Source organism: Chaetodon trifascialis, chromosome 15 (genome assembly GCF_039877785.1).
Source record: "Chaetodon trifascialis isolate fChaTrf1 chromosome 15, fChaTrf1.hap1, whole genome shotgun sequence".
In the NCBI taxonomy this organism is placed as follows: domain Eukaryota; kingdom Metazoa; phylum Chordata; class Actinopteri; order Chaetodontiformes; family Chaetodontidae; genus Chaetodon; species Chaetodon trifascialis.
This window is the reverse complement of record NC_092070.1, coordinates 20,986,497-21,047,902: the sequence shown is the minus strand read 5'-3', so window position 1 is coordinate 21,047,902 and position 61,406 is coordinate 20,986,497. Positions and strand designations below refer to the sequence as shown.

Genomic DNA, 61,406 nt, shown 5'->3' with positions numbered 1-61,406 from the left:
CTGTGTGTGTGTGTGTGTGTGTGTGTGTACGTGTGTGTGTGCTGTATTTCACATTTGTGCCAGCAGAAGTTTGCACTTCTTCCAGAAAGACAAGTGAAGTGCAGGTCATCACCTCACATGTCTGACAGTGAGAAGAGGAGGAAGGGAGGGGGAGGATGACAAAGGTAAGGAGGTGTGGCTTGATGACTTTGAAAGGCTATTGGGTGTCATTTGACCATAGAGGAAAAAGAGTGATGGAGAACTGGATATCTTAAAGGGAAAGAGCTTCTATTTTACATTTTGATTACATGCATTTAGCCTATGAAACAGCACAGCAGGTGGCCCTTACTTAAAACTAATCCCATACAAACAGGATGCAAAGTCATTCTAAAATATCATAATTCCAAACAAGCTCTCCTCCGGCGTTTCAATATCAGATCAAAGCCTCCCTGATTGGAGTCGCCTCCAGCCCGGTGCTGGCTAAAGCCACGCTGTTGACATTTAGCATTTATTTTGGCAAGGTGACCTGAAGGTTGTTTGGGACTTGTTGAGAAGCATCAGCTGCCCCCATGGCCGCAGCCGTCGCATCTCCCCCCTCCTCGGTGCAGCTGAGGTAGGATAGGGCAGTGATTTGGCTAGTGGCAAAGCTAGATGCCCCTCAACTCCCCCTCCACACACACACAAACAAACACACACACTGCCACAATCACCCCACCATGGTTTGGGGTAGTGCCAGGTTACCATCCCCTCATCCCATAAGGGATGAGGCACATTAGTGAATGAGCAGCATCACGGCTCCCTAGCCACAGCTGTCACACGACTGGTGACCCCAGGGATGACCCCGCAAACCCCCAAACGCTCCCTCAGTTGTGGCTGCGGAGGAGATGTAGGGGTGATCCGGGCCCAAGGACATGATGAGCTTCTATCAGCTATTTCTCAGCCTCCATGTCCCTGCTCCCTCAGTCCGGTGGGTGTCTTTGTGCCAAGTTGGACCTGGTGGTCAGAGAGCTCATTTCTCCCACATTAACTCCACTAATGTCTGCTAAATAGAGAGATCTCGGATCTGGGATGGACACAATGCAGCGAAGCAAACGCACTGAAGGGACCAGAAAACTGGTGGTGAGGAATTCTTGCATCTATGCTGCTGATGTGCCAACATGCCTCCTCCTAAACATTGGGAACCGCTGCCAGCACCAATTCCCTGCCATCTACAGCTACACCCCCCTTCTTCCTCATTTTTCATACTTCCCTAGTGAGCCTGCACACCTGGGTCTCACTCTCTCTCTCACGCTTCCTCTCACTGTGTCTTTATGTCTCTTTCCCCCTCTCTCTGACGCTCGCCCCTGCAGGCGCCCCCTCGCTCAGAATTGAACGCTGGAAACACCAGCAGCAGCAGCAGCTCTGGCAAACCTCACGCATTCGGACACAGCGACCAGCAAGCATTTGATCTTCTCACTTACCCACACGAGCACCAGTCCACACATACATACGCACGCACACGCACATGCAGCAGAAGCCTATGTAATATTATACCTTTTAATCTGACTCATTTGCAGCTTTGGCAAGTGGGTCATCTGCGCTCGGGTTGTGCCCGCAAGAGTCAGAACAAATCACAATTGGTTTTGGTTGTCGTTCCTCTGAATACATTGAAGCATAATTTGATCCAATTAGGTAAATAAATAAACAATATGCCTTCTGTTCCACCGCCTTAATGCACTTATGATGCATCCCCATCCCCCTGCCCCCACCCTGCTTCTGAACCAGAGATGTGATGGAGGGTAAACCCTGCAACTAAACCCTGTTTGCCTACCTTTCATTTGCTGAGGAGTTAACGGATGTAATTATCACAATAGGCTCCATACAGTATCATCTTAAAGTGATACCTTCCATATGAGAATAGATGATTTGAATAAAGAGGGAAATTAATTGATTAATTGCTTGTGTAGATGTGATTTTAAAGCAGAACTTAATTGGCTTGGGTCACAGTATATTTGCTGCATGCCACTTAATGCATATAAAACTGCAATATTGTGACTTAAACACATCGTGGGAAACCCTGAGGAGTAACCACTATAACATTCCTGCTGGCTGTCTGCATGTAAGTTGACCGTATTACACTTAACTGGATATTTACCTCCTTTATCATCAGCAGGCCTCTTCCTTGTGCTGAGCGCTGGGACGTCTGCAGCTCTCCTCTAAATTGCATCAAACATTGACCAGTGAGTTTGGCAGGTGAATGAGGAAAATTCACAGGTTTGATTAAAAAAAGATAGCCTGCATCCCTTGAAGCAGCAGCACAGGTCAACAATGATGAGTTTTGTTGTTCCACCATTTTATTTTCTCCCTCTCTCTTCTGTTTTTTCCTCCTTTTTTCTGGCTGTGTGAGCTCTAGCGCGGTGACAGATGGCGGAGCCCTCCTCCTCCTCCTCCTCCACCTCCTACCTCCTCCTCCTCCCTCCTCCTCCTCCTTCTCTCTCTCTCTCCTTCTCTCTCTCCCTCTATCTCCGTGTGTCTCTCTCCCCCCGCGGGCAAATCTCTCCGAATGCGGGCGCATGTCAATCACCGGGCTCTCATGTGATGGCTCTTGCCGGTGACGTGCCAGCCATATGGGCGCTGGCATCACAGCCTTAGCTGGTATGTAACCCCGTCCCCGGTAGCCACACACACACATACACACACGCATACACACACTCACACACACATACATACATGCATGCATGCTCACTCACTCACTCACTCACTCACGCATATACACACAGACACGCCGAGACGCACGTTCGCTCGCAAGCTCCGGTTATTCGAGTGCGCGCGCTGGGAGAGAAGCACCCCTAAACAAGCCACCGGCGCCAGAGGAAGAAAGCCGCGCGCTGCCTGCACCCACACGCTGACAGGGAGCGTTGCTCGTGCGGTCCCCGAAGATGGTCTGAAACTCGAGCGCGTGTTGTTGCTGTTTTTTTTTTTTTTTTTTACCTCCCATCCCCCGTGAAGAGCTCGAGCCGAGGTAAGTTGGACTATAAACAACAACACTAGCAGGGGGGGAGATAAAAGCTAGATGCTGAAGTGCCCGTCCAAAATGGAGGAGAAAATTAATCTAATTGAAAGATGATCAGATGTAGATTAATGCAAGGTGTTCGTTTGTGTTCAGGTGAACTAAAGCTCCTCTCTCGCGCCAGTCTGTGCCGTCAATCTGCATGGAAATCTGTTATATATTGGCCGTTTCTGTCTGTGACTTTGCTCTGGTATGCAGCAATCGATCCAAGCTGCGTGGTCTGTTCAGATCAGGTGACGGCACACTTTGAAACCCGTCCTAACGAAAACAAATAAATAAATAACTGTCAGAAATGGATATACAAGGTGTTTCCATGTTTGTCGTTTTTATTAGATTTCCGTTTGAGCGCGCTTGCACAAACACCTCCTCACTCCCCCGCTCTCCCTGCGCGTGCCCTTCAACTTTTGACATCCGAATCTACCTGGACTACCAGAGCTAAGACCAAATACCAAGCCCGGGTCAAAAGGTAAAGCGTCTCCCGGTCCTCCAGGGTCATTTCCAGGAGCGGTCCTGAGGATTGGAGTAGCTGTAAATAAACCACATTTTAATTTTAGTTCCTGCGTCTGGACCTTGAATCAGAGAAACAAAAGACAACGAGCGCGCAAGGTTAGACTTTTTTTGTGTGTGGAAGATCTCGATTTCAGCCCCTTTGCCGCAGCGAAGGACGCCCTCCAGATTAACGGGAGATTTATTGACGGTTTTGTCGATGGTTTTCACGTTCAGTCTCGGAGCAAATGAAAGGGTGGGACAGCGCCATTGACCGTGACAGGCGCTGTGCGTCATGATTTATCTCTGTTTGTCTACTTCAACAATCTGTCTGCAACACCGTTTCGACCACAGCCGCCGTGGAGCTGCTGCGGGGCTTCGCGAGATCGGATGGGCCTAATTGTGTTTGGCGACTTGCGTTTTTTTTTATATTTAACGAGGGCTAAAAGGATACAAGCGATTTCCATCTGTAAGAGGTTATCGCTGACTAAAAAGTGCTTTGAAATCATGCACTCGTGCATACTGAATTATGTGTGAAATGTATTTCGTGTAAGCTGCACGGTCTGTTAATTAAACGTTGTTGTGTTTTTCGCTTCTAATTGAGCAAACCTCCTGAGCCTGAGATTTAAAAACTAGATTTTGCCCCTGGCACACCCCCCGAGATAATTAACCAACCATCACAGCCTACCTTCCTACGGGCTGTAAGTCTGTCTGCTGCTGCACTATAATAATAAATGGGAAGTGAAACGTGTTAGGGAGAAAGCCAATGGAGGCTTATTGGTGCTGTCAAAGATCTGCTCGTCTCTCTCTGTAGCCCTTTTTTCCTGGGATGGGATTGCATTTACTAATCAAGTGGTAGGCTGATCAATTTTTGTATTTCTTTATTTTATTATTATTGTTATTATTTTTGTTAATTAGCATGTTTGCTTGATAGTTGATTGCCTGTGGTTCGTTACTGTGGTTCGTTATGGCTGAGCCTCAAATGATTTTAATGTATTTGTCGAAATATTTTAGAGGCATTTTTCGCCTGAATACATTATTGTTATTATTATTATATAAATTAAGGTTTATTGTATTTTGATTTTTCCAGATCCATATCTGTAGGCTTACCTCTCCTCTTGCTTGTAGGCCAAAACGCTCTCGAAGCTCTTTTACAGCTTGAGTTAGGATACGTCTGTAAGCCTTAATTTAATAATCAGCGTGACTTTAAACGGAGCTACAGCCTATCAATTAAATAAAATCCCTTTTTGCCTCCTCTGAGGAGAGGTGTATGGTGTGGATGAATAGTGCTGGAATGCAGCCAGGAGTGTATATGGGCGTCAGGAGGAGTGAAAGTGGGGGCCCCCATGGGACCTGTAATGGGGCCCTGCCGCTGGGACCCGCTGCGAGAGGACGCGACAGGGCACGCGGATGACAGCAGGGAATTAAATGGGGACCCGCCTGGCTGTAACCCAGAGCGAGGCTTTGAGGGCTTATTTCTTTTTTTTTTTTTAATTTCCCCTAAATTTCCACTAAGTTTTAGTGACTTTCACCTTGAAATCAAAATATTTTCTGTGAACAGGCTCAGTATTCGGATGTTTATGGTGACGTGCGCAATCGTACGTTTAACCTCTTGCGGTTTTTTTCTCCTGCTATAAAGAGACTGTGATAGAAATGTCTCCCTTGTCTTATCGTAAATCCACACAGACGCTGTGCGCGTGCCCTGCGCTTGTGAGGCCTCATTGTCGATTTCTTTTCTCTTCTCTCCAGAGCCGCAATGTTGACGAGGCTTTTCAGTGACCCTTCACTGCTTCCTGATGTGCAGAAATACTCCGGCTGGGCGGAGGACAGCGATGGCGATGAGCCCAAGATCAAAGAGGAGGATCAGGACACCCAGGACGACATGGAGGGATCTGAACTGATGGGAGACAGCCGGACGCAATCCGAGCACGCCGGGGAAGACGACGAGGACGACGTGGTGGAGGAAGAGGACGACGGAGAGGACACGGAGGGGGACAAGCCCAAGAAGAGGGGCCCCAAGAAGCGCAAAATGACCCAGGCCCGGATTGAGCGCTCCAAGATGCGGCGGATAAAGGCCAACGCACGGGAGCGGACCCGCATGCACGACCTGAACTCTGCGCTAGACAATCTGCGTAAAGTGGTGCCCTGTTACTCCAAAACGCAAAAACTGTCAAAAATCGAGACGCTGCGGTTGGCCAAAAACTATATCTGGGCCCTGTCGGAGATATTGCGCTCTGGAAAAAGGCCCGACCTTGTGTCCTACGTCCAGACGCTGTGCAAGGGACTCTCCCAGCCCACGACCAACCTGGTGGCGGGATGCCTGCAGCTGAACTCACGTAACTTCCTAACCGAGCAGCAGTGTCAGGACGGGGGCAGGTACGGGTCCGGCTCCTTCTCCATGCATTCCTACCCTTACCAGTGTGCGCGTCTCTCCAGCCCCCACTGCCAGCCGGGCTCGAACTCGCATCCGCTGAGGACGCACGGCTACTGCTCGGCTTACGATTCTCTGTACGGTGGGAGCGGATCCCCTGAGTATAACAGCCCCGAGTATGAGGGCCCCCTCAGCCCGCCCCTGTGCATCAATGGCAACTTTTCCCTGAAGCACCAAGGCTCCGCGTCCCCCGAAAACGATAAGGGGTACCACTACTCTATGCATTACTCCGGCCTGCCTGGCTCAAGATCCACCGGACCCCACAACCTGGTGTTTGGCTCCTCGGGGGCCCGGAGCGGCATTCACTCTGAAAACGTCCTGCCTTACCACGACATGCACTTACACCACGAACGGGGCCCCGTGTATGATGAACTGAACGCGTTTTTTCACAATTAAAATGAGAAACCTATCGTGCGTCCCGTTGCAATCAACAATCTATCCACGGCACACTTTTTGACGAGCTTACCTGGCGGGATTCTGGAGAGACGTTTCACCTGTTGTCATTAGTGTTTTCCTTTAATTTATTCCGTCTTAAATGTTTGTTTTGCTATAGTCAGGGATGTAGTGGAGGGTAATCCACATAACCCACAATCTTATGCCGCGCAACTGAAGTTATCCATCTTTTTGCGCGGAAAGAAATCTCGAATAAGAAATTTGATGAACAAATCCTGTGACGATAAGAGGATTTCAAAATGTTAATGTTTTTTAAAGTGTGATTTGTGTTTGTATCGGTGGTTGTTTGCATTTTGATGACTGGAAGTCAAAGTTTACCCACTTCTTTATTTACCACTACATCACTGGCTACAGCTACAACTTGCAGTGATTTTCTAATGATAAGAAATTGGGGGGAAAATCAATCAATAAGTTAATGCAAAACACATTTACTCGCCTGTTGGGGTGGGATTGGAAAGGATGAAATGTAAAGAAATGCAAAGGGGGAAATGCTGAACCGATAAAAATGGCCTAGTTGGGTTGCTTTAGAAGAATCTGTTCTCCAGCAAATCAATCGTTTCGCATCTATGCAAAACCCAACGAGACCACAGCGCGAGGCGACAAGGCCCAGGAAGACACTGTATGTCTCATCAGCACTGCTGCTGCACGCACGAGTGCATGCAGAGACACTCACACAAACGCGCACGCGCACGCAAGCAAACACACACACACACACACACACACACACACACACACACACACACACACACACACACACACACACACACACACACACACACACACACACACACACACGCTTTGGAATTGACACCCAGCGAAACTGACAGCGGCTGCGCTGCCAAAACGGTTTAACTTCCAAAACAATCATCAAAATACGAAATCAGACATTCTTCACAGTTTCTTTTTTTTTTTTTTTTACTCTTATTTATTAATATTGCCTTTATTCTTCTAATTGAGCGATTGCACTGCATTTTGATTTCAAATTCAATTTTGGTTCAATATTTTCGTTTTGATTTACAATGTTGAATAGCTCATTATTATTATTATTATTATTATTATTATTATTATTATTATTATTATTGCACGTATTTATTGTGTTGTTTTTGTAATTAATGTTAATAGTCTATGGAAATGAAGGGATCACATGTGTTGCTGAGCATTTTTTTCATAAAATTCAAGTCTTTCAACTTTGTATTCAACCAACTGTGTGGTAAAAATAAAAAGACAATAAATGAGACATGAGTGCAACTCGATCTTTTTTTTTTTTTTTTAACATGTCGAACAACCTTGGCATCTTTAAACAGACGAAATTAAATAGCTTTCCAATATGTGTTCACTCCTCACACTCAGTGGGAGACTAATAATTCTTTCTTACATTACATTTATTTTGTATTTGAAGGCGACTGAAATCATTAAAGAGGGATCTTTTCAGGAAAGCGCTAACCTGCGCCAGCCTGTTTTGGTTGTTGGATAATATGAGGCTGACACTGTCTGGTGCCACAACCTGCAGGAGTTCCACACAGAGCCTCAGGGCCATTAAAACCCTAAACTGGGACAGGAGGAAGAGGGCAGTGTTGCCATTCCTCCCGACGAAGCACACTGCTGCCAATGCGTCATTTTTGCTTGGCAGACAGCTCAAATTTACAAAGCAGTCTTTAAAAATTCATGGCTTGATTTAAATTGCAGACCTGAGGATGAAAAGAGATTTGGTGTGAATTTTGATTCAGTGACTGGACAATGCAGGCTGATTAGAGTCTGGACACCCCGGCTGACAAACGCGCACAGCGCAGGTTAACTGATGCCAAACACCGCATTCAGCGTCATCAGGGTAATAATGGAGGTCTGCTTCATGCCCCCTTGACCATTAAGACGAAATGAGGAAGAAACCTTCAGCAGCGCGGAGATCTCCCGCAGCTGATGTTTGATTCAGGTGGTCTGAGCCTTAAAGTTGGTAAAAATAAATAAATAAATAAATCCCAAAAATCCAAACATGTTTCTTTCCGATATGATAATCTTGCATCGAACAATGGGCTTGTCATTCACATCGCACTGCTTTGGAAGCTGGTGAGCACAATTTTAGGAGATATTTTTAGATTCCATCCCAACAACTCCCGGAACACACACGTTCTGCAGGTGTGGCGGTTTCACACCAGGTTCAGTGTGTGTGAGGAAAGACAAATCAATGTCACACGAGACAAAAATAATAACAAACACACACTGTGTTGTTCGATGCACACCGGTTTGTTATATATATTGTCATATATTCCCGGCATCAGTGCTAATTAGGCTACTTGTTGAAAAAAAAAGGTGTATTTTTTTACCTTTTTAATTCTGGAAATAAAACGAGGAACTTTGCGACACTAAGATGACAACCAGCATCACAGCTTTGACACCTCCAACAAAAAGCAAATATTCGTTCCCAAGAATCGTCTTTATTTTTTTTTTATTTCTATCCCTTGATTATGCATTAAACATCAGATATGAATTATGAAGTCGCCCCCCCCCCCCCCCCCATAGTTTTGACTTTAAACACACATCTCATATTTATGTCATACATATGGCGTTATGAATATATATATGGATTTACTTATCTCGGGCTGTTTAAATCATTTAAATCTGTATGTTTATTGAATATACGTAAACATCACACACACACACACACACACACACACACACACACACACACACACACACACACACACACACACACACACACACAGTGCAAGGGGCAGCCGTTGCCACCCCGGCTGGGTTTGGAGCGCTGCCCCGGGACCCATATGTTCCCCAAAATGTCCTGGGTGCTCTCTGCCGTGAGGACACACGCAGGCTTTGGGTGGCGAGTGTTTGTGACCAATATCAATATCAATAACTGAAATAGCTCAACTCAGATTATGTTATTTAAAATAAAGCTGCGTGGTCTTGGTGGGTTTCGGCCGCGGAAACTCTGGAATGAACTAGAAGGGCACTGAGCGCGGACCTCCACAGTCCACTATATGCAAATATGCGAGCGCAAACACTCTATAGGCTAAATGTTTGGATGCATTCCCAAAAGTGCACCCTTCCACCAAGCTGAAGAAAACCGGGACAGTAGTTTTTCCATAATCCTGCTCACAAACAGACACCGAACCGAAAACATGACCTCCTCTGCGGAGATAATTCAATAAAACACAATATTAAAGTGGAAAAAACAGCAGCATTTTTTTGGATCCTATTATTTTCCTCATTTCGTGTCAGTCAGTCAGTGTCAGTCAGTCATAAACTTCCTGCTTCTCCTCAGGTATTTAATCTCATATAAGCAGGCTTTGGAGTTTGGAGGAAGGACATTTATAGCAAAAAGTCGGTTCTTGTGCTTCAGCTGAAAATTTCAAGAACATTTCCAAATATTAGAGCGCAAGAAAAGGAAAGAAAAGACCGTTTTAAACAATAGTTCAGAATATTTAATAACGTAAAAACTATAGTTTGCAGCATGTTCCTCTCTTCTAAATCACGAATAAACTTATTTTTCAAAGACATCTTAATTTCTAATTAAAAAGAAAAGCAATTCGTGGAGGTTAGGTGCACACATGGCACTTGTGGATCTATGTTGCAGCATTTTTTTATTATTATTCTTTTTGTTTTTGCACTTTGAAAAAAAAAGGGGCTACGACACAAAAAAAAAATCAACTAAAATATTTACATCTATTTAATATAATGCAGCACAGATGTCACGTTAAAGAGCGTGGGATATTTTTAATAATCCTCAATCAGGGAATAATGTCCGGTTTTGTGACAGTGTTTCGTTTTGTTTATTAATTTATTTTTATTTTAGAAAATGTCAGGTTCAATGTAGCAGCACTACCTTAAATTTCATACATGGTCCGCTTGGCAGCTCGTCTACCTGTGAGCGCATTGGGAGGCAAACGCGCTGCAGTTCTGGCTGGTTTCACTGAACAAACCAAAGGCTTGTGTTACACTTTTTGTTAGTTTTAGGCCTCTATATTCTTTTTTTGGCTTCATCAGCAAGAAGAAAAAAAAAGTTGCATGCATTTCTGGCGGAGCCAGCCCAAAAGTGAAGCGAGCAGTGGGAGAGGGCATCTATCAAAATACTCCCCGACCCTCCCACACCACCACCTCCTCTTCCTCCACAGTCCGGAGAGAGTGAGAGAGAGAGAGGCTGGCAGGCTGGCGGAGGAGAGCCGTGCCAAGTCCCTTAATGTTCCCCAGCAGCAGCACCAGGAGCTCCGGAGAGGACAACCCAGTGTGTGCGCCAGTGTGCCAGTTCACCGGGCCAAAGTGGCACTGCTGGGAGGAGTCGATGTTTCTTTCCTAATTTTTGCAGCATCTGTTCATTATCCAGGACGTTTAAAAACGAGAGCGCTCATCCCGAGTAACCCTTCGCCACGCGCACGCACTCCCACACAAATACACACAAACGCACGACAGTGAGGATGTTTTTTTTTGTGTGTGTGTGTTTGTGTGTGTGAAGAGTTGGCCAATGAATATGCATGTTTCCTTCTAATGTTGTGTTGTACACGAGCTCATCGAAAGAAGGCTGTGTTGCATCCAGTGCTTACATGTGGTAACCTTGCAACAAATCAGACCACACACACACACACACACACACACACACACACACACACACACACACACACACACACACAGAAGCCACAGAAGCCAAATTTCAGAGAAAAAAATGCCAGAATTCGCATTAAGTTTGATTCAAAATCGTAATATTGTTATTAAAGCAGTTTAACAATGTTTTTGTTTTATAGTTTTGAAGGGAAAACTTTTAGTTCAGGAACAAAAAAAAATAGAAAAGTTCAGGGCAAATTTGTTCATCGGACAACGTCTTGTTTGCTGATTTGCACTATTAATCATTCTTTTATCATTCTTTGTGTGTGTGTGTGTGTGTGTGTGTGTGTGTGTGTGTGTGTGTGTGTGTGTGTGTGTGTGTGTGTGTGTATGTGTGTGTGGCAGAGAGAGAGGGGGGTGGGGGGGGTTGTGACATGCCATCACATCGTGCAAGAGTGTGTCATGTCATTAAATTGCCTAAAACTTTAATTAAGAAGATAAATACCTCCTCATCAATAGAGACAAACTGAGATAATATCAGCGATAATATCAAATATAAAGGAATTTACAGGTGTTTTTTACGTGACATAAGAAGCTGAATGATTCAGGTTAATCTGTTGATTTTACATGCACAAATTTGACAGACTAATTTACATTTTTCATTAATGATTCCTGTGAACTTTATTTGCCAATTTTGCAAATCAAAGCCTGACTTGTAACTTGCATTTGCAGTCAGTCTGAGCCAGTCTTAAGAAAAGAAGAAGAAAAAAAAAACTTCCAGTGACACTCTGTGCTCCACTCAGGATGAAAAGTGAGTGAATGAATCTCGCTGTTTAAATTATCATGTTCATGCCCACTCTTTTTCTCACTCAACTTGGGAGGAAAAAAAAAAAAAATCAAGAGTGTTTGTCCGACATAACAGTCAATAGTGCGATTATCAAAATGTCACAAGTACTATGGTGTGAATTCCAATTAACGTCTAGCTAAAATAATAACCGAGTGTTTTTGCAAAATGCAGATATCAGATCTGATATGGATGTAAAATATATGGAGATAGAGGCTTTTACGATCCAGTGGGGAGATAATCTGGTCAGGAGATTGTGAGCATTTGCAATCTGCCACTGATTAAAAAACAAACCACGAGGCAATGCAGTTGAAAGGGACACATATTTGATTAAAAAAAAAAAAATCAACACACACTCACCTGCATTTTAATAATTAATTTTGCATTTGGTACATGGTGAACTTCTCTGGCACCTGCACACACACGCCGCAAACGGAACCGTTGCACGCGTGCAGAGGAAACAATCGTGCAGTCTTCGACCAACCTCTTTTGCCAGACTGTATGCCAGTGCCCCCGCATTGCCAGACAAGGGAGCGGGCCTGTCACTGGCAGTCCGTTCAGAGGAAATTCCACAACATCTGTTTGTTATCGCACAATGGGGCACGGTGTAGCGCGGGCAGTGGGGCAGAAGACCAGGCAGAAGCTAAACTGAGAGCGCGCTACCGCTGGAGGTCCTGCCAAGGGAGAAACAGGGGCTGCAGGAGGAGGAGGAGGAAGTGGGGGCAGGAGGTTGGGGGGTAAAGGGGGCAGGGAAGGACCGGGTAGAGGGGGGGTGAAAAGACAGAGGTGGAGATCCGGGTGAGCGCCAGGTAGGTTTCAGGCCTTTGGCGGGTGGCCAGACAGGTTTTGTCGGGGTTTGGGTGGTGCCAGATGTTGACGTGCGCCGGGGGAGAATTGTTTGTTCGCAGAGTTTGGACGGGAGTGCGCGCACAAAGTCCTCTTGACCGGTCCGGCCGCTCTTGTCCTCACGGAGGCCCAGTTGCGGTGTGCTCCAGAGGGTCCGGCGGCGGGGCGTGGCTGGCCCCTGTTTAGGAGGTTAAGTAGGAGCGCGCACGGGGACACAACTGGATCAAGGGGGGGTGGGGGGTGGGGGTCGTTGCTGGTCTGCACAGATGGCATGTGCGCGGGCGTGTGCGTGCGCGTGTGTTATGATAGGGTTGGATGATGCTCTGGTCACATGGGCAGCAGTAATTGGCCTCCATATTGACCAGTTTGCAGCGCTGGGGGGCGGGCAGTCTCCCAGCTGGACCTGTCAGATGGCATCGCATCCACCTCACTGATCACCCCCCGGACGACCTCCGCACCTCTCCCCTTTTCCTTTCATCTCTCCCTTCTCCTTCAGCCCTTCATCTCGCCTTCCCTCCGTCACCTTTAATCTTCCGTTGCCGGCCTCCTCTGCCATCACAGGGACGACCGGCTCCGTCCGTCACTTTCCTTCCGCAGCTCCTCCAAACTTAAAACGAGGACGTGAGCCGAGTGTTCGCCTCGAACAAACTCGAGCTGTGTTTGCAGGGTTTCTGGTAATCAGCGTGGGCTGATTAGGATGTCAGCACTGTAATTTCCATGTTTTTGTGGATGAATAAATTGAACCTTGACCTTGAACAAAGCTAGGAGATTTACCAGTAACATGCCATTATTTGGGGGGTTTTCTTTCCCACAAAGTCTTCAAAAATGTTTATGAAACTCTTTCTTTTCATACACCTGCTGCTGATGCTCATTGTTGGTGTGACGTTACTGTCACCAACTGACAGAAACTGAAAACAATTAAAAGAGCATTCTGACAGATTCAGGTGGATTAACTCATCTTGGACTTGTTGGACTGACATCTTGAAGCAGATAAGTGCAGATCATTCCAGCAGCATCAAGAAATTATATTCAGAAAATGTACAAAACCAGGATTTACTTTGAATTAGATGACTCACTTGCTACACTTACTTGAAGGGAAACAAGCATCCTAAGTGTAAAACAGGCCTTCTTGACTCGCTAAAAGAGACTTTTTGCAGTGTTGTGTTGAAAACAGACCTTTGTGTATCTGACTGACTTTTAGAGTGGTATCACCCTCCCACCCGGAGCAGTAATGGTGTGTGTTTTGCTGCGAGATGCCCGACTGTGAGGAGTTAGCGCTATAGAAAGGATTTCATCCCAGACTTGGCAGGGGAGGGTCTCTGGGTACGTAGAGAACAATTGTCTCTCCTTCGGTCCTGTCAGCCAGCAAACACAGAGAGCTGGCACACAGTCAGTGGGAAAAAGAGCGGGAGTGACAAGGGGGATGGACACACACGTGCACACACACTCACACACACTCCTGTGCACTTATGCCCATCCCTTCCTCGCTGTACCAAAATGGGTTCTGATGATGCCGTTGGGGATTGTGGGATGACAGGCTGGTTCTGCGAAGTGGATGGGAGGACCTGATGAAAATAGTCTGTAAAATGACCACAGTGTTAGCCTGCTGTCAGACTAACAGAACGACAGAGAGGGAGGGGGGAGAGAGAGGAAAGTAAAGAGGGGCTGGCAAAGCAACACGATGTCTGCCACGCATGCTCCTCCGCCAGGGGAAGCTCACATACATGTATAAGACTTTTAAAGTCTTATTATACAAGTGTCTTGATCCTGCTGCTCCTTATCTGTGTTCCTGCGTACATGTGGCTGCAGGAGTGTGACCGCATGTTGTGTGTGCATGCATGCATGCATGTGCGCCTTTACGCGTGAGCAAGATTGAGGAGGAGGAGGAGGAGGAGAGGTGGGAGAGGAGGGTGAAGTGTGTTTGTGTGTGTGAAGGAGGAGGAGGGGTTGTGCACGTTTAAATTCTGTGACATCTGTTCATTACAACTAGAGTGTGTTTATTTTTATACAGCCAGCCACAAGCAGAGAGCTCGACTGGCACCGCTGGTTAATGTACCAGCCCGCTACGACGGCAAAGCAAATGAAATATTTACCGGCAGACTGAAAGAATGGGGAGAGGAGCGAGGACAAAGGGAGAGAAAGAGGAAAAATGATAAGATAATATGTGACAAAAATGCGCACACACAGTGTCTCCACTCACGAACACCAAGTCCCCCTTCTGATCTAATTAAGGGGAGAGACACAATCAACAGCTCAGAGTGGAAAGGCCTACACGCACTCTCTGCGGGGACAGATTGGCATACATGAAGATGTTTCTGCGCTGATCCTCCTCAAAGCAGCGTCAGAGCATCCTGCTGCAAATTCGCAACATCTAGAGCAAATTGAAAGCGATGGAATATCTGCTCAAGCTACAGAGGACACCCCAAAGCAACCCACATCCCATAGGACAAGATCAGGAGGAGGCAGAAGGAGTTCAAACCATACTTCAGTGTGAGGGCTTAAAATGTGTTGAGTGACTGGTTCAGGATGGTCCAGACAACATTTTAAAAAGTCCTTTTTGTCCACAGCTTATAATGGAATGTGATATTTGACATTTGTTTTCTATTGGTCTTGTCTCAAGTATAATACTGGACTGGACTTTCACTGGAGGATCAGATGGTACTGATTCTTGTCCTCTAACTTGGCTCCTGAGCACAACACCCTCCCTGAATCTGTCCGAATTGCTTTAGTGCTTTGGTTTTCCTGTGCATGGATGACAAAGCAGTTCCTCAAAAGGGATCTATGCAGTTATCTCTGCATCCTTTGGGACAGGAAGTTTCTGGAAGTGTAACCAAGATGCTCAGCGTGACAACTGCCGAGGCCTAGTTCAGCTGACGTCACTCCGTCCTGCTGCAGAGCCACAACTCTTGACCAGGCTAACCCTCCAAACATCCTAAGCGACCAGACCTTTGCATCAACAAGCCCCCTCTCACCACCCCCTCTCCCTTCCATCCCCCCAGACCCACTCCCAGGCTCCCCTGGGACGCCCTGCTCTGGAATGCCGCTCATGGGGAAGAATCTCGCTGCAGGCGTTCAATATGTCACCCGTGTCTCAGAGAAAGACAGAGACAGAGAGAGGTGTGACAGGTATGGTGTGGTACTTTTCTCAGGCAATGACAGGTTGTCTATGTTTTTATGTGTTTGTGTTAGTGTGCAGCTGAATCCCAGATTAAAGGTTTACAGGATCCAGATTAACAGGCTCAGGACGCAGTGCCCCGCTCTGAGCAAAAGGGAATTAGGATGGCATTAACGTCTCCTCTGCAGCGCCACATTAGCCATTCATTACCATGTGGTTGCACAATCAGTACCAGGCCGCCCCTCATTCCCCTCTGTGTTATTGCATTCATGACAATGTTAACACGTCGGGATGCTTTGTTATTCATAGACCATTAGCAGGAGTATGGTTTAACTATCACTCACAATCAGGCAGTTGGTACTAAATGTTCATCATTTTGAAAACATTTTTAGGAATTATCACTGTTCTTTGTCTTTATGCTTTGCAGTGGTTGGATAAACAGCAGTGCCAAATTACATAATTAAATCTAAGATTTGTGATTTCTGCGCACAACATGTATTTTTAAAGTGCTGCATGTGAGACTTTTACATCAGTCCGTCATTATCATATCATATTTGCTGAAAACAAACAGTCAAAGTCAAAAAGCCTGCGAGCCACAGCTGGCCTCTACACGGCACTGAACGGCGTAGCACATGGTCAGGTACGGATGGTCAGGGTGGGGTTGGGTCTGGGGGTTAGAGGACCACCCGTGTCGGGCTGCTCGTCTTTATTTTGGAGGTAGATTTTGCACAGCGACAGAACACCAGAGCCAGCAGAAAAAAAATCTGTGTATGTAGCATGGTTTAAGACTTGCTTGGGCAAATATTTGTGATTATATAAATGAACACTGGAATGGAACAAGTCACCACTGCCAACGACAAATGCAGAGAGCCAAAGAAAAACCGAGTGGAAAATTAAAGAGTGGCTCTGTCTCCTGTAGATATTTGTTTTCAATGAGCTCATGATTTCTTCTTCCTTCCACAATGGGCGACACAGGAGCCAAATATCAAAAAAGACAAGTTAAATTCCTCCCTATAAAGAAGCGATGCGCTCTGTTAGACTGTGTGGTTGGTGTTTGTGGCTTCATTTGATCAAGTGAAAGTTTATTTCCTCTCTTCACGTTGGGTTGGCACAGCGGATCCTATTGTGTTATTATAGCTTAGTTTGGTTTTGAAGTTAGTCATCCATCAGCTGGACTGGACACCTTGTTGTCTCTTCATGACAGGCGCCCACCAAACACTTGTTCTATACGGCCATTCACCTCAGTGGCCACCACGCAGGAGAGGGTACATTCAGTTGGTTGCAGTCACAACCTCACCACTAGATGTCACTAAATCACACACCCTGGACCTTTAAGTTTGATGTGTGGCCACAAGCACAGCTCCAAACACTCTGTAACTGCTGGATATGAATGAGTAAAAAACTTGGTAAATGTGATTTAAGAAGTAACAGGATATTTTGGAAATGTGGTCTTAAATTAAAAAGTTATATCAGCACCATGGTGTGAAATACAGGCTCTTTTCCACCATTGTCTCGTTGATACTACGGTATCACAGTAAATTTGGCTTCTTAAGAATGTTTAAAAATGCAGCGCCTTGTTAAAAAAGATGAAAGGCCTCATCCAGAATAACACGCCTAATTCATTAAAGCGCAGCACAACTCTCTACTGCAAACTTTTCCAGGATTTCTGTCTGCCTCACTGTGCCAAGAGAGATGTGAAGACATGGATTGACACACCATCTCTTCTCCAAAGCCTTCCTCCTCAGCCTCGCCAGATTAAGGGATTACCAGGCAAGGCGAGCGCTAAAGCTGGCTAATTCTCACCCAAGCACAGAGAGCTAACGCTACCCAGAGCCCCGCCGAGCCCCTCTCTCCTCAGAGCAGCTGTGTGGTGGAGGGAGGGACGGAGCCGGCTCTCTCTGAGGAACCGGAGGAAAAGAGTGAGAAATCAAAGCATCACTCACACAGTTTTCTCCCCGTGGCACTGATGACTTTTTGTCAATTAGCACAGACCGCTAATGGCTCCCGCACACCAAACTTTTCTCCATTCTGCGTACATTCTTTTCCCTCCATTTCCCTTTCTCTTGTCGTTTTTATAAATGCATTTTTGTGTTGTTCTCTACTTCATACTTCATCCCAGGATTTGCATGCAGCCGCTGCTTTTTCTGTTTTTGCACCTGCCTGTCAATGCTGTTATTTTTGTTGTTGAAATATCTTTCACTCTAGATTTCCTGCTTTCTTTTTTCTTTGCTATCACTTGCTGTTACAAAGGACCCAGTTTAAAATACCCTTAAACAATCGTCAAAGTTTAATTGAGACGAATCTCACCTTATTAAATTGAACTGATAGCGCTAAATAGAGAACACAGTACAAACCCTGCAGTAAACTCAGATCCTAAGCGATTCTGTCTTGCTGTTAGAGTGATCAGGGTCCAGAGGCAATTCACACTAATTTATCAAATATAGCGATGTCACCTTTGAACACGAGTATATAAAGATTTTTCTGCTTTTTCAACATAATTTGCCCAGTTATGCAGTGAGAATACATAATGATATATAGTGCAGTGCTACAAACTGATGTAAAACACTGTTGGATAATTAAAAAAGCATGCATTCGTGTCTTTATCTTAAAATATGCCTGATCTTGTGCTTTCTGCTATATTTTCCCCTACCTCACCGTTGACGGTGTTCCAGCAAAGCGACGCTGCGTCTGTCATGTCTTGATCTTGGGCACTGTCTGTCAAACTGCGTTTTTGCAAGATCTTGGCTGTGAGAAGTCTATAATACTCCTGAATGAATCAGTCATCATGGAAGTGATGAAGAAAATGAAGGACCCAACCAACAGATCAATCACTGGGGCACAGAATATATGCTCTATTTAGCCATGAGAGAGGCTGGTGGTTACTGGTTTCGGGTGCAATTTTTGGCTTTTATCTGACAGAGATCCAAACTATCAAGCATTTACGCCAGCGCTTTACAACAATATTTTCAGTCGGATGAAGGCTGGAAATTTGGCGAGACACAAAGGCAGACAATGAGGTGCGGGAACAAGATTTCCCAACAGTGTTCCATCGCAAACACACTCCCATTCATCTTAAGTTTCGGCGCTCTTTGGAGGCTGAAAGCGAGCGAGCGACATCCATCTCGGTTCATGTGCGTTAAACAAGTGGGAAGGCAATGAAAGGGACAGAAAGAGGGGGATAAAGAAAGAGGAAGAGAGAGGCCATGGTTTGGGCGCGTGCTCTCCAGCAGGCAGAGGACAATGCAGAGCTGGCAGAGTCGGTGCCTCGTGCCAGAGGGAATAGAGTGCCACATGGTGCCCCTTATGAGCAGGGCCAGCCTGGAGGGGGATGTGGGCCACAATGAGTGCACGCGTGTGGATTTGTGTCTGCTTTTGTGCACGCACGTGTGCGTACGTGTGCGTGCATGACCATCCATACATATCACATCTAAAGGTGCAGAGACAAGAAAGATGCATCTTCAAGTTTTGGGCGTAATATATGTAGATTCAGGTGTGTGTTAGAGTGTAAAACTGGTTGTGTGAGTGGAACAGAGAGGTGGGGCACAGGGTGGGTGCGTGTGCATGTCGGGGGGTGGGAGTGGGGGGGAGTCCCAGTTCCCGTTTGCATCTTAAATTCCTCAACATCTGTTCAACCCTTCTCTGTAGTAGCAGCGGCGGGTTGTGATGTCTGTGTATGTGCGTGCACATGTTTGTGTGTGTGTGGGTGCGTATGTGTGACTGCGTGTTTGGAGTGTTTGTGTCTGTCTGCATATGTGCATGCTCTGCTGAAGGTGCTGGTTGTTACCCGCACCTTAATTAGAAGGAGTCAGAGACTCATTTTCAACAATACTTGCAGGTAATGTGAAGCACTGGCGGTGAATACACAAAGAGACCCGCTCACCTCCAAAAGCTGCGACGTCTCCTCCGCTTCCTGGACTGTGACCCAAATTACGTCTCATGTTCAACGCCTTTGATCAGAACCATGATGCAGGTCAACCTGTCAGAGATATAACACTCATCAAACACAGAGGAAAGATTAAGTACTGGGGCTGAAGCAGGGCAACCAAGTAGGTCAACCTAAACGGCCCAGGAGTGCGTCCCAGCTAGCGTTGTAGCATATGCCCGAGTGCATTTAGCACAGTCTTCTAGCACAGATTTGAAGTCAGCCAGAGATGTGGGTTAGCATTAGCATGCCATGTGCACTTATGAATGTGGAATGACAAAGATTTCTGAGATGAAATATTTAAGTCCTGTGTGCCATCTCCTGAGCGAGAGCGACAAGAGTTTCAAAGCACAAACATATACAGCTCTGGGACCGTCAGTGCTGGAAAGTATGTTTTCTCAAGTATGGTACAAATTTGAGGTACTTACTGCATACTTCAGCATTTTAATTTAGCGCTTCTTTACACTGCGAAACATTAAAGGGACAGAAACTGCACTTTTCAGACAGCTATGGTTAATAATTTCTTCCAGATTTTACATAAAAAACATAACATTTTCTTAAAATGCGATGCTTTTGTTTCAGGCTAAATGACCTAACAGTATGTAAATGAGATAAAACTGGCTCCACCTCAACCCGCTACAACATTACGATGCAGCTTACACATTAGCAAATTAGTTGTGGTACATTTTCCTGATAAATATGCACTGTTACTTGAGTAAAAGTTCAAATCTAGGAGTTGTATTGTGACTTATACAAGTCTATCTCAGTAAAGAATGTAAACACTTCGTCCGCCGCCGCCTGTCTGCATCAGAGGTAGATACATGAAGCACTGACACTGCACACACACACACACACACACACACATCCGCGACCTCGTTGACAGACACTATCCATTCGGCACCCCTCACTAACCCAGTGCCAGTCTTACGCCACCTTGATGCCAAGCCTGCCAAACTTATGTCACATCAGAGCAGACCCTGTGTCAACTCCTCACAGTACATATGCCAACCCAATGCCCTCCACATGCCAACCTCATGCTACATCGGTGGCAATCCTCAGACAACAATATGCCAACGGTGGACCTCTGCTTGGCCCAGTGCGCTAATCCCTGGGCTGCGGGCACTGGGAGACACTGTATGGAAGTGGAAAAGGTCAAAAGTCACTAGTGAAATGGGGTTCAAAGACAAATCTGTCGTTTTGGTTCTTCTTCAGTGGATGCAATTAGCACCGAAATCCTGCTCCCAAGCCCCGCTTAAGCTCTAATCTCAGAGTCTGTGGGTTCCTTCCAGTCTGCCTGTCTACCAGCCTGTCTCCCACCAAAGCCCCTCACCTCTGTCTCTCTCCCTCTCTCTCTCCTGATGCCTGCTGGCACTTTGGGAGCAGTGCCCCTCCAATCCCTGTACCCCCCCCCCCCCCACACACACACACCTCCCATCCTCCCCTCCCCTCCCTCCTCCTCCTCTGGATGCCAGCCGACGGCCCTCACAGTGTGGCACGCCATCTGCTGCCGCCCGCCCCGGCAACCCATCCACCCCTCCCCTCCTTGCTAACTCTGCCCCCCCACCCCTGCAGACAGCATCTACCCACAATCCCCCTCTGCCTCAGCCGCGCAGCGCATAGAACAGGAGGCTTTCGCACAGATCACTTCACCCCCCGATGCCCCCGCCAGAAAGGAGGATGCTGGGGAAAGTGTGTGTGTGTATTTGTGTGCGTGGGTGTGTGTGATGGAGGTGTCGGGGGCCTTACAGACAAAGTAGTCAAGCTTTGAGTTTTGTGTGTAAATAAAAACAACACAGATAAGCACACACACACGCACAATATAAATCTCATGGTACTGCTACTTCATTTTGGGTTTCTTGCTGAACATGCACTTGCATTCTGAACGTATCCCTTTAAAAACACACACACACACACACACACACACACACACACACACACACACACACACACACACACACACACACACAGAGCCAGTTTTAGTTTTAGTTTTGTTTGTTTTTTTAGTTTTTTGCTTGATGTACATGCTCTCACACACACATCTTTCTCACACATACAAGTATCCCCAATTAAAGGGTCAATCAGTCTTTTTTGGACAACATATTAGACATGCAGACAAAGTTTGACATAAGCAGCTTCTTTTCTGATCAGAATGAAAGATATTGTCTTGTTTTACTGCCGTCGTATCAGAAAAGTATGAATAACGTAGGTGTTTGTCTGTTAAAAGATCCCAAATCAACTGTTCAGGTTTGGTGTTCGGGCCCCTTCGCATTGTGCCTTGAGCATACAGGTATGTTTAAAATCTACACCTGTCTCACACACACACACACGATGCTTTGCTGTGTTTGTGCTGAACACAACACAAGCCGCCTCGCCACAGAGGTAGCTGACATGACGGCGAGTCATAAAACCTCTCCACGGATCCGCACACACATGCTTCTGCTGCTCGGGATCTGATAGTGGCTTTGTGGCAGAGCTCTCTGATCACCGTTTAGCTTTGAAAAAGAGAGAGAAATAAGATGAGAGACATCAAACTATAGCAGGAGCATGGGGGGGGGGGGGGAGCAGTGCTCCATCCATCTTGTGTGGGTATGGAGCCTCATGGCTGGCACTCTATCCATCAATGAGCGCAACATTAACTCTCTGGATCAGAACCAACATCCCCAGATCTCTCTCCATCTCGCTTCCCCTCCCCTCACTCTGCTAAATACACACACCAACACACACACACACACACACACACACACACACACACACACACACACACACACACACACACACACACACACACACACACACATACATACACCATTAGTATTCCACTGCCATCCACGAAAAACCTCAACATCCACCTCTCACTCTCACACCAAGATCCCGTTTTCTTTATTCATCCCAAACTCTGGCGAAATCCAACGAGATATTTTTATATTTCACACGAGTCTCTCTCTCCATCTTTCTCTCTCCATCTTTCCGCACCTTCACCACCCAAACAGCTAACCTCCTCATTCTCTCTGATGTCTAGCTTGTCTCGATTCACCTCCTCTTTTCTCCTCTCCAGATCTCCTCTCCGCTGAGCTGCCTGATCCGCTCCTCTCTTTGTCTCTCTCCCAGTTGGTGTTAATAATTTAACTACTGAGCTGCTGCAGAGCTGGCTCCCATCCAGGCCTCAGATTGGCACTGTCTGTCTATTTATGACACTGTGTGGCGGCGCACATGTGTGGGATGTGCAAGAGTGAGAGGAGGACTGCGCTTGTGCGTGTGTGTGTGTGTGTGTGTGTGTGTGAGTACGTGCATGTGTTTCCCTATTAGACTTCAGCCAGTAGCAAATTAGCCTCCAAAGCCACAAGACTGTCGCCTAAACTGCAGTTACAAAGAGAGATGTGTGTTGCAAACCCTGATTCTTCCTCCAAATTTCTCATGTAAGGCTGGATTATCTAACGTACTATTATTTTGTAGTCGTGTGGGTCGAGTTGGACAATCAGTTGATAGCCAATTGTAATAATGCTATTGTGTTATTAGCCGAATGTCTAGTGGACTTTCAGGTTATTAGTGTTATGTAACAGTAGTGGGTGTGATTATATTATATCTCAGACCTCCTGGTAAGTGTGCTGAAAATGATTTACTCTTTATATGGATGACAAACTGTCAATTATTGTTTTACAGTCTGCAAGAATTTTACCGTGTTAAAATGTGATTTTGTAAATTATATTCTTATCAGTGCGCTCCACCCGGGTGAAGTTGGACCTCAAATTACCCAAAACACAGCAATCAGGAACAGGAGGAGAGAGAAAGAGAAGTATCGGGCCCAAGGCGCAGGTTTCAGGTCAGATTTTCAGGCTTGAAATATCCAAAGATCCTAGAAGAGCTAAGAGATGTTTGAGCAATCAACAAAATCCTCAGATTTCAGGAGAAACAGAGCAGAGAAGGAGCTGTGTGACCTCCAAGGTCAAATGTGTTTTCTTTCCCATGAGGTGTATAAATATGCAAAATCTAGTGTTTGAATATGCAAAAAGAGGAAAAGGATGAATGCACATCATGTATTTTTGTTGACTGACATGAATAAAAATGTTAAACCTTTTTTTTTCTCATACTCAGAATTGCAGGGTTTTAATCATTAAGTCATGTTATCTCACTTTATCTCTGAAATTATCCCGCTCAACCCGACAGCCTCTCTTCATTAAAAAGGGTTGGAAAATTCTGCAGAGATGTTTCTTGTTTCTAATTTTACCGCAGACATAATAAGCACCCATTTAAATCAACGATGCATCACTTCATGCAGGCTCGCCGTGATGATCTCAATGGCAGTTTTTCCAAAATTTGTTCCCCCCACATTACCTGAAAACGCTCCACACGCTCCAGATTCAGCTGATCTGATAAAATAGGTGACATTTCCGAAGCAATTGCGTGACACGGTGTGAATCTCGACGCCACCTCCCACACCTCTCACCCTCCTACGGTCCGGCCCACAAGAAATCTCTGCTGTGTAAAATCAGTGCAGGCAGCTCACGACATTCATTTATTCATGCCTGGTATCATCAATCATCCTCAGAATCAGCAGTCATCTTTTTTTAACATCGGTTACATGATGGAAAAATGAGCATAATTTGTTTTTTTCTTGGACTTACAGACTTTTTTTTGGATAAACACAAACTGTCCCTGATCTATTATTTGCTTGCATTGCTTTACATTTAGACTTAATTATATCTTCTGGTGTCTTCTTTAAGCTGTAACTGAAAAAATAAGGATTGTTTGCGACACCTGAAGCTGCTTGACGTCCACCCGGATCCATGTTCTTCATATATGTTTACTAGAATTTTGATTGTCTCTACTGTCATTTTAATATGTTGATGTACTCTTTACACACAACATTTACTGCATGTCAGTCTGTCTGGAAGAGGGATGCATCTTCTGTTGCTCTTGCTGAGATTTTTCCATGTTTTCCTGTTTTTTGGGGTCTTTTCCTTATCTGAACTGAGGGTCTGTAGATAGAGGGCGTCATATGCTGTACAGATTGTGAAGCCTGTTGAGCCAAATTTGTGATTTGTGATATATAAATAAAATTGAACATGACTTGACTTCACCACCAATGCATCTGTCAAAGTCCTCTTTGCCATTCACTTGCAAAGCTGGTGTGATGAATGAACGGGTTGATGCGGCGTTAAGGCCTCACTGGGATTCATAGTAAATAGACATATGCAAGGCCGCCCACCGCTCCACCTTATCTAAATTTGATATCTCATAAGGGCCTTTCACACTTGCCAGAAAACATAAACACACCACGAATGGCTGCATGCACACAGAACCTGCACTGTCATTAATTTCAGAGATGGAGGGAGGTCAGTGTACCAGACGGTGTTTGTGTGTCTGCGTGCAAGCATGTGTGCAGGTTTGCACGGCAGTGGATGTGTGCTCACATGTATGAGAGTGTGCATGTCAGTGGGGGAGGGAAACACGCATGTGCACACACACATATATACACACACCGGTGTTGACAGGTGGCTGTGGTAAAGAGGTGGTCCCTGAGCTGGGGTCTGCCTGTCTCTGGCTGAGAGAGAGAGGAATAAAAAGCTCCCAGCAGCTGTCGCCCTAATTCCTCTAACACGGTGCTTGTGCTCTGATTAGAAAACAGATCTGGCCTCTAATTTACTCCTGACACCAACTAATGCTCTATATCTCAATCGCTCTGTCCCCACTCGCCACTGGCCTGCCTGGCTGGACATACAAACCTAGTGACTCAGAGGGCTAAGAGGCGTGCAGGTATAGAGGCACCGACAGGTACACAGACAGGCAGCCAAGCAGCCACGACGTCTTGTGTGCCACAGAAAGGCTAAACTATTAGGTCGTACTCCAAAGTGACTTGAGAAATGACCTAATGACTGAAATCATTCCTGAGAGCAGTGGTTCATAAGCTCTTTTGGCTTCTCTGGCCTTATCATTGACCTTTGTTTTAAAATATGATGGTTAAAAATGATGACACCAGCACCAAAAACTATTCCCAGACTTGTTTTTGCTATACGTCCCATGTCCACGGTTCCCTCAGGGGGGTCGGGAAAAGAGTGTGACTTACTAGATAGTTCTGGCTCTTAGTTGATGACTGTAGACATTGCTTTATTTTAAGAGGTCACATGCCAAAGAGGTGCTAATTGCTAATCTAGATTTCAACAGGCTTCAAGCTGGTGGGTCTGTCTTGTCTCTTTTTTTTAATCAACAGCAGCTTATTTCAACCTTCGAGACCGTCTGAGAGAAGCTTTTCAGATAAATCGTCAATATAGAAAAGAAGAGGGGAGAAAACAGGCAGAATAAGGTAGCTGCACATAGAAAAGTTGAAGTGAATGAGTGAGAGAGTGCAAAGTGATGTTTCCTGCTGCCAGCTTTCGTGCCAGCGGAGGTGGAGAGGCTGGCCGGGTGTCTGGGTGTCTGGGTGCTGTGACGGGGTTGGCCCAGCAGGGGGCAGAGGTGTGATGCAGGGAGTGGGAGGTGACAGCTCGGTGTCACATGGCACACAGGGTGTCACCTCACCAGGCTGGCAGAGAGAGAGAGAGACAGAGAGGGAGAAAACGGACAGGGAGTCAGAGAAAAAGGTGAGAGATGCATCTCGAGCTCTATGTGTGATCTTCCATCTTTGTGAGGACTTGATTTCATTGGAAAGTGGGGATATTTTGGATGGGCCTTCCTTTTTTTTGAGGCTGTTTGAGGGTTAAGACTTGGGTTTAGGTCAGATTTAGATTTAGATTAGGGTTAAACATTATTAGCATTGCATTATTAAGAGGACGTTTACCTGATGAGACACCAGGTGAAAACAGACATCAGACCACACTGAAAAACCTTTCTTAGTATGTGTGAGTGTGTTGCTGCTAACAAGCTACTACAAAGCTAGCTCTCTTTGTGTAAATGATTGCACGTGTGTGTGAGAGGGAGAGAAATCCTTTTTATTTCCTCTTTCTTCTCTCTCTGTCCCCTGTATCTGTCTCCAGGGACTCACTTGGCATCTCTCCCTACTTTTAATTCTCGCTCTGCAAACTGCTGCTGTCTGAACACAAGCTGGCAGCACACACACACACACACACACACACACACACACACACACACACACACACACACACAAATGCAACGGTGCACCCCCGTCCAAATAGGCAATGAAAGACGCCCACGCGGTCGCCCCACGCGTGGTTTCAATGCAGCGTACACGTTTCCTCTTTCACATCAGCGTCATCTGAAATATTGGAGAGGAATTCACAAACACATGCAAGGGACATCAGTGACACGGTACAAGTTGAATTCAAAGAGATAAATACAAACACGCACGCAGTGATAAAAGACCGAGATGCTCACAGCCTCCCAGGAAATACACACTCACTCCCAGACACACACACATTTCATCACTGACAGTGGCTGAGAGACACAGACAGCATCTCTGCTACTCAGAATACAAATCCAGTGTGAAGGAAAACACACACACAAACACACACGATGAGCCCTCAAAGCATGAAGAAGAAATCAAGGAAGTAAAAGGACATGAACATTCTCACATTTGTTTATTTCGATCCCCGCTGGCGGCTGCTTGAGCTTCAAACCGGCACGGTAACATAGCCAAACAGAGCTCACACTGCCAGCCCAATGCATGCAAGTTCTCCAGCAAAAACATACATACACTGACAGGCAGACGAGCCAAACTTCAAAAGCAAGAAATAAATAAATTAAAGACAAGCGTGATGGGGATGAATAAATAACAAGAGGAGAGAGAGAGGGAGACGAAAACAGGAAGGAGATGCGGAGTGTGCAGCGGTGAGAGAGGAAGCGGAGGGGGGAGATGCAGTGATTTTTGGAGGGAGGCTGGAGGTGCAGGCAGGGAGAAGGAGACTGTCACGCACGCTTCTGATCTCGCTTAAGTTACACTGGCATAGCTCAACAGCCAAGATGGAAGCGCAGTTGCATCGTGCGCAGTTGCGTGTGAGCTGCAGGTGGAGAGCGCGTCCAGGACGCAGCGTGAGGCCCAGCGACTTGCCCGTCTTTTGAGTTTCCTACAGCCTTTTTTTTTTTTAATTATTTGGAGAAGGGTGTGAGTGTGAATGCAAATATGCAAATGAAACGGTTATTATTGCATTGCTCATCAAGCAGCGCGGAGCAGACATTAATAGGCTGATGAATATGCATGCGAATTTGTTAATTAAGTTAATTATTCTGCTGAAAATGCATTCGTCTTCCAAGGACATCTTCCCCAGGATTCCAACCTGCTCCACTCATTAGTCATGCGATATTTTACACTGGGCGCTGGGACAAGAGGTAGGAGAGGGAGGGAGGGGCAGTAGGGGCCACCAGGGTTGATGTGCACAATATAAGGGCATCGTGGGTTTCAAGTCCACTTAAGAACAGCAGCAAGAGCCTCAGAAAGAGATATAATGGCGTTATAATGACGCGTAATCCTTCATCAGCCCTTCAGAGCTGAAGGGTCAGCGCGAGACAAAGCGCCGCGTCCAGCTACAGCAGGGCGCGCGCAGTCCTGGTGGCCAGACACTCGCTCCATCTCTGCTTTTCTCTTTCCTCTCCAGTAATTCCCCCTCTTCGCTGCTTTTCCTCTAATTGCTTATTAAAACCCTCTTAAATGAACTTTTTGTGCCAACTTTCCAACACATTAATTAATTGTTGTAGCCAATTAAGTGTCGCTGCGCAAATGAGCTTCAGCACAAATGGTCCTGCAGGGCCCGTCCCCCCCCTCTCCCCCTCCTCCCCATATCCCCACCACCACCACCACAACCCTCCTCCTCCTTTTCCACCACCCTCGCTGACTGCTTTCCCAGCAGCCCCTCTGCCCTTAAAGCGGCAGCATCCACACACACACACACACACACACACACACACACACACACACACACACACAGACAGACAGACAGACAGAGACAATTATCTTGCCTTGCTCATGAAGCTCTTTGGACTGAGTTGCTAATGAGATGCTGAGACCTGGCGAAAGTGCTCCGCTTCACGGAAGTGCAGCATCATGCCGGGAGAGTGATGTGTCTTTGGCTGAAGTGGAGATCACTGTAAAAAGGTCAGAAAAAGATTTTTAAAAAGCGAGCGTCTTATCTCCTTTTTTCATTATGTGTTACAGATACAAGCAAATACTTCAGTGAAATACACCAAAGGGGTGAATGTGATTCCAGATTATTATGGTTTTTATGTCCTGGCAGCAGTGACTTTACATAAAATCAACACACATCTGTATCATCTGGCCAATCCAAAAGCCTCCTAAAAACTCTTTGGTGTTCTCGCTGCTGTTCAGCGATAAAGAAATAACGAGTGTGTGTGACAGCAGTTTCTCACAAAACTATAAACCGAGAAGAAATGGAGATGGTGTTATGGCATCAATAAAGAACGCGGTTGCAGCACTAAAGCATATATCACTGCTGGGACAAAGTCAATCAATTTTCCAAATATCACATAAATAAAGATGTAGCCATAAACGAAATGACTGACATTAAATTTTGTTTGATAGAAGACAAAGAAGAGATCTGATGAAGACAGCACAATTCATTCTCTACCCAGCATGCATTCATAATCACATTTTTCTTTTCTGTTGCTCAACTTTAAGAGTGAATATCTGTTCAAAAATACATTTTTTTAATCTGTTGATGGAGCTTCTTGCATGCTTAGTTTACTCTTACCCAAGTTTTAGGTTGAAGACATGTGCTAAGGTTAGGCTAAGTGGATGTAAGTGTGTGTAATGTCCCCAAAAGCAATGGAAACACAGTGTGTGTGCGTGTCTTAGATGCGGGATTGACAGTGGGAGTGTGGGAGTCCCTTTCTGCCCTCACCGAGTTTACACACAGTCACTGATCAAACAGCCTCAGTCATCAAACTCAACATCAAACCGTCGCATGGCTCAGAGAGACAACAGCGGCCCAGATTTACACGACACAAAGGAGCTGCCACACATGTGCATGCAAGAGTTTCATTCTCACTGCTGCGCGCACACACCAAACACACACATACACACACACACGTGGGCACTCAGAGCAAGAGAAATGAACTTGTTTTTTAACAGTCAGCTGAGAGACTTTTACTGGTGCGGTTCCTATTATTTTTTACAAAATTCAATCTAGATTTTATTACAGTAACGAGTAAAAGTGATAAAAGTGAGAGACTGAATTTATGGAGTGCTTCAGCTGCAGGATTCACAGTCATGTTTGGTCTGTAAACGCCTGCGTGTCACATCTCAAACTGTGCACTTTTGTGCGTTAACGTGGACTTAATAAATCGCAGTCTGAGTCTGAAAAGCGCTGCGTCAACGCGGCCAGAAGGCCGATGTGAACGCTGTGTGAATGTGTAAAATATCCCTCAGAGTTGGACTGACTCCTGTTTCCGTGCAGTGGAAACTGAAACTGCTTACTTTTCCCTCCAGAGCCAATGAGAGTTTGCCCTCCTTCCTTGTCCATCAATCTCATCTTCTCCATCCCAGGTTGCCCTCTTCTTCTTTTTCTTGCATCCTGACTGAGTTTTGCTGCCAAATTAAAATGTAGCAGCACTTCAATCAGACCGATATGCCAGACATTTCTTACATTGTCTGCGGCGGCAAGCTGAAATGTGCCGCTGAACTTTGCGGCTCAGAGAGCTTCAGCCTGAAAGCAGCGTCTGAAAGGTCACCGTCCGGACTTTCTTAAAAGAAACATGGAATGGCTGGCAGACTAAAAAAACTCATCAGCATTTTGTCAAGTGGCTGGTGTGCGTTTCAGCAGTAGGACACGCACTCCTTAGCGCTCTTTGTAGTCAGCTGGGGTTTCAGGCAGATGTTTGATGTGAGAGCTGGGTTCATCATTTTCCATCATTTCAGAAGGAGCTGCTATTTGTTCAAGGTTGCCAGATTTGTCATTGGACAACTGCTGTGATTGTGCTCAGGTATGATGCAGACTCCTCGAACAAACAGCTCGCGCGGGCACTGAGAAAACTGGGCCGATGCAAAAAAAAAAAAAAAAAAAAAAAAAAAATACGATCACAGGAATAAAATGCATCTGACTGACAGCGACTGTCCATCAATTCACTGTTTGTCTGGAAGTTCACCAAAATCACTGTAGCTGACAGCGAAGCGGCGGTATCCAAAATGGAGGCTCCATTTTGAATGGCGCCGCCGTTGCCCGTCTCTGCCATGGCGAGCACGTGCTTCAGACTGGCAGCATGGCACATTTATGGGCATTCCCCATAAGGTGCCTTTCTGATTGATGGCACAGCCTCGCGCACCTCCCTCTCTTCAGTCCTCAGTCCTGATTTATTCGTCTAGTCTCTGTGACTTGGCACTGGCATTGCCCACTACTACTCCTGTGGAAACTCCCTGTGGGCACATTCACTATTATTTGGAGTCCCAATGGGTAAAAGCATCAGACAGAAGCATACATGTACACACACACACACACGCTGCACCGTCTCATCTCACCCACACTGGGCTTGTGCTAGAGGGCAGGTGAGCCTCCCACCGCCTCCACTCTGAAAGGATCTCTCACCCAGAGGGCTCAGCTGCTTGGTGGGCCAGAGGGGTAAGCGGCTCTGTAAGCCTGCCAAGTGAGGAAACTGGTCTGGGTATGCATGAGGCGCACACACGAACACACGTGCACACCCACACACACAGTCAGTCTGCATGAACCTCGCAGGCTTCTGTCTTTGCCAATCTGCAGTTTATGATCCTTGTCTGCCTGTCAGGAGCTTCATAAAGAGATCAACCCAAGTGGTGAAGGAATCGACACCTAAACAAGATTGATGCATAGAGAGCACTTCACACGGCGCCTGACGGCAGACGGATCATACGTCTGCGAAGAGAGAAGATGACATGGAACAGATTGCATGTTACTAGCAATGACACAATCTTAAATAATGAAAAAGCACAAAAGGACGACGACTGAATTCACAAATAACCAACAAAAAATCCAACTTTATAAATTATTTTTCACATTTAAGATGCAGTTATGCATGTTTTTAATTAGCTTTTGGCTTTTTAGAACTCGATTATTACTGAATTACGTGTACTTTTAATGCAGTCATTTTACTTTTATCCTTGTGTGATCAGTGACTTTCCGCCTTTGGTCTGTTTCTAGTCTAAGCAGCCTGTAGAATGAAGGCTGAAGACTACAAACCTGCTGTGTAACTTTTCAACTGTGATCAGGCTTAGCTGAGGCCTGACTGTGAGGACTTCCTGTAGTTCAAGCTGCAGCGTGAGTGAATGCCTGCCATCTAGTGGCCGCTTCGCAGAAACACTCAGAAAGGCCAGGAGAGACGATTCAGCTGGTCGCATAACTTCCTTTAATAAACTGAACCAACAAAACACATATTACAAAATATTTTTTTTTCCTTTTTACAGACAGGTGAAACCATTTCTCCTCCCTTTCCTTTTCCAACCCAAAAAAAAAAAAAAAAAGGAAACAGAACCATAGACCATTACTTTTTTAAGCGGGTATCATTTTCTTTACGTAGAAAATAACTTCACCCAAAAAAAGAAAGAAAAAAAAAAGCTTTTGTTGCACAAGTTGGCAGGGAGGCGGCCACATGTTAGACGAGGCTTTGAGGGCCCGCCAGGAAAAGCCGGAAAAGTCAGTTTCTGTGAGTGTGTGTATATGTTTCTAGCTTTATACTTCAGCTGGCGGAACAGCGTGTGCATTCTGGAGCAGTTGATCATAATGTAGTGGTTTAATCCATATTTGAGACAGAAGAGTGAGTACTACAGGCTTAGGCTCGTTACGACACAGGTTTGTTGTCAGTAAAGGAAAGAAATCTTCACGTGGGCCGAGAGCACGTCGCAGTTCAGTAGGATTGATGAGACAGGATACAGTATGGAGCAGCCTTCGGATAATATGGAAAAAAAATGTTGTTTTTTTTAGATGTACACTGTTGTAGGTGCCATCCAAAGCAGAAACCTAACCCACACTTCCCCGCTAGGCTGAGATCATTCAGGGGTCGCTGGGGTCACAAAGGAGGCACGAGGGAGGGGGAGCTAGCCAGCATGTAAGGTTTAATGGGAAACTCAAAGTCCTCCAGAGTTCTTATCAGTGTGCTCATTGCCTCAAATATACCCACACGCGGTATTTTAGCTTCAGCTAATCCTCCGCTTCATCGCAGCCGCCCGTCCACGACGCGTGGAGGACGGTGACTCCGCTCTGCCGAAACACTGATAGCTTTAGTTAGAAGCGGGCACTTCAGTGGACGTGACAATCATTCGTTTTGGAAGAAAAATATCACAGTTGCTTTCGAAGTTGAGTGTCAGTTGCGTGGCACTCAATTTGGAAGCGTGACTTCATTCAAGTCAGGACAGCAAAGAGCAAGGGACCGCAGGTGGCGACCGTCCCTGACAGGATGGTTCAGCCCAACCCCAGCTCCCTCCAACACGGCACGACAGCTCGTTCGGCGGGCAGTGACGTTGACCTGAAAAGGCCCGTAATCTCTTTCTTTCAGACATTCATTTTCATAATCTTTGATTAAACTTTAGCTACCTGCTCATCGTCCAGTGAGTCATAATCTGCATTCTTCCCCTGCCTCTCCCTTCAGGTCAGGGAACTGGAGCCATCCCATGATACCTCTCTGTCTCACCAGGGGATGGAGGGTCAGCGGGCAGCTCCATGGGAGAAGCGGAGGTCCTGGTCTTTAGGGAACTGCGCTGCAGTGGTAGGAGCAGCAGTGACTAGTCCTGCTGGGGCCTCAGCCGCAGTTGAGGGTTTCGGCGGAGAGTCTGCAACCCAGGGGGGAGGCGGCTGCCCCCGGGCCGGAGCGTCCACGGCGGGAGAGGGGTCCTTGCTGCGCTGAGGGGCCCCCGCTTCTGAGTCCTGCTGAGAGATGAGCTGGAGCAAGGCGGCTGCCACGGCTGGGCTGATGTCCTGGCTGGGTTGGGTTTCGGACCCGGCTTGCTGGGCATTTCCGAGGAGGAGAGCCGATGGAGGTGGGCCGGGAGGAGAGGGCGGACGCTGCTCGCCAGACGGCACCTGGTTGGCCCCAAGCTGTTGCCTTTTTGATGCTGCAGCATCTGAAGGGGCCAAATGGGACAGAGGACAAAACATTAGCTGTCAAAGCCAATTTGGCATTTAAAGTTTAAGTTAAACATGTGGACCATCTATACAATAACTTGACCCTGTTTGTCCTCTTCTTTCTATCACAGAGAAAACGTTGTCAAATGCACCTGAGTTACACAATGTGGACATTCCTGCTGTGACCATGAGAGGGAGGCAGAGCACTAAGCGTTTCTTCACATCAAGGATAATTCAGCACCGTCAGCAGGACATAGATAAAATATGTGAGTGTCTCTGCAACCTCACGTGCTACAATAAAACTAGAAATATTCAGACCTTAAAACAAAGCTGTGTCTGGCCTACGGAAGAGCTACACTTCAGGATTAATTAATCTCAGTGTTGAAAATGGAAAAATGCTTTATTTTAATGTGACTCGTCATTACCTTAAAGAAAGTTTATTAAACACAATAAAACTTTTTTTTTTTTTTTTTTTACTATGTGGTGCAAAACTTTACCAATATAACTGCATGAATTTATGCAGAGCAGATGCAGCTGGATTTGTTTTTACTCCACCTTAAACAAAAGGAAGAATGCAGGAACTTGGTGAGAAGACATTAGGAAGGGCATGTACAGCTGGATGAACAGAAAGGGTGACTTATGCAGGAGATTTTTTAGCATTATAAAGGTCAGGACGAGATCAGTAAACCAGGTTAGTCTATTCTCTTTCCAGTCTACAGCAGCGCAAGGCCAACCAAGGCTATACGCCTTTCAGCGGCCCTGACAGAGGAAATAACCAGAAGAAAACAGGTCTGTTAGCGTTCCAGCGTCAGCAGCATACTCAACAGTTTTATTCAACTTGCTAATCACATCTTTGAACTAATATCTGAGTCAGAGTGAACAGTTAAAAACAAACAAAGAAAAAAAAATGTGTGACAAATCAAAATCAAAAGAAACACATGCAGGTGAGGTCTATAGATTCAAAACATTTATTTTCACTTGATAATTTATTAGACTTTCTTCATAAAAAGGCTGACATTACAGACTGTTTAAAGCGACATTGCTTCTGTGAGGAATCCATGACACCTGCTTTGTAATGAAAATGAAGTGCGGGAGAGAAAACACGTGTGGAGATGGGACAGATATAGAAACAAAGGCTGTGGGAAAGAAACGAGGAAGAGGGAGAAACGTGGAAGGGAACAACACAGCGTGAGCGTCTCGATTCACTCAAACGAAGAATACTACACTTCCTATGGTTTATTGGTACACCGGTGAGGGACGTCCACCTGACACAAACCTTTGCCTGGTCACATGACGACAGACGCTCCACAGACATTTTGCGAGGTTTCTCTTCTGCGTCTTTCAAGGGTGAGGTGGTGAGAGGGGCGACAATGTGTGTGTGTTTAAGGAATGTCAGGGGTAAAGGAAGGGGTGGAGGATGCATGATTAGTCTAACAGCCCGATTTATTTGGTTAATTGATCATTTTCATCAGGTAGTCTAGAATGTAATTAATTTGATATACAGGAATTTCTGTTTGTTCTCTGCCCTGCTCCCCTCATTCTTCAGTTCCCAGTGATTTCCACGTGAACCTGGTTCCCCTTTTTCTACACCCTCTAAAGACTAAATCCGGACTTGCCCTTGCGATCAGTAGTAGAGGCAGACGAATCGCGCGTTAGTGCCTCCTCTGATTGGACGCCATTGCTCTCATCGCCTTGCTCCTCAGTTTGTGGCTTGATGATGTGGCCCAAAATGAGAGCCAGCAGGTTGGCCTGGTCTTCCTGGCTGAGTGGCGGGTCTCCGGATGTTGGCGAGAGTTCCTGGGGTTCAGGAGGTGGCTCTGGGGGCTGGGACCTGGCGGCAGACTGGGCCTGGTCCTCTGGAGCCCCCTGGTGGTCAGAGGCCTCAGTCAGGGCAGACAACGTCTGGCTGAGAGTCTCTGGGTTGGAGAGGTTGAGGAGCTGCGCCACCTGGGGCAGGCTGAGGTCCGTCTGTCCCTGGAGGAGGTTCAGCAGCACCGCCAACTCTGCCTGGTTCAACTGTTCAGCAGCAGCGCCCAGGCCTGGACACACACATTCACACACAATACTGAAACATTTAACAAACACGAAAACAAATTCCACCCTGGCACCAATACCTTGACTTCGATACCGTTCCTGAAAGATACTTAGAAAATCCATTTTAACACAAAGAAAACAATAAAGGAGGAGCAGCAGGAAACTGTTCCTTCTCTGTGCACATTACTGGATAACTGGACTAAAAAGAGGAAACTGATGTGCTATCTGTACAGTATTGGACTACACAAAAAATAGAAATAACATAAAGAGGAACATTAATAAACAGCAGAGGGAACACACAGTGCGACTGTAGCTGAGACCTCTCGGTGCTAAAGAGCAGCTAGCACTGGTCTGACAACCATCCGCCTTGTCATCTTCAGGACATTTATCTCCTTTTGCTTGTTGGTCTGTAAGCAACGCTCCACCTTGGCTCCATCCGCGCGGTGGCGAGGAACGGATGCGCCAGCGGAGGATGCGGTGACCGAACTCACCGATGAGCAGGTACAGGTTAGCTGCACGGGCTAGCTAACAAGCAGCACTAAGTTTACAGAGTTATCTGTGCACATAAGCAACTGAGGGGTTAAAAGAAAAAAAGGTGAGCCCGTCTCTGGGCATTCGTGCATGCTTCTATGATGCGTAATGTCAGACAGCCAATCACCAGCATTATGAGATCTTTGTACAAGAACGCTGCATGATTATTAGCTCACTAACAATGAGTGTTGAAGCAATGTGGTCGTTGCCATAAAGTTCAATACCCAGCCCCATTCATTCACGTGTGTTTCTGCTCAAATGCCTGTGAGAGGCAGCTGTTACCTGACAGCTCGTTCTCTGAGTTGGCTGTGGAAGGCGGTTTTCCTGGTGGAGGCGGTGGGGCTCCGGCCGGGCTGCTTTGGGGCCGGCTGTTCTCTGCGCTGGAGGTCCCCGTCGGATCCTTACGGGGCACTTTGGGCGCGGGGGCATCCTCCGGCAGCCCACGCGCACGCCGTCTCTTCTTACTCCACAGCTCGTGGCAGTCCTGGTGGTGAGGCAGACTGGAGACGCGGTGGGTAGACAGAGTTACAGCACAAGCATGAGTTAAAAATCTGTAAGCAGGCATTTGTTACAGAACTTAAATGTCCCGATTAAGATCTATGAGAAATTAAAAGCATCCTCAGTGTGCATTCAATATCTAATGCAGGGCTACTGACTCTGGTGGCGGCATCTTGCTGGGCTCAACATCACACAGGAAGTCACTGTTAAGAGCCTGCTCCGATGTGCAGCGGCGTGCGGGGTCAAGTGTCAGCATTCGGTCCAGCAAGTTCAGAGCAGAAGAGGGTAAACTGCGCAGAAGGGGAGAGATTTTTCAGCTGTAGAAACAGTCAAAGGGATTATCAGAGCTCTTCTGTGGCGGTGCAGCGCAGCTACATACAAGGCAAACTCCTCCCGTAGCCGCCGTCTGTACTGCTTCTTGGGTTTCATGGTGTTGAAGAGGGGGAGTTTAATGACATCAGGCCAGACTGCAGGACAAGGACTGCCACACAGGCGGCTGTAGGAAATGACAGTGGGAGGCGAACATGGGGTCAGTGATGAAGAACAGATGAGGGATGAAGGCTGTCGTGGTTGCGGTGCTGTGCTGAGGAAAGGGTCGCCTACCTGATGAGCTCCAACTGTAAAAGCTCCTGGTTGGCCTGGAAGATGGGCTTCTTGGTAAAGAGCTCTCCCAGAATACACCTGTGCCACAGCAGAGAATGGGTGAAGGCAGTGAGTCTCTGTCAGGACTGAGACTGACCAAAAAAATCGTTTTATTTCTGAACAGGATACATTTCAATACACATCCTCTAAGAAAGTCTGTTTCCCCTCTGACCGACGTGAGTTATCACAGACAGAGAAGATAAAGACATGCATTTGAATAACAAGTGATACTGTTCATAATTAATGTTGTTTTTTTCCATACTGCTAGAAAAACAAACAATTTACATAAAACGATCTTCTGCAATAAACCAAGTTTGAATCTGGCAGCAAAGAAAATCGAGCATCTTCCGCCTGACTGAGCTGAATTTGCCTCTTGGTGCTTCAGGATTAAAACATAAAGGACTCAGTGTGTTGCAAACATCCAGTCTGCTCATAATGGTGCTTTCAGTGCATCTTGATTTCTTAGAACAGAGTACCAAATAGTGTTCAAATTTATTTAAAGCAGGAGCTTCAGTCTAAAACCAGTGAGCTAACGAGCTAACCATTCGCCTGCAACCATAAACAACAGCCTAGCGTGCACCAAACACCCAAGCAGCTAACTTATTGATGTATTTTGGCACATGAATGGTGACATAAAAATGCTTGTTTTAATTGTCCTTTTCCATTAAAATGAGGTGTACTCTTTGATTGATATCAGCAGAGCACGAGACCAGGCACTTTCTGCAAAGCTGCGTTCTTAATCATTCAAGTTCGACTAAAATGTCCAGTTGAGATTGACTGATGTGACTGAAATGTTCGCAGAAGGCAGAGTTTTAATCAACTGAAACATAAAAGAGGAAATAAAGCACATGTGAAGGAACAGACAGATGTGTAACCATGGCGGTATCACACTCACCCGCAGCTCCAAACATCAATGGCTGGCGAGTATCTCTCCTCTCCCAGCAGGAGTTCAGGGGGGCGGTACCATAGTGTGATTACTTTATTAGTGTACGGCCGACTGGGGGCAGACAAAGAGAGAGGACACGGAGACTGAGCACACGTTCACAGAGCATCTAAGGCCCCTGAGAGCCAAACACAAACATTTGAGCTTTCACTGGCTGGGATCTCAATGAAGGACAACAACCTGACAGACAGCACCATCTAGTGGAGATCCACGCTCACTGTGAGGTTTAATTACTGCTTCAATTACTGTAAACAAATTTAACTGAGCATTTAAATCAAGCAGATCAGGTCCTGTGTGTTGCACACATCAAAGAGGAAAATACGCAGCTGCTGAACACTCTTGTCTTACCTTTCCTCTGAATTGTAAAGCCGGGCCAAACCAAAGTCAGCCAGTTTGATCTGACCTCTGTACAAAGAAACAGATAACAGAAGTCCAAGATTAGAGCAACAGTGCAGCATGACAGTCAACAACTACAAACCACAGAGAACCACAGTATCTAACCCTGAACCAGACAATATACCTGCACTCGTGTGCCGAGCCAGGCGGCTTATTTTGAATAGCTGCTTTTCATTTAAACAAGACGACATTATGAAACCTGCTATAACAGGATATATTCAAATCAAATCATGCGTTTCTTTTTTACAAACGTGCAAAAGCCAAAGCAATGAAGTCATTGGTCAAACTCAGCAAACGTCAGGGCAGGTGGGGCAACAAATGTCCAAACTCCAAGAGTCTGTTTACAGCCAGCTGTATGGTAGCAGGGCAGTGAGTGACAGTAAACTACTCTATAAACTCTAAATGCTCCACACATTTTCAGCTACTTTTATTAGCACCTTAGCTGTGGCAGCTAGTTTAGCTACGTCTTCCCTCGCATCCTGTCGTGTTTGCAGATTGAATGCAGACCGAGCAACCGTTAAATTACTAGTAAGGTAATTGGTTTTGCTGCTGAGACAAACTGAAAAACACTTTCATTCTGATCATTAAAGTTAGCGTTCGACTGTATTTACAGACTGCAGCTGCATTTAAATGACGCTCCAAGTTGTTGGTGCGGATAATGCTGCGTTATAGCAGGCACTGTAAATGTCAGCTTGTCTAAGTGGATCAGAAGTAACAAACACATAAATAAAAAGTTGATCAAACAACCTGCAGGTGATACGAATGCATCAAAATTCACCTGAAACAGTGGTTACTGCTAAACAGCTCCAGCACATGAACAGCAAATACTGGTCCTGCATGAAAGAGACCAGTTCTTCTGTCCCTTACCTGTTGTTGAGCAGTATGTTGGAGCACTTGATGTCTCTGTGAAGGAAGTTGTTCTTATGGCAGTAGTCCAGACCTTCCATCAGCTGGCGCATGAAGCTGCGGATGTGCTCATGGGAGAACTGGACCAGGCCCGACTCCAGCAGGCCCATCAGGTCGTGGTCCATGTACTCAAACACCAGGTAAAAAGCACCTACGAGCATAGAAGTGACGTATTTCCAAATCAGAAACACAACTGTACACACACGAGCCCCAAGTCTGGAGGTTGGAGAAGAGGTAATGTGATGATTCACTACTGCCTTAAAGTGAGTTATTAAGCTTTGTTTATGTTGGTAATGTTTGTAAAACCTTATCTGTTCCTTGTACCTAACTACGGCTCTGTATTCATCACTTTAAATAAGGTCTACAACCTGGTGGACCCATTCTAAGTTGATCTGATCGGATTCAATCACTGCAAATTCCCTTCGATTTATTTATGTCGTTGACTACAAGTTGATATTTTTAACTGTTTGAGTTTTGGCTGACAGTGTCTAAATGAAAACAAAAACATCTGCACACAGCTGATGGAAAACATTACACCATATCTGAAAGTCTCAGTCAGCAGTTTTCGGCTCCATGCGCTAACTATTATTCTCCCATATTACCCGACCCTGGCACATCATTTCTGAGCCTCTTACCTTTGTCCTTTTTAAAGTCGAGAGCATCCTGCTTGTCAGTGACAATCTCCTTCATGTTGACAACACTGCAGTGTTTGAGCTGCCGCAGGATCTTGATCTCTCTAATGGCTGTGATTGGGAAACCCTCCTTTTCATTGTCCAAACGCACTTTCTTCAGAGCCACCAGTTCGCCTGCCGAGTTAGAAAGAGCATTTAGAGAACCAGTCAAAATGAGGATATGAAACGCCTGAGTGCTACAGTGACTGAAGTCAAGGATTTACTCCCTCACCTGTGTCTTTGTCCTTGGCCTTGTACACTTGGCCATAGGTGCCTTCTCCTATGATGCCGATTATATCGAATTTATCTACACAGCGTTTCCCCCAGTCGCTCTGGGTATGTTTGCGCTCGCCATATCGCGGGCAGCAAATCCTGTAAACCATCAGAAAGCAGAACAGATTAGAGTCAATGCGGGATTAAGAAAAGGAATATCGAGAATAGGTGATTAATAAAAGAAACTGACTTTGGTCTCTTCTTAAGGGCTGGCTGGGGTAGCGATGGAGGCTGGCGGATGGGGGACTGCGGGGGAGAGGAGTCACCTCCAGCCAGGGTGGGTGGTAAGGGAAGGTCGATGAGTGATGGCCGGCTGCGAATTTCCTTCTCCTTCCTAGATGACCTCTGAGGAGGAGTGGACTTCTTTGGACTGAGAGTGCAAAACACAATAAAAAAGGTTGTAGAGAAAAGAAGAGCTGCAGGTTTTAACCACAGAGGTGTCACTTTGATCCAGATGTGCGACATTAGCATTTTTTATAGCGTGGCAATGATCATATGACATATACTGTATGTCTGAATCCTTGCTGGAAGGCTCTCACCTGTCCTGAGCGTTTCCCAGCAGTGCAGGCGGTAAAGGCAGGGGGGGCAGAGTCGAGGTCTTGTGGAGCGGGGTCTGGCGGACGGGGCTGCGCGCAGGAACCGGAGCTGGTGACTTGGCCTGGGATGTGCTTGAGGGTGGAGGAGGCTGAATAACTGTTTCTGCTTGAGGTGGCGGCGGTGGAACCTGGCTGGCCGGACCGGGTGGCAGAGGAGGAGGTGCCGGAGAGGAGGTGGAGGAGGAAGGTAGAGGCGCAGTAACCTGATCGTCGCCACTGGGAGCATCTTGGGGTAACAGTGCAGGCGGCGGGGGCAGAGGTTCTGCTACTGCTGCCGAGTCTCTTTCTGGCTGTGGAGCCTCAGCTTTAGTGGGCCGTGAGGTGGAGCCTGCGGGTTTGCGTGCTGGAGGAAGAGGGGAAGCGCCACCACTGGCACGAGCAGCCGCCTCAGCAGCCTGGCGTTCCTTCTTTCTTCGGGTCAGCTCTGCTCCCAGGCTGGAGTTGAGCGGCAGGCGAGAGGAGGGAGGGGAGCGGCTTGTCGGCCGGCTGCTGTGGGAACTGCTGCCCGCTACGCCAGAGGAAGTGTGCCTCTTGCTACGGGAGCGAGAGGAGGAGCGGCGAGAAGATGAGTAGTGCAGAGGAGAACGACTCCTGGAACGGCCAGAGCGCCTAAACAAAAGAAAGGCATTTATAAAAATGTCAAAAGCAACATCGTAACATCGATTCTGCTGAGATTAAAACACGGCGCATGCGTTTTGAAAATGTTTTAAAAGAGGAACAGAGTGGGTGGTAAGCAGAAACAACCTCTTCCATCACACACGAAAATGGCCACTGATCACATCATGAAGAAAACAAAATCATGTAGGCCTTTTGATATGGAGCACAACAGCAGCTAATGTAGACATAAGTAAGGCAACAGCTCTTTCACTGTTGCTCTCAGATCTAAAGGACTGATAGTGACACAGCTTGTTCCTCGTCTTGTTTGTCTTTCCTAGCTCACATTTGCTTTGACTCCGCTCCAGTCACAGATGAACGCCACTGTTTTCCTCAAAATAAATAGGAAAATTCTGAACAACCGGGCAGATTGAGAGCATTTACTCCAGAAGACATTTCGAGACTCCTCAAGGCTTTGTTGTTCTGCTGGTCCAGATAATAACCTGCCGACTGTAGAGTAAAATTTCAACTCACAAGGTGCAGCTCTACTCCTTCAGCCGTGGCAATGAGTGGAAATGTTGGCTGGCTTTGTACAATGTGCGGATAATATGAGCATGACATTATACGTGAAAACACAGCCTCATTATATAAGCTATAAAACAATGTTTCATTACGTTCTCACCGCCAGGGACCAAGTTTTTTAAAGCTCACTTTCACTTGCCTTTAAAACAGGACAATGGCTTATATCTACGGTACAAATCAAATGTAATCATCTAAGAAGAAGAATCTGATATGAAAGGCTTAAACCAGGGTCGCCGTGCACTAACCCTCATGGTAGCCGAAGCTCCTGGTTTACTGACATTCTGCAATGCAAAATTCAATTACTGAAGGTGAATTATGATAGCGCATGCCTGTCTTGACACTACCTCATTCTTTAATGTCGTCAACCTCAGGCTTTTGGAAATGTTACGTCAGGCAAAGTTCAAGATGGAGAGCATAGATCTTGACTCACAGCCAGCGCCCTCATTAAGTATTTTTGCTGGGGGGTGGAGGACGCTTGGAGTTCAATTCAACAGGTGTGTCTGATTTTAAACTTACAATGCAGGTTGCATCTAAGAGCCCAACAGGTGGTGAGCTGGATCATAACCCATCAGGATGTGTGTCAGGACACACACAAACACAACCAATGGTTAAATCAGTCAATGAAACACTCATCATGGCCTCTGATATTCAACACTTTCCCTATCAACATGTGTGTCTGAGCTATTTAACCTCCCTGAACTTATTCCCCAAAAGTGTTTTTACTCACCGAGACATGGGGCTGGTGCTGGAGGACCTGCGGTTACCATAGGGGCTGATGGAGCGTCTCCTTGAGTAGGGGCTGCTGTCACGCTCGTAGCTGGAGGACCTGTGTCTGCTGCCGTAGGGGCTGTCCGATCTCTGCCTGCTGCGGCGAGACATATCCGCGTAGGGACTGGGGCTCTGCTGGGACACCCTCCGACTGGAGTAGCTGTCATCCACCTGTTGCCCATACCCACCGCCCTGTGGACTCTCACTGCCGGCGCCTCTTCTGGGACTGGGCGAAAGAGCAGAGCTGGTGCCTTTCCTCCGGGGGCTCCCCCTACTTGAAGACTTGCCCTTAGGGCTTGACTTGTGGCTCTTGGAGGACTTGCGGTGGCCCCTGTCTGCTCGGCTCCTCTGGGAGGCGCTGCGGCTGCCCTCCCCTCGGCCTTCTCTTCGCTGTTGCCGGTCTTTGCGGGACTTCCCTGAGCGGCTGCTCTCCTTGCTGCGAGATGAAGATGTGGAGGAAGTAGTGCTGCCTACACTGGCTGCAGGCTGTACCTGGGTGGAGAGCATCAGCTCCCCGCGTTTGGAGTCACCCTCTGGCTGGATCTGGCGTTTGGATGAGGGGCCCGATGGGGGAGCCTTCTCTTTGCTCTTTCCAAAACTCCCTTTCTCGCGGTCTTTGCTGCTCTTCTTCTTGTACCCACGGTCCTCATTCCCAGAGTCTCTAACTTTGTTCGGGTCCTTGGACTTTTTGCGGGAGTGCCTGTGCCCCCGGTTTTCTCTACCGCCTGCTTCTCTGTCGATATCGTCCCTATCGTAGTCTGGTGAGGGCTCCAGTCGGTCCGCGCCCCCCCTCTCAGAAGGCCTAGAGGACGGTGGGTCCGAGAAAGTGTCCGAGTCGGAGCTGATATCGTCGTACTCTACCAGAGGCTTCACCGTGTTTACACCAGGTGGCGCCGTATCGCCGAGGGCAAAATATTCGGGTCCCGGTGCCGCCGAGGGTTCCCGATTATGTTTGATTGACTTATGCCGTTTGCGTTTAGAAGACGAAGAGGACATTGAAGGTTTTAACTGCACCTTGCCATCTTTGCTCGTCTTGTCTCCGGCAGAGGTATGACTCGGGGCCTGGGTCTGGTGTGCCACACCGCTGGTGCTGGATTCCGGCTTCCTCTTGGTCCCATGGTGTCGGTCTGACCCAGGCATCCCTCACGCCGGCGTCGGTACCTCTCCTGCGACTGGGCCTCCGTGGTCCAGGCAATTCATTCACAGGAAAGCAGTAGCTACTTCAAATGCCAAAACAAAAGTGTTACCAAGCAGAAACAGGGCAAGAAAATACACAAAATAAACACACTAGGCCGCTCACGTCCAGTCCTCTTCAGTGCCAATTCATTCCATTGAGATCGCCATCATAGTTCGTCAATGGAGAAAAATGCCAAGCTTCTTTTCCAGTGCTGTAAAAGATGTACTTTGAAATAGTCTGTGAATGAAAAAGGTCCCAACCAAATATCGGAGAAGTGTGATGTCGTCTCCGTCTCAATTTAGCTAGCACCGCTAGCTAATGCTCAGCGGCTAGCGAGCTGACCCGTAAAAAAGAAAAAAGTCCCTTTGTGAAAGGTGTCCTTGTCCGGTGCCAAGTTAAGTAAAGGTGTTTTTATTCCACAGCATTACGGTCTTAGCATTCAGAAACAAGCAAATGCCTTCATTAAAAGACGCTCGTTTCTCGAACAAAATGAAAACTTGACCCGGTTGGTACTGTTTACATGTTCCCTTTAATGTAAGTTTTATCCCCTATAAATTCAATATTGATAAGAAATCATAGTATTTTCGTGTGCAGTAGATGTTCCAGTTTATTATCAATGGCTCTGGGAATCAACCAGGCCTATATTTAGGGCGATGCTAGTGGATTTAATATCATCCACAGCCCTAGCTGAAGGAGACTACAAACGCCATTATGGCTCCTGTGACTAGCAACTTCTGCGTACAGCGGAATGAACCGGAAACCGGAACACTGTCAATCTGGGACGTATCTTAGCGACGGCCAATCACAGCAAACAACCCGCCTACTGCACTCGTGGTAGAGCGCCAGCGACGCAACCTGTTTAGAGCTGCACTAGTCTGCAGGAAAAAGAAAAAAATATTTGTTTTAACCGGTCATGTGTTACGGGATCACACATTTCAGATGAATAAAGAGCACCGAGCACTGGTCTCGCAGGAAATGGAAGTATCAAGGTCATAGTAAATTCTAAATTTTAAAAATGCAGAGGGCAAAAATGGATTGCCAATAGGCAAGTAGGCAACTGCCCCGGAGCCCTGAAAGCCCCAAGCTTTCTCTGTGATATAGTCAGAAGCAATCTGTAACAAAACCACATGCTTATGCTACTTGAACTATAGAAATACAATTAAAAAATAATACCTTCTCATCTTTTTTGGTATGTTGTCATATACAGCAATGCAGTAATGATTTCTGGGTAATATGTCCAGTGTCAATTCTCTATTTGATCATGTGACAAGACGTGTGCCCTTCATAACTAATAAGCAGCGTGGACCAACAGCGTGAACCCGTCATAACCACCTTATGCCACTGAACTAATCCTGTACTTTTTAATATAATAGTTTTACAATTACTATAGATGCTGTTTCCATCCAAGAGCATTTAAGAACCTTATATCTACCTCAGGTGGGGATAAAAACGTTGAAACACGTTAGAAAATTGAAAAGTATCCTCAGTTACATTTTATTATGACGCTCCAGACGACATTGAACTGTTGTCAAGCGTGTGTTCCCCAGCATGGTTACGCAATATGACGAGCGGCCATCCAGGATGCTGATTGGATCCGTTGTCTCACCAGGGCGTGGTCAACGAGAAACAAGGAAGTAGCGTTACCGACAGTACTAACAAAGTTAAAATGAATGTCTGAGAATAATAAGTGCAATAGAATAGAGTTAGTCCGCATTTAAATGGTTCATATGACAAAAGAGTGTAAACCCTTCGCTTCTATGTTCCTCAGAGTACACGAATTATATTGTGACCAAAATTATGAACGCTTTGGCCCACATTTCAATGACAGGGCCTGCAAAGTGGAAATGACCCATATTAGATATGCACCTAAAATAGGCGTTTTGTTATTTAAGGCAGAGACCAAATGGGAGGAAAGCATCAACTATATCTGCACACATATCCCAACTGATCAGTCTTCGCCTTTGGTGGGGTCAAAATCTACCATCACCTGGGATCTAACTTCTGTAAAATACATTTTACATGTAGCCTACCTCTGAATCCTGTCCCCTCTAGCCAGGTATGGGTGCTACGAGGGCTGTCAATAGACTGACACCCCCTCTCTGATATTTATCTTTGCTCCTGAGCTTGCAAAGGGCCCGCACTGCTCGCTTTGTTTAAGGACCCAGCCAACAAGTGATATACACACCTCAGCGCAATTTCGTTATATTTATTATTTCTAAGTAATGTAGGCGTTGTAGCAGCTCCATTTTGGGTTGCCAGATCCTATTCCTGTCGGGCTATTGTGTGGATGGATGGAGAGCCGTGCAGGGGGAGGAGGAGGAGGAGGAGGAGGAGGAGGTGAGGGCGAGCTGAGCAGATAAGAGAACTGGCTTACTGGACGCTGCCTGCTAACACACACTATCAGAGACAAGAGGTCTTTACCGTTTGTGTTTCAGTGCGAAAAACGACGACATCGCACCCGCAGGAGCTACCGAGAGGACGGTAGCATGATAGTCGTGGAGGGGAATCGGCAGGAAGAGGGCCCGTATCTGCATTTTACTTCGCCTACACCGCATTCATTGAGTCGGTAACCAGCGTCCGACATGGGGAAGGAGGTAAATGGCGTTTCACGGAGCCGGTTTGAGGTGAGTTGACCATCAGTGTTACCTGACAGTTATGGACACACGTTGAACGCGGCTGTTAGAAACGTTAGGATGGGGCCTTCACGGTGACTGTCGCTGGATTTGTTGTAAAACTCCGCTTATGGGGAGGCTGTGAACGCAGCTTCCGCAGTCAGTGTTTGGGATTAGGTCAAACGCTGTTGTTTTGTTCAAACAGCACACAGCCCGGGCCTGGCTTTTATTTCTCCCAGGATATCACGTCCCTTTAACTCTGTCGTGCTGTTCGCCCGTAAATTGGGATATTTTCTTTGGGGAAAGGTGCTAAAATGTTGTCCTCGTTTCCCTTTGCGCCGTCAAAACAAAGACGCCGAGGCTACATGGAGCACACCGAGGACAGCTCACATTAACGTATTTATCAGGAGAAGGAATTTATTGACTTGACTTTACTGAGAAGCTGTAGCTGTTATATTACCACCCTCACATCTGCTGGGCTGTGATATTTTCCCCTGTATATAAACACGCCTTTTGTTGTCTGAGCCGGGTTGTTGTGCATGTCCATGGCCGATGCGGTTGTGGGGGCCTCGGCTTGTGACTGCTTCATGTACCCCGTATTATCAACAAAAAGGCCCAAGCTTCCACTGTGTAACACACACCATCACCTACACAGGGCCACATGTATGCACACATAAGCCACAGTGTTGTTGTTCTGCAGCATTTCCCATAAACTTTGTGTCGCAGCGGTGCGCGTAGCTGCATATTTTGGTGAAAACTTGTTCTCAGATGTTATGTTTCCGGCCGGTGACATTGGGCTGTGTAGCCTGAGCACTTGGGGTTGTTTAATCCCCAGCTAGCGTGGGATTTGTGTGTGGTTTTATTTATTTTTAACGGTGCAACAGCTGACGACTCGGAAGATCCAGGCCGTTACCTTCTGGCCCGACAGCTGCGGTAGCTGCTCGTCAAGCTAACCGGATTTCGGGGCGGACTGATGCTCCGTAGCCTTCAAAATAAAAGCGAATATTTTTGTTTTGCTGCTGCTGTTGAAGGGTACCAGCCTTATCACCTTTACCTTAAACGGGAATAATTACCAGACCTCCTGACACGGTGTGGTGTGGGCGTTACGTGAAAGGGAGTGTCAATGGTTATATTTTGAAATTCTGTACAGATTTATAAAGATTCAGCTCTTGACTTCTTTAAGACATAATTTTCATTCATTTCATTTCCATTTTGGGAGCATGCATTAAACCACTTAGTATTATAATTAGAATCTGACAAAGGATTAAATCTGAAACGTTTACATTTTTCAGAAAAATCCTTGCTGTCAGTGGAATTTACAACCAGCATGACACACATGACACAGTTTGGTTTACCCTATGGTACATTAATTATATATGGGTCCTTATTGTAAATCTTTGAGATTTTGAAGACTTCAAACAAATGTTAATAAATAGGGTTAATAGATTTAGTCCCTACGGAGAATAAGATGTTGGTTGGTGTTTATGTATGCAAATAAATACAACATTTGTATGCACTGCAGCGGTTATACTAGAGAGGATGACATAATAAAAACACTATACAGCCTATTGGCTTACTTCACCTGTTAATACCCTAAAATCCATTTGTGTGCCAAGAGCTAGCCCAGAAGGCCAATTGTAAGAAGCCTGAAGCCAAGGAGGAAATAGCTTTTGAAGGTCATCACAAATTCACTGTGGTCAAACCCAATGGCTGCGTTGTCTGCCAGTGTGCGTTTTACTTTGACAGGCTTTGCCAGAAATGTCCTCTTACAGTCTGTGTGGCTTTACTGCTCTGCGGTAGATACTGATCTGTTGTATACCAGCCCCTAACAAAAGACCTCAGCACTCTAAAAAAGTAGACCGGCCTTAATGGACCCTACCTCTGTTTCCCAGTGAAAAGGAATATGTCAATAATAACCATATTGTGGCTGACATTACCACGACTTTGTGTGCAATTAAGTGTATTGACATAAGAGTTGCTGAAGCAGTTTGAAGTGTAGACAGTGAAGCTATCTGTTAATTGCTGGCTTGTCTCTCTGATATTTCATATATCAGCTGTCTAGTGTAGGGAAGGATAAACTAAACCCCGTGCACCCTGTTTAGCCACCGATCTGATGTCGCCTCATACATCAGTTAATCATGTCACACTGATCTATATTTAATATGAGTCTGGGTCCTTTCAGGAAACAACATTAAAAAAAGAGTTTTTCTAAAAATATGATCCCTTTTTGCTTTGCTTTCCAGCAGCGGTCTCTAGCTGGAGGTTACAGCTCACCCAGCTTTTCACCTCCTGCCAGGCCTGCTTCACTGACTATAGCTGACCAGTGGAGAAAACATAATGCTCACATTCATGCAGCATCAGGTTCATTTTATGTTAGAGTACAAAAGGGGACAGTGTATGCCCGTTGACCATGCGCATCTGCTTCTTTGGAAGTGGCCCTGGATTATTTGGCCAGAAAGTGACGCCGTGGAAGGCGAGCTGTCAGAGTCAATTTGCCCCAAATCCAAACGCGAAATGTCTGTCTCTTCTTCCTCCCTCAAAATTTTACACGTCTGCGCTGGCAGGCAGCCCCTGCATAGACAGCTGTGTGTGTGTGTGTGTGTGGAGTTTGTATGTTTATCAGAGAGCCATAGAGAGGCTTTGACCCAGAGCTGACTGGATTTTTAAACAGGCAGACCTGTCAGTTTGTTTTTGTGAGCTGATGAATAGGTTTGCTTAAGTGTGTAAGTCCCTCAAAAAAAAATCTCTTGAGCTTAAAAGCTATTGTGAATGTGGTTTTAGGATGGACAGCCGTAATTAAAATCACACACGGCACACTCCCTCAGCAGCCATTAATTGTCCCTTGCGTTCAAACACAACGAATGAGCTTTTCATTTGTTTTGGGATGACGGATTCTTCGTAATTGTACCTGCTCAGAAGTGCGAAGAAGGACTCGCAAATTCCTCGCTGATCTTGTCACAGATGTTTGCCTGTTGTAAATAAAACGTGCCTTGCTGCACTTTATTTACACGCGAAAGCCCCCGCCCCTCAATTACGCTGTCCCTGGTTTAGATTTATCTTTCTAAATCTATGAAGGAAAATGGATCGGGCCAGATGTTGCTTCACTCGCCCTTTTGTGACAAACTGGATGCTCCCAAACACCATCTCACAGTTTACAACCTATCAGAGAACGATCTCCCGCAAATTATGGGAACCACAGAGTCCTCAATAAGTGTGTGTGCTGGATCCTAATGAACGCTGATTTGCTGCCTCTGTGTGCTCAGGCGTTTTCTGTGGATTAGAGCCTCGTGTTTGCGCTCGTTTTATTTGTGTGGAAATCCACTCGCTGCTCGCAGAAGCCGGAGCAATTTGTCACAAATGATATATTGAAACTAACGCGCCGCCTCGGCTCGTGCCGATGTGAACTCATCAGTGTAAACAACGCAGGAAGTAAGCAGAGAATATGCCCGGAGAATAGATAGGATGAGAGCTTGGCTCTGGCGGCGGCGGTGCAAAGTCCCATCCTGCTGATTTTGCTTAGAAGGCACAAAATCCAGTCGTCTGCGGCGCTTTATCTGCGCTCGCCCTCAGTGTTTTCCAAGACGTGACATTGAATCTATCTCAGGTGATGAGATTTCCATCGTTTGTCCTCGCTCATGTGCTGGGGCCGTCCTTGAGTGAGGTGAGTGGATGGAGGGGGGGCGTTCAAACAGGCTGCCAGGACTAATATTATCCTCTGCTCCCTTCAGATGTTCACAAACAGCGATGAGGCGGTCATCAATAAGAAGCTGCCTAAGGAGCTGTTGCTGCGGTGAGTGACATTTCAGAACACTTCAGTCAGACTGTCTGCAGGGTTTTTTGTCCTCGGTTTCATACTCCACGCTCGCCTCACTGCCTTTGCTCCCGATCAGCACATCCAGTCACACACAAAGGCACGACTGGCCTCGCACCACCCTCCTCCCTCTTCAGCTGTCACACGGACACACACGCTGTGCGTCTCAGGATCGCGTACTATACGCTCACTCGCCCTTTAGAAATATATTCAATAAACGAACTACCAGGATGCCAGTTTCCCCTCGTTCCCCACCCTCCTCTGCTGCCCTAATGCTAGAACTGTAATTAAAAACAGATGCTTGAGGCTATAAAGCATTCAAATTGAGTTCAGGCAAGAAAAAAAAAGCTCAAGAGCCCCTGAGCAAACAGAAAATGAAGGCCATAACTCAAGCCTCGGCCTTGCCAGCCAAGCTGCCTGCGCTGCGGCTGCTGACTCGGTGTTGCTTGGCCAGGTTCGGCGCCCTGATTTGTGAGGCTGGCAGGCGCCGCTGCATCCCCGCTTCCACCCTGATACAGTTTCTGCTGCATTGAGGGATCTTATCGCAAGTTTCCGGCTCCGTTCCTCAAGAAGCAGATTGCGCGTCGTCCTCGCCAGGACCCCACTTTGAGTAAACACGACCGCGCTGCAAAGCGAGTAAACACATCTATCCTGCTGACAGTCAAAGACAATATTAGCTGATTTACTCACACCCCTGTGCTGCGGGTGGAGGCAGGCGCAGGGCTGAGTGGAGGCCAGAGTCGAGCGTAAAGAGGAAGCTTCTGGCAGCGGGGATCAGGGTCTCTAAACCGTCCCTGTCTGTCTTCCAGAATCTTCTCCTTTCTGGATGTGGTGACACTCTGTCGCTGTGCCCAGGTCTCACGGGTGAGTCTGTGTTCACAAGGTGTGTGTGTGTGCGTGCGTGAATGCGTTTGTCTTTGTGTGTGTGGTTTTTTTTAGTGTGCGTTCTGTTTGTGTATATGTTGCATGTCTAAGACAAATCTTGACCCTGAACATGTCCCTCCCTGCTCCCAGTCCTGGAACGTCCTGGCCTTGGATGGCAGCAACTGGCAACGGATCGACCTCTTTGACTTTCAGAGGGACATCGAGGTGAGTAAATCTAACCTCCACCTGCTTTACTCTGACCTGTTGCTTCAGTCTTTGCAGCCGAGGTGCAGCAGGCTGAGTGGATGTCTCTGTTGCAGGGCCGGGTGGTGGAGAACATCTCAAAGCGATGTGGGGGGTTCCTGCGGAAGCTGAGTCTGCGGGGCTGTCTGGGTGTGGGTGACAGCGCCCTGAGGTGAGTTTGGCGAGAACAGAAGTACTGTTTCACAACCGGGGAAGCAGTGGAGAGGTGGTGGAGTTCAGTTCGACGACCACCGCATGAATGTTTCTGTCCTCTCTCTCTTTGCAGGACTTTCTCGCAGAACTGCAGAAACATTGAGCTGCTCAGCCTGAACGGCTGCACCAAGATCACTGACAGGTACGAGCGCTGATCCGGGATGCCGGTTTATCAAAATGCAACTTCAAACCCGTCAAAGCTCTGACCGTCTCTCCCCTCTGCAGCACGTGTAACAGCCTCAGTAAGTTCTGTCCAAAGCTGAAGCACCTGGACCTCGCCTCCTGTACCTCAATCACCAACCTGTCGCTCAAAGCTCTCAGGTGTGTGGAGCCGACACTGTGATGTGCACTAACACATTGGGATTGTGTGTGAAACAAAACGTGATCATTTGCTTTTTCAGCAGTTCAAAGACAATATATTTAATGTTTTCCCTCATCGGCTTCATTGATTTTTAAAGATCCCTATTCAACACCCCCACATACGAGCTGTTGTCCTCACTGATCAGCTGGGTTAAATATTAGATAACGTACGGTGATTGTACAAATTGTACTTAATCTCAATGTCAGGAATATTTCCCCAGACTTCTTTTCTCACCAATCTCACCTCTCACCTGTCCTTTTCTAATTTCCTCCTGCCAGCGAGGGTTGTCCCCTGCTGGAGCAGCTCAACATCTCCTGGTGTGATCAGGTCACGAAGGACGGCATCCAGGCCCTGGTGCGCTCCTGCCCTGGACTCAAAGGCCTTTTCCTCAAGGGATGCACGCAGGTACGGCTCGGGGCTTAGCATTGGCTGGAGATGCAGCCCAGGGCTGATGGTGCAGGTGCTCAGAGGTGGTTTAATTCAGCCTAAAACTTAATTGGATGAACCTGAAAGAAATTTAGTTTGGTCCCGTTGGTGGCTTCTTAAGTGCACAGTCCTTGTTGCTCAGCAGAGCATTTATGTAGGTGTCACTGTTTTCTTGCATGTGTCATCATCGTGGCTGTCACTTGTCAAACTCGGCAGCAAGTTCCTCTTCAGCTGCTGCTGCTACCGCAAACTTAAAAGCCATCACTGCTTTTGCAACCGAGGATGTTTCTGTAGAAAGACGTGCCAGACGCCGTTTACAGCCAATGTTAAAGCCTCCATGCTGTTAGATCAGCAGTGCAGTGCAGAATATTTCTGTCCTGTATTGTTTTTCTTAAAGGACAAAACAGAACATGCAACCTCCGTCTTTCAGCTTTATGGTTGTTGAATTGCATTGTGTCAAAACATACTTTACAACCCCGTATTTCAGCGACGGCGGAGGGGCTCGGAGGGATAATCTTCCTGCGCTTTATTCTGCATTCGATTTGATTCCAGATGACTTTCCTCTGTCAATCTCTTCCACAGCTGGAGGACGAGGCTCTGAAGCACATCGGGGCTCACTGTCCGGAGCTGGTCACGCTCAACTTGCAGACATGCTCGGTAAGTGCGCTTCGTGGCCACGTGTCGTGATGTTTGAAAGGAATGTAACTGTGAAAACATTATAAAACCCCTGAATGTGGATTTTTTTGGCATGTGAGTAGAAGAGGACACAAACCCTGTAGAGTGCTTTGCAGGGTTTATAGGTGGCTTAAGCTTAAATATCCAGTAGTCTGTGAAGCCAGCTCACACAATGCTCACATCACACATGCTTCTTCATCACCACCTGAATGCTCCTCTCATCCTCCGTCTCATCTTGTCCCAGTTGTTCCTCCTCTTTGTTACACCGCCTTTGTCTCCTCTTCCTTTTCTCCTGCCCGGCTCTTTCTCACCTCCTCTCTCTCTCTGTCTGATCTCCACAAAGACTTCACGAACAATGCTTAAAGCAGGGAAAAGAAATTGCTCTCATCAGCTGAGCGCTACATTACGCTGGTGCACGAATGTATGCGAAGTCTGAAAGAGGAAAGCCGGCGTGTTGTCACATCTCACGGTGGCCGTGGATTTAAGTGAACCCACGCACTGAAACGCCTCTTTTCTGTGAGCAGCAGATCACAGACGAGGGACTCATCACGATTTGCCGGGGTTGTCACCGCCTGCAGTCCCTGTGCGTGTCGGGCTGCGCCAACATCACAGACGCCATCCTGCACGCCCTGGGACAGAACTGCCCTCGCCTCAGGTGAATTCACACACCTGAACTTCACTGTGCACCGCCTCCTGGACCCTGCAGAAGACCCTCAAAAACCTCATCCTGTGAAGCCATTTCTCTTGAGTGCAGTGTATTGAGCCTGATTTCATGAATGATTGATCCCGGCTAACAGATGTTGCCCCTTGCTCAAAGAGACTTTTCTGAAATGGGTTTTGATTTATTGCAAAACACAATTTGAAACCTGATTTTTACATCGAATGGCTTGCATATGAATTCATTTCATCATCTATTCCTGCATTAAACTTTGGGTTAATAATGTGGAGAGGAATGAATAAATGTTACCTCAAGTCCTGCTACTGTACATCCACTTCAAGTCCCAAGTGGAGTGGCGGGCTGTAAGTGATGCCGTTGTATAAGACTGCTCCTCTCGTTCTCCTTTCAGAATATTAGAAGTGGCTCGCTGCTCTCAGCTTACAGACGTGGGCTTCACTACATTAGCGAGGGTGAGTGTGACATCTGCGTGCATAGACTGAGACTCTGCCTGCAGGTCTAAATATTTAAAGCTGCGGTCACGTTTGTCTTTGGTGCTCAGCAGCAAAATGTTTCAAGTTTTTTGTCCCAAAAATCAAAATCTTTGTATTTCTCTCTGTCTCGTGTCGTTTTCAGAATTGTCACGAGCTGGAGAAGATGGATTTAGAAGAATGTGTGCAGGTAAATAAACAGCCTGAGCTACACAAACACTGTCCCTGCTGTTGCTGTACTGCAGTTGTGACATTTGTCTCCTTTTATTCTCGCATCAGATCACAGATGGAACACTCATCCAGCTGTCTATCCACTGCCCTCGTTTGCAAGTCCTGGTGAGTGTGTTTCTGCCACTTAAAGCATATTTTCTCCCTGTAGCATTCACAAACACCAGGCAGCAGCTTGCTCTGGCAAACAGTTGAGTAACGGAGCTAATGCTGCGCTCCCGTAGAGCCTGTCCCACTGTGAGCTGATCACGGACGACGGCATCAGACACCTCGGCAGCGGCCCCTGCGCTCACGACCGTCTGGAGGTGATCGAGCTGGACAACTGCCCCCTGATCACAGACGCCTCACTGGAGCACCTGAAGAGCTGCCACAGTCTGGATCGCATCGAGCTCTACGACTGCCAGCAGATCACCCGCGCCGGCATCAAGAGACTACGGGTGAGTTGTGTGGGCTAACAACAGTGAGTAAGCGCTGATTCATGTGTAGAATGTGCGATAAACACCCATTTCGTGAGCTCAACACATGCAATGGTAGTGCAAAATGGCATCAGTATCACAAATGCGTACAGTTTAGCTGCCTTCATGCTGAGTGGTGTTAAGGTGGGCTCCAGCCCCTCAGCGCTCTCCATCCTTGGCACTGCCTGGTTTTGGATTGTGACATGTTATTATGGGAGTTTAGATCTGCGATGAGCAGATGAGCAAACTTAAAGCTGGCTAAACAAAGACTTACAAATGTCCTATTGGCCTCACTAAGCAGCGACAGAGGAGAGAGAGATGTCACAGATTCATACATTTTGTCCAAATGAAACTCTGCTGTTGGAGTCAGCGCTCCACCCACAAGAGGTGACGAATCTAAACTGGAGTGTGAAATACAAACTGCTTGACAGCCGCGAGTGAACAGACAGGACTGGACTCACCAGCATTCGACCCGTCTGTAGCTTTGATAGCCTGACCGGGTTGGAAAACGTGACTTTGTTGTCAATAACTTGTATTTATTGAAATGATTTCGCGGCACTGAGGGGAAAATATTTGCACGTACAGCCGCTGATGTCACTTCCCAGTTGTATTTGTGTGATCCATCAACAGGTTTTCCTTGTTTTCTCCCCACAGACTCATCTGCCTAACATCAAAGTGCATGCATACTTCGCTCCCGTCACTCCACCCCCCTCCGTCGGGGGCAGCCGTCAGAGGTTTTGCCGCTGCTGTGTCCTGCTATGATGTAAAGACAACAACCCCCCTCCCCCCTTTGGTCCCCTGGGGTCCCTCGTACACGCTCCCCGCAGCCCGTCGCTTGACCCCCGACCTGCTGTCCCCCTCCCGGCCCCCCTGTCACAGAGTACATGCTGGTGTGTGCGCCCCCCCACACACACACACATCTCCCCTTTGGAGCTGCAGAGAGAGGGAGAGAGCCAAATAACGCTACAGGGTCTCGGGGTAACTTTCCCAACAAACATTCCCCAATCTCCACCGCACACACAGCACACACACAGCACACACACAGCACACACACAGCACACACACAGCACACACACAGCACACACACAGCATACACAGCACACACAGCACACACACAGCACACACACAGCACACACACAGCACAGGCTTTCAGCTGATATGCACACACTCACATACACAGATTAGCTCCAAGAAGAATGTCCCGGTCTGCGCTCGGTGGACAAACCAGTATTACAGAGAGGGTTATGTGATCACCGCTGTCAAGGGATTTAGCTCCTCATCAAGAATCTTTAATTATTGAAAACTAGCTTTCCGTTTCGGAGGGGGGCTCCACTCTTTGCTTACTCAGCACTGTGGGACAGATTGCCATTACAGCCTCTAAACAGGACGATTGGAAACGCTCAAACATCCCTTTTACCCTCTCACATGTACTTCCCTCCACATTGAAGGTCACTTAACAGCTACCTCTAGACGGGAACTGCACCTGAGTAAGACCTGCGTTCGCTTTGTTCTGCAGGCTGCCCCCCCCCCCCCACACACACACACACACACCTAAAAAGAGCAGCAGAAAGCCTATTTTGTGAATTTTTTTTAAAGCATACCTGCAGCTGTTTGCACTTATAGTAAAGCAATGATGAGACACTTTACAAAGACGGGCCGTCTCCGAATTTAAGGCTGGCATCTTACTAACAACACACACACGAATCTCCACTCACGCACACACTGAGCTTACTACACCTGTACCCTCACCTCTCTCTGTCTCTCTGTTACAATCAGAAGCTTCAATGTACTGAAGAAGAAGAAGAAGAAGAAGAAAAAAAAAAAAAAGACAAAGTTTAATATTTTTCTAAAAACGGACACCAATTAAGACTCAAGTGGGGACTCGAGAAGATGCCAAATGTTGCATGTAACACCTCTAGTTTTTTAAAATCTAACTGTAAATACGCGAGGAGTGCGGAGTCCGAGAGTCGAAGCCAGCGAGACAGCAGAGGAGATGAGACGGAGCGGAGACGTCCGTCCATCTGCAGGAACTGCGGCGACGCTCCAGTTGCGTGTCACAGTACGTGCTGGACCTTTGGACGGGGGCGACGAGCCGGTACTTAATCTGGACTTTGACGGCAGAACTGATGCTGGGCTGTGAAAGCTAACGTCGACCACAGAAAAGTTCTACAGACGCTCAAGAAAAAAAAACAAAAAGTCTGACATCACTACGTGGATTCGCGCTGTCAGACCGGGACAATGGAAAGAAAAAGCCAACTGAAAACAATCAGAGTTCGTCTATTTTTCAGTTAGTTTGATTTCATTTAAGTTGCTCTTGATTTCGCATCGGTGACGGTTCTGATGAGGAACTGGTGAACCGCGCGGCGGCGGCGGCGGGAGGGCTCGCCCGACGTCGGAGCAGCATCGGCGACTCCTCAACTCCCACGAGGCCTTGCAGGGGACTGAGTGACAGCGTGTTGCACCCTGCCACCTGTGACCTCCTCCGTCAGTCTGGGACCGGCGACGCCGCTAAGTCCAGATCAGGCGGGTGGAGTCACTGAAAGAGGAAGTCGACAGAGTCTTGAGTGCGCAATTCGGGCCTGCTGACAGATACGATGGACATTTTTGTCACAACGGAGGGCTATAAAGGACTTCAGCCCCCCGCCCTATGAAGTATTGAAGCCTTTTCTTATGGATTCTCTTCTTCTGCACTTGCACCTGCTTTATTCTGTGTCTCTTTTTCCTCCCATTTCATTTTATAAATGTGTCTTTTACTGCTTTTTTTTCTGATTTCCTCCGGATCTCCACCTTTTTCTCTTCTTTTTGCATTTCTGTTTTGGTGTGGTTTGGATTGCGCCTGCTTTGTGTTTTGAAGTCACGAGTTCAGTGTCTCCGAGTTGAGTTCGAGTCCTCTTCCAGTCCTCAGTTTTGATCTGATGGTGTTTGTGTTTTTATTCAGAGTTTATTGTTACTAAATGTCCAGAGTGTAGCCTTTGTCCAGGGGAAGTGCTGGCGCCAGTGCAATTGTAATAAATGTTCAAATTTGAGTTGGGTTTTTTAAGATGTGAGTTGAGGAGGAGTTCGTGATGACGTGTGTGTATGATGTTGGTTCTTCTCATTGAATGTTTCCATCAAGGAGAAGTCCTCAGGATGGCTGTTCAGGCATCGTGTGCCGCTTTAGCTGGATCAGATTTTTCTCCCATAAGCGTGCGTTCCTCTCCTTCGTTTTCAGGCCTCGCTTTTCCAAACAGCCCCTCCCACAATGCACCCTGCCCAAATACATCAAACAAGACAGAAATGGGTGAACCCAGCGTGGAGTGTCGATCACTAGCAAATGGTTTAAGACGCGCGGCGACAGGCAGGCCGCCGAGCGATGGTTTGATCCCATTCACTTTCAGATTTGACGGCTACGGCGGGCAGGATAATTCAAGCCGAGATGAATCCAGTGTAATCCAGTCTGATCTGTTTTGTTTGACTGGGGTTTTACGGGGGATTAGGGAACAACTAAGAGTCAAAATGGCGGCGATATTTAATGTGCTCTGTCGCTGTGCTCCAGAGTTAAGACGGTCAACTGGAGGCAAAAGGAAAAGCTGACGGATTTGAGGCTGTGAGTCTGCTTGTGACACCTGCTTGCCCTCTTCCTGCAGCAGCCCGGGCTGAGTCATGAGTGCAGCTAACGACCTGTGCTTTTCAGCAAACCCTTTGAACAGATTACAGGTAATAATGCTCCACCCGCTGATGGTTTTCTATGTACAAAAGAAATAACCCGTCATCAGTCTTTTCACGGTATAGAATACACTACAAGCTCCACAAAGCAGAGCACCAGACGGATTTTTCCTCCCAGTATCAAACACCTCTGTGTCCTTCTGTCAGACTTTCCACCAGTTTACACGGAGGCGGAGCGGCGGCGCTCCGGGCCGCTTTGTTTAGCACACATTCGGTCCCAAACACTGGAGCGAGGTTGAGGATGAGGACGGAGAGCAAGAGGTGACTCTACAGTGTGTGCTCATGGTAGATTGACACCTGAGAAATTTCAAAAACAATTTTGACAATGACTGTAGTTCATATAATTACTGTAAATCTTTTCCTTTTTCTTTTCTTTTCTTTTTTTTTTTTTTTTTTTACAATTAACCGATATAAATGAATATGTACGTATGAATAAATATATACCTATATTATTAAGACTTGCCTGCTTTTCTCTCTTGTGTTGAGCGTTCGTGTGTTGTTTAGCTTTGTTCGAGCAGCAGATGGCAGCGATGAGCCAGTTGTAATGACTCCATCACTGCTGGTCTGACATCAGCGCTCAGCTGGTTGCAGGATTCAGCATCTATTAGCCATCCAATGAGTCTAATTGATTTACTTTAGCCAGCAGCTAAAAGGGGTGAACCACCAGTTCCCAGACTGAAACACATTTTGGTTTTCTGAAAGAAAATAAAAGCTTGAAGAAATAGTTTGTTAGGGCATTATTAGAAACATAGGCCTGTTACTCTATATTCTGAAGATGTGAAGTAAACTGGGCTCCTGTGCAGGAAGAGCACAGGTGTTACGACTAACCTGAGTGATTGCTCTGTCCCAGTAAGCTGTGACGGTGAGCCAGCAGTCACAATACCAGGACCGTGAAACTGGAGCAGCTTAATGGCATTCAGTCATCCTTAATTTTATTAACGTGTGTGCTCTCCCCACGAAAGAAAAGGCCAAAATAGGAAACTTTTCACTCAAAAACACCCACGTGAAGCTCTTCAGCAGCTGTCCACGGCTGTCTGTGGAAATGAGAAGGAGAAAACTGTCATTTTCATGGTCCACATGACTACATTATTAAGGTTTGTAAATGTAGCTTTCAAAACATCGCTTTTGCAGTTTTTGTTAAAATTGCTGCTTATGTTGAATTTGATGCGAAGATTTCCTGTTGTGGTGCTTTTTTCTCAAGAGGGCCCAGGTGAAGGAAGCAGACACTTGTGGACGTGCTTACTTTTACTGGAACTGTGGAAAGCTTCGTTCAGTTGAAGCTGCAGGGGCTTGTTTGCAGAGTCTCTGGCTCCTGTGAGATTAAAACTGCCACAGGACAGGTTTGCGTCTTACCAGGGCTGTCTGAAGATGATTGGCAGGTGCCCATATGTCCATTCATTGCACCTCCAGTGTAAGAGATGGAGACAAAATCCACATTCTGCTCTAAGCAAATCAAGTGCACATTGTCCAAAGTTACTGCGGGTTTAGTGTAAAATTCCCTTGAATTTAGCGCAAAAACCGCAGTAACGCTGAACTACTAAGAAGACACACTTGCAAAATAATGAACCTTAAACTCTAGTTTCCACAGCAAATCACTGAGAGACTTAGCACAAGTGTCACTTTGCTCTTCTTTTGTGCAAACAGCAAGAAATCCTAAGAGCGCAGCCTTTATGGGACGCGTGTCTGCAGTTTCAAATGTCACTCTGCAGGTTTGACAGACTTTTGGAGCTCATGGGACACTGCATGCCGAGTCAAGACTCCATATTCGTCTGTGCTCGCATGTCTGAGGTGAAAGCACAGATGAACAATCAGTATCAATTTATCCCGGTGAAGAGCGGCAGCTCCGGGCCTGTGACCGCACCATGACGCCCGCTGTCACGGCTGGGCTCTGTCTTCCGCCGCGCGGGACTCATTTCGGTTGCCCCGCCTGTAAATCACTGAGAGATGCGTGTGTTTTCACCCCCGTCTTAATGTTCATTTTTAGCAGCCGTGTTCCAGCACCTGGGGTAGGATGAGAGGTGGGCGGCTCAGAGGGAAAATTTAAATGATGTCTGTGTGTTTGTCTCCTTCAGCAGCTCTTCTGTGTGCTCTGCATCGGAACACAGACGGATCAAATCACAGCTCGCTGCGCACCGCCCCACCAAGACATTGTGCTTCTGTTTATTTTTGACTTTTGACTTGGCTTTTGTTGGCAGAGTGTTCCTTTCAGCAGTCACTCCGCTATCTGCTGCGCCGCGGCTCTGAGTGAAGCAATAATTAATGTGATAGCAGAGGCTCTCTCCCTTTGTCTTCCCCTTTTCTCTCCCACACACCCACGCCTGAAGACTTTCTGACAGCTTAGAGCAAACTTTGATGTCAGGCTTAGGTGAAATAATGCAGCGCAGAGAGG

The 61,406-nt window shown here is 46.8% G+C and overlaps 3 protein-coding genes across 4 annotated transcripts; 2 read left to right on the top strand and 1 right to left on the bottom strand.

Moving 5' to 3' along the window:
- The first annotated feature begins 2,584 nt into the window (after positions 1-2,584).
- LOC139343337 (neurogenic differentiation factor 2-like) lies at positions 2,585-7,635 on the top strand. 2 transcript variants are annotated; one of them, XM_070980923.1, is made up of 2 exons: positions 2,585-2,980; positions 5,264-7,635. In XM_070980923.1, the coding sequence occupies exon 2, from the start codon at positions 5,271-5,273 to the stop codon at positions 6,339-6,341; it is 1,071 nt and encodes a 356-aa protein (XP_070837024.1). In that variant the 5' UTR covers positions 2,585-2,980; positions 5,264-5,270; the 3' UTR covers positions 6,342-7,635. The 2 variants fall into 2 exon arrangements, with proteins under 2 accessions (XP_070837024.1, XP_070837025.1); XM_070980924.1 differs by lacking the exon at positions 2,585-2,980 and adding an exon at positions 3,162-3,494.
- A 24,303-nt stretch (positions 7,636-31,938) lies between these two features.
- On the bottom strand, positions 31,939-45,154 carry cdk12 (cyclin dependent kinase 12). Its single transcript, XM_070980278.1, has 14 exons — positions 43,061-45,154; positions 41,101-41,766; positions 40,752-40,931; positions 40,521-40,660; positions 40,253-40,423; positions 39,579-39,768; positions 38,664-38,720; positions 38,268-38,369; positions 37,334-37,411; positions 37,110-37,226; positions 36,889-37,020; positions 36,515-36,732; positions 35,284-35,706; positions 31,939-33,666 (listed from the first exon to the last, which is right to left on the bottom strand). The coding sequence occupies exons 1-14, from the start codon at positions 44,239-44,241 to the stop codon at positions 33,251-33,253; spliced, it is 4,071 nt and encodes a 1,356-aa protein (XP_070836379.1). The 5' UTR covers positions 44,242-45,154; the 3' UTR covers positions 31,939-33,250.
- A 1,463-nt stretch (positions 45,155-46,617) lies between these two features.
- Positions 46,618-59,466, top strand: fbxl20 (F-box and leucine-rich repeat protein 20). Its single transcript, XM_070981165.1, has 15 exons — positions 46,618-46,902; positions 50,619-50,680; positions 51,511-51,565; positions 51,716-51,790; positions 51,886-51,980; positions 52,095-52,163; positions 52,247-52,342; positions 52,661-52,787; positions 53,391-53,465; positions 54,008-54,138; positions 54,551-54,611; positions 54,775-54,819; positions 54,909-54,965; positions 55,082-55,294; positions 55,967-59,466. The coding sequence occupies exons 1-15, from the start codon at positions 46,861-46,863 to the stop codon at positions 56,072-56,074; spliced, it is 1,311 nt and encodes a 436-aa protein (XP_070837266.1). The 5' UTR covers positions 46,618-46,860; the 3' UTR covers positions 56,075-59,466.
- The last annotated feature ends 1,940 nt before the right edge of the window (positions 59,467-61,406 follow it).

What these genes read in the sequence shown, in the direction of transcription:
- LOC139343337 (XM_070980923.1), top strand. Translation starts at nt 5,271, where the DNA reads ATGTTGACGAGGCTTTTCAGTGACCCTTCACTGCTTCCTGATGTGCAG.
- cdk12 (XM_070980278.1), bottom strand. Translation starts at nt 44,241, where the DNA reads ATGCCTGGGTCAGACCGACACCATGGGACCAAGAGGAAGCCGGAATCC. An exon ending in GCCCTTAAGAAGAGACCAAA is followed by an intron (nt 40,661 to 40,751) that starts GTCAGTTTCTTT and finishes GATGGTTTACAG; the next exon opens with GATTTGCTGCCCGCGATATG. An exon ending in GGCCAAGGACAAAGACACAG is followed by an intron (nt 40,424 to 40,520) that starts GTGAGGGAGTAA and finishes CTAACTCGGCAG; the next exon opens with GCGAACTGGTGGCTCTGAAG.
- fbxl20 (XM_070981165.1), top strand. Translation starts at nt 46,861, where the DNA reads ATGGGGAAGGAGGTAAATGGCGTTTCACGGAGCCGGTTTGAG. An exon ending in TGCACCAAGATCACTGACAG is followed by an intron (nt 52,164 to 52,246) that starts GTACGAGCGCTG and finishes TCCCCTCTGCAG; the next exon opens with CACGTGTAACAGCCTCAGTA. An exon ending in ATTTAGAAGAATGTGTGCAG is followed by an intron (nt 54,820 to 54,908) that starts GTAAATAAACAG and finishes TTCTCGCATCAG; the next exon opens with ATCACAGATGGAACACTCAT.